A 72,089-nucleotide genomic window follows, 5' to 3' on the forward strand; every position below is an offset into this window, starting at 1 on the left:
TACATGTTTTGTATGTCGCCTTAGAATTTTTGCCTTTGAAATCATAAATAAGCCCAACATTCCTTCCCTTGAGGATTAGTAGTCCTCATGCCTCCAGGACCGATAGGATTGGGACGGGTAGTACCATGCAATAGGTAAACGAGACCATTCCGCGCTTTAATACCTCAACAGGGTGGGAAGGGTAGATACGGATATGATGACCACGCGATAATGTCACGTGTAGCCCCTCATTGAGGAGTGATTACCGGGCATTGTGTGGGGTGATCCATATTATTAGTAAGCCTAGGACCCCTTTCCCTTATTTCTTATCTCTTTTAAAAGAATTTCGAACTCTTTCTTTTAAGAAGAAAAAAATCAGCTTTCTTTAGTTCTTTCTAACTTTGTTTATTTGTGAACTATAATGTGAAAATCCCCTCATATTTGAAGCTTTATTTGTCTACGTGTTATTTGCATTTAAATTCACAATAATACTTTGGCGGGGAACCACACTAGTGGATTCTGAGGGGTGCCTAACACCTTCTCCTTGGAATAATTTTAAGCCCTTACCCAATCTCCAGTTACTCAAATCAAACCTCCCTGGTGTCCTAATGCACCCTAATCATTAGGTGGCGACTCTTTAAATCAAACCCAATTCCCAAAAGGAATGAGTTGTCCTCCCAAATGTCATAAACCCGATTTCGCGAGAAAAAGGGGGCGCGACAGCATGGCGACTCTGTTGGGGATAAGAAGGCTTCTACCATTTCAGACCTTTATTGTGAATTTATGCTTCTTTACGCACAATTATTTTTTTATTTCCTTTAAGAATTCAATTTTCTTTTCAAATGCCAAACTGACTGATCTCCTTTTTCTTTTCTTTACTGCTTTTCATTACTACTGCTTTACATTATGAAACCGTTGTATTTACTGCTTTCTTAACGTGCAAAAACATGACTACATGCCTTTAACTGTTGCATAATCATGCTCAACATCATATTCCACTCGTGCCAAATAAAATCGTATAGCAACGCTTATAATGAGTGGTTGCGCTCTTCCGATATTATCACCCCCTAAATTCGAAAACGGTATATTTGCGGTAAAACCAGTCGATCAACGGTGTAGTCGACGGTTCCGTGCCTTTCCCCCTTGAGTTGTTCGCTCAAGGGTACCAGTCAAAAACCCCATAGAAACCTCACTCTGTTTAACTGTGCATGCATCATGGTCAAACCTAGCCGAGTCAGTTATGTTGTCCGCATAATGACTCTTTAAGATAGCCTTGTCCAAAGTCCACTGGGTTTCCCTGAGACCCAAACGGACATTATCACGTTCTGTGCATTTATTTGGAGAGCTAAATGCTTTTATGCCAATTATTGATGTTAAATAGTCGAGTCCGGTGGGGGAAAGGGCCTAACCTTATTTGCCTCGCAGGAATATGAGGTACGAAGTCCCCAGATTCGGCATGGTCACCAACATCCACCCAAGATTGCTAAGCTGGTGAAAAGATTTACATTCTAGTGACCAAAATCGTTTCTTAAAAGGGTCGAAGACTGTCAGAATGCTGAGGGAAACGAAGGCGGACATCTGGCTAGAGCCTACCTATTGCTAGGACTTCGCGAGCTGGGGAAGTTATTTGACGAAGCCAGGGATGCCGAGTCTGGAGAGGGTCCTTCAGGGACCAAGTAGATAGGACTTTATCTTTTCGCTGTTTAAAATGTAATAAGGCCAATGGCCATTAGTAACTTTACTTTTCCTGTTATTTAGCGTCAATTTGGGATTCGTCTTATTTTCTATCAATAAAATGACGCACTTAGCATTCCATGTTCTCCAAATCAATCTGTCTCTAGGCCTACCCAAATTAGGACACGATTTACATTCCCGCATATGTGTTTAAATATTGCATCAATTTTTCATGAACCTCACTAACTTGGTTCCCTTTTTGTTTTATTTCTGTTTTTGATTATTCCTCTCCCCAAAGGTTAGTTCGAGCACTCTGGCAACTTCATCCTATTCCACAAGATCCAAGGGCCCTCCAGCCACTCCTCCTCTCAGCCCCGTCAAAAACAAGAACAAAGGAAAAATGGAAGATTTGAACAATGCCAAAAAGAAGAACTCAATTGAACGGGTAGAGGTCACTCACGGTCATGGTACTTTGGTCCCCAAGGAGAATGCCTCCCAACTGGAACAAAAGCTGTTGAAATTTTAGGAAGAACTTGATCAGGTCCGGAATCTGGCAAATCTGTCATTGTCCCTCACTACTCTAGATATCAATTTNATTCAGGGCGTCAAAGGAAGCAAAGGGATCGAAGGGTTGAACTATGAGGACCTCTGCATACAACCTGATGTCGAACTGCCTGAGGGGTACAAACCTCCTAAGTTCGAAATGTTTGATGGTACAGGTGTTGATACCCAATTTTTCCCTGTATTTTAAATATGCAAAATACCTTCAAAATAATCTATATATGAATATATAAGCATATCCCAAGGTTTCATTATTTTTCCTTAATTTCTCCAAGATTTTTAAATCAATTTACTGCCCTATTTTGTCAAGAAAAAACCAATAATTGTCCCCAAAATTATCATTTTTGGTGATTCATTTATTAGATTCTCATGTTTATACCAAAGTATAGCTAAGATATTTTTTACGTATTTTTACAAATTTATTTTAGTATTTTAAGGACAAAATTGCATAATTGCAATATTAGCCATTTTTTAGGTTTAAATTCGTCTCATGTTTATAAAATGGGATTTTATACTTTTAAATTGATTATTATACACTATAAATCATTTTAGTACTTTTAATTAGTTTTCAAAAATTTGTTTACTATTTTTATAAATTAAATGGGGGGAAAAGGGGCTATTTAACTTATAGCCAGATTTTGTCTCCTAATTTAGCCTAATTAAACCCAATACCCAACCCAATTAAACCAGCCCAATAGACCCAAGCCCAATTCCAGATCCACCCGACCCAATCTGATATTGATCAACGATCCGGATTCTTTCTTTCCAAATTAAACCAAACGACCCCCCCCCCCCAAACCCCTCTCATTCCTCACTCAACCGACCCTCTCCTCTATCTCTCTATCTCTGGTTCTCTCTAGAACCTTCCCCCTCCCCTTCAGCTTTGATGAGTCTCACTCACCTTCTCCGGCCACCTCCTGGCCTGAATCTATGGTGGTCTCACCATCTACCGGCCCTCTAGGGTTCCTACACACCTGTTTGATGAGGTTTCATGGTCTGAATATGAAGAGCTTCATCCAGACCTTGTTGGTTCAAGTTTTTATGGCCATATCCGGCGTTGCTCGGCAAGCCATGCCTGTTTCGAGCCTGGTTTAGACCCCTCCTGCTTAGATCAACAACTATCCTAGCCTTTCTCACCGTTTGGGTTCCCCTGAAACCCTAGCTTTTGAGGTTCATCTATTTTTCTTTAGATCTGTTCTAGATTCATGTTTTCCCTAAACTTTTAAACGATCTCTTGGTATTTTTTTCAAAAGTTATGCTTTCAAAACCTTTATATTTTTTGCGATTTAGGTTTTTTCTTTTTGAGTAATCTAGACGTTTTTCTACTGTGTTCTTTATATGTTCCTCTATTGTGTTCTTTATATGTTTCTTTTGAGTTCTTTATATGTTTCTCTACTGTGTTTATATGTTTCTCTACTGTGTTCTTGTTAAGTTTCTGTTACCATGTTCTTTGTGTGCTTCTTTTATTGTGTTCTTAATAAGTTTCCTCCTTCCATGTTCTTTGTGTGTTTATCCTGCTGTGTCCTGATTGGTTTTCTTCTACTATGTTTCTTATCAGCCTCTTCCACTATGTTTCTTTGAGTTCTTTTTCTGTGTCTGGCATGTTGTTCTTGTACTATGCTTCTCATGAGTTTCTGCTACTGAAAGAACGTGTTAAAGGTCTCAGTTCCTTTCTGAAACCTTTGAGCCAGTTTCGATTAGTACCCTTTTTCTTGATTGCTTGTCCTCTCATCTCTGTTTTGGATTGATGGTAGAAACCCTATAATTTGGGGGTTCTTCCGAGTTTTGAAACCATTGGCTATGTGATTTGCTCAAATTGGTTTTATTTCAAAAAAAAAACCTAACTCTTTTAGACCTATTTCGTGTTTCAGAACTGAGCTTTGAAATCTCTGTCTCTTTAAGCAATTCTAATTCTCTACTAAACTCTTCCAAGATCCTTATACTGGACCCTTTGTATGCTATTTGATACTATCTTTTCTACATTACTGACCCATGTGACTACCTACTGATTTTGCAATAGCATGACATTTTTCTTAGCCTAGCATGTTTGTGTACTCTTTATATGTGCTGAACTTCCCTCTAAAAATGGCCTTCAATTTTGATTGATTTCAGACTTCCTTGTGTAAGTTTGATTGATTTCATTCCTTGTTTGCTGATTTCCCCTGTTACTCGATTTGAGTCAAAAACTTTCCTTAGCCTATTCATGAGCAAGTAATTTCAAACCTCTGATCCCTTGATTTACTAAATATTGATGGATCCTTACCTTAGTTGTTTTAACCGTGTATTTCAAAATTATTCCCTTAATAGAACCCCCCTATGTATTTACTCCTAATTGCCTACTTTGCACAAGATGTTTATTTAATTTCTTTCCTTAAATAGTTTTACCGTTTGAGTCTGAATTCCTTAATTAAAGGAAGTCTTGTATTGATTGATTTTTTTAATTGATATTCAGTTCCTTATTTGTTTTCTTACCTTGTTTCTGCCTGTTCTTCACACTATAAATGCACGACCCTTTCATTGACATACAGAGACAATCACTGATAGTCTTTCTGAACCTACATTTATACTCAAAAGTATCCTCTCTTGTTTGCTTATACTGTGGCCTATTACAAGACCTGTTGCTTGCTTTCTCTCTATTTGTTTCTTTGAAACTCGTATGTCCTGATTTATGTTTCAGCACCGCAACAATGTGTTTTTTTACTGCTTTTGTATCCCTGTTTACTGCTTATGTATAGCTCAACACTCATTCTAGCTTATTAATTTCTTTTTGCCTGTTCTATTATGAATCCCAAACCCCTGCCCCCCTATGTGTTTAAGCTATGGTTTGAGGCATGGCAATATGCAAGTTATTGTCCGTAATTTAACTTGATCCCTAGGGATCTTAGCCTCTAACAGTATGTATTCTGGCAGGCTTATAGGTGTGGTAGCACTCCCCATTGCTGGGCATGCCTAAAGTCTGCCTTTACCTAAGTGACAGGCTCTTTACAATCCCCTATTCCCCCGAATCCCCTTGTCCGTGCTTATCTGTAGTTGATTCCTTCTTCCATTTCCCTTTTAGCATTCTGATATGCACTTGCACACCTTCTTAGTCTTTAAGTTCTGCCCCCCTCTTGTGAGCCTTGCCTTGGGACCCTTTGAGTTCCCTCTGAACTTGGACACTTTAGGGCTGGCCTTTCCACACTGCACTTGTCCCCTAATCTGGCAATACATTTGGGTGTGAGCATTGCCCGGTGTCCCTTTGAGGCTCTTAGGGAACTTTGACACACTTAAATGGGAGAAAGGCTTTGGATCGTGATCTCATGGAGTTGGTTTACCTCATATTTCAGACATGAAGTCTGAATCAGGCTCGCCTTGGTTGTACTTTTATTTATATTTTTTCTGATGTATTTTTTTACTTTAATCTGGGCTGTAATAATTTGTAATAAACTCTTGGGGATGTCTAGTGGAAAGGGCGGGTAACTATGTATGCAAACAGGGTAGATACTATGCCTATAGGAATTTTGAATTCTACATATGCACATTGAAATCATGCCTATTAAATTCTGTATATCCATCTGCTTTTAGAAATCATGTTCATAGGGTTTCAAATAATTTCTGCACTTAGATATCATGTTCATAGGCTTTCAAATAATTTCTGCATTTAGAAATCATGCTCATAGGTTTCAAATAATTTCTGCACTTAGATATCATGTTCATAGGCTTTCAAATAATTTCTGCATTTAGAAATCATGCTCATAGGTTTCAAATAATTTCTGCACTTAGATATCATGTTCATAGGTTTTCAAATAACTTCTGCACATAGAAATCATGTTCATAGGTTTTCAAATAATTTCTGCACTTAGATATCATGTTATAGGTTTTAAAGCAATTCCTACACTTCGATACCATGTTCATGGGCCTTAAACAAAATTCAGCACCTAGCTATCATGTTCCTAAGTCTTTAAACAAGTTTCCTGCATTTTATACTATGTTCAAAATCAGCTACGCGTAGAAAGCATGCATATAGGATCACCTAATCGAATCTGAATCACTTCATTCACATATGGGACTAAAATCAGTAACAACGGGTACTGTTAGCTATCAGCTTATAATCTTCGTAAAAACTGGCCTTTCTTTTAACAAAATCTGACTCCTCTGTTAATCAGTATGTGTCCAGTTTTCTTTAAGCCCTGTTATTTCGTCGCTTTCTGAATTCAATAGATACCATGCCTATAGGATCCTTGTCCAACACATAGGCATGCCTTAGGGTAAAGTTATCGGTTCTGTTAATAAATACAACCAGCTGGCAGGCCTGATTCGGGCTTCTTATCTGAATTGTGTAATAAATCAGTCTGCCTCAACCTTTAAGCTCTTGCATGTTCAGTACTTAATCAGACCTCAACTAGTATATGTAAGTCATGCTAATTACGTGTTTCTTTGTTCAAGGAGGTATGTCTGAGCCTCTGTTTGTTATGTGCTTTCCCCCAACTTGCTATACATGTTTTGTATGTTGCCTTAGAATTTTTGCCTTTGAAACAATAAATAAGCCCAACATTCCTTCCCTTTAGGATTAGTAGTCCTCATGCCTCCAGGACTGATTGGATTGGGACGGATAGTAGCATGCAATAGGTAAACGAGACCATTACACGCTTTAATACCTCAACGGGGTGGGAAGGGTAGATACGGATATGATGACCACGCAATAATGTTACGTGTAGCCTCTCATTGAGGAGTGATTACCGGACATTGTGTGGGGTGATCCATATTATTAGTAAGCCTAGGACCCCTTTCCCTTATTTCTTATCTCTTTTAAAAGAATTTCGAACACTTTCTTTTAAGAAAAAAAATCAGCTTTCTTTAGTTCTTTCTAACTTTGTTTATTTGTGAACTATAATGTGAAAATCCCCTCTTATTTGAAGCTTTATTTGTCTACGTGTTATTTGCATCTAAATTCACAATAATAGTCTGGCCGAGAACCACACTAGTGAATTCTGAGGGGTGCCTAACACCTTCCCCTTGGAATAATTTCAAGCCCTTACCCAATCTCTGGTTACTCAAATCAAACCTCCTTGGTGTCCTAATGCACCCTAATCATTAGGTGGCGACTCTNATCATGACCTATTAAATGTGTATATCCAATTCTGCGTTTTTAAAAATATAGTTCATAGGAATTTCAAATATTTACTGCACATAGATATCATGTTCATAGGCTTTCAAATAATTTCTGCATTTAGAAATCATGCTCATAGGTTTCAAATAATTCTGCACTTAGATATCATGTTCATAGGCTTTCAAATAATTTCTGCATTTAGAAATCATGCTACATAGGTTTCAAATAATTTCTGCACTTAGATATCATAGTTCATAGGTTTTCAAATAACTTCTGCACATAGAAATCATGTTCATAGGTTTTCAAATAATTTCTGCACTTAGATATCATGTTATAGGTTTTAAAGCAATTCCTACACTTCGATACCATGTTCATGGGCCTTAAACAAAATTCAGCACCTAGCTATCATGTTCCTAAGTCTTTAAACAAGTTTCCTGCATTTTATACCATGTTCAAAATCGACTACACGTAGAAAGCATGCCCGTAGGAACTCCTAATCGAATCTGAATCACTTCATTCACATATGGGACTAAGATCACTAACAACGGATACTGTTAGCTGTTAGCTTATAATCTTCGTAAAAACTGGCCTTTCTTTTAACAAAATCTGACTCCTCTGTTNGCATTTTGAATTTCGCAATAAGATCTTCAATGTTCAAAATAGTTATGGAATTTATCAAAGCATTTCGATTTTCCTTATAAATCAATACTCTTATTATTTTTCCTCATTACTTTACTTATACAACATTACTATTACTTGTCTTGATGAACCAATGACTGTGACATGCAATGAGACAATGCAACAAACGGACATAGACTCAGAGGAAGATGACATACCGGAAGAGATTGTTAAGGAAGTCGAGAATTTTGAAAACAGACCGAAGTCCAACCTGGACGAGACAGAAATTTTTAACTTGGGAGATGCAGAAAATGTCAAGGAAACACGAATCAGCGTTCACTTATCGTCATCAGAAAAGAAGGAATACACCGAGTTTCTAAGTGAATATGAGGACATCTTTGCCTGGTCATACAATGACATGACGGGTCTGAGTACATCTATTGTGGCACACAAACTGCCAACTGATCCAACATGTCCACCGGTAAAACAGAAGCTCAGAAAGTTCAAGCCAGATATGAGTTTGAAAATCAAGAAAGAAGTCGCCAAGCAGGTCAAAGACAAAGTTCTCAGGGTAGTGGAATACCCAACATGGTTAGCTAGCATTGTGCCAGTGCCAAAGAAGGACGGAAAGGTTAGAGTCTTTGTCGACTACCGGGATCTCAACCGGGCCAGTCCGAAAGACGATTTCCCCTTACCAAACATACACATCCTGATCGACAATTGCGTCAAGCATGAATTATAATCATTCGTGGACTGTTTCGCTGGTTATCATCAGATCTGGATGGACGAAGAAGATGCTAAGAGAACAGCATTCATTACGCCATGGGGAATGTACTGCTACAAGATGATGTCGTTTGGGTTAAAGAATGCAGGGGCCACCTACATGAGGGCTATGACTACCATTTTTCATGATATGATACACAAGGAGATCGAGGTGTATATAGACGATGTCATCATTATGTCAAAGAGGTCCACCGATCACATGGAATACTTGAGGAAGTTCTTCAACAGATTGCGGAGATACAACCTAAAGCTGAATCCCGCAAAGTGTGCATTTGGGGTTCCTACTGGAAAATTACTTGGGTTTATTATGAGTCGCCGAGGAATAGAACTGGATCCATCAAAGGTCAAAGCTATTCAAGAAATGCCACCGCTGTCAAACACATGTAGACATGATAAAGGTACCTCCAAACGAGCTTAATGCAACCAGCTCACCATGGCCTTTCGTCGCCTAGGGAATGGATGTTATTGGACCAATCCAACCTGCCGCTTCCAACGGACACAGATTTATCCTGGTAGCAATCGACTATTTCACCAAGTGGGTCGAAGCAGCATCTTACAGAGCAGTGACTAAGAAAGTCGTGGCAGACTTTGTCCGCGACCGCATTGTTTGTCGGTTCGGGATTCCAGAGTCAATCATTACTGATAATGGCTCCAACCTCAACAGTGACTTAATGAAAGCTATATGTGAAACCTTCAAGATCAAACACAAGAATTCCACTGCTTACAAGCCTCAGATGAACGGAGCCGTAGAAGCCGCCAACAAGAACATCAAGAAGAAATTGAGGAAAATGATAGAGAAGCATAAGCAATGACACGAAAAGCTATCATTTGCTCTATTGGGGTATCGCACCACTATCCGCACATCTACCGGGGCAACGCCCTATATGCTAGTTTATAGTATAGAAGCCGTCATTCCCGCCGAAGTAGAAATTCCTTCCTTGAGGATCATACAGGAAGCTGAGCTCGACGATGCAGAATGGGTGAAGAGTCGTTACGAGCAGCAAGCTCTTATAGATGGAAAAAGAATGGATGCAGTTTGCCACAGTCAGCTTTATCAGAACAGAATGTCCAGAGCCTTCAACAAGACAGTCAGGCCGAGACAGTTCACATCGGGGCAGCTGGTGTTAAAGAAAATCTTCCCGCATCAAGATGAAGCCAAAGGGAAATTCTCTCCCAACTGGCAAGGTCCATACATGGTTCACCGGGTTCTGACAGGAGGAGCCCTTATACTTGCAGAAATGGACGGAGAAGTTTGGCCAAAACCAATCAATTTAGATGCAGTCAAGCGTTACTATGTGTAATTTTCATGCTTTCCCTATATGATGTAAATTGAACTACGTCTGACCTGATTCCCGTTTAAGAGGGGATACGTAGGCAGCCTTATGGGTTCGGTCACAATTCGATGAAATTTTCATTTCCCCTGCAATTGGAAACTAGGGCAGAATTTTGAGGAGGACCCTCAAAATTCCAAAGTAATATCAGTCAATCATCGCAAGCAGCCGTCAGAAGCATCAACCAAGTAAACTGGGGCAGAATTTTGAGGAGGACCCTCAAAATTCCGTAGCAAGAGAGGTTGCAATGTTTTTAGCCACGTCACAGTCGGCAGTTCATCTAAAAAACTATTTCTTAAATATATACTTATGTCATACTTGTACAAACTCATACATGTTTATTATCGAAATCGCTTTGTTCAGCAACGCTACCCCAATGATGCATACCCTATCACCAGATCAAAGCCGAACAGGTCATGAAAGGCCAGCAGGGATACGAACTAACCTCCCCTCTACAAAACTCACGATTTTTCTTTGGATGCAGACTCTTGGATTGCGGAAGCATCTGACGTACTATACGCTCACGAGACAAACGTTGTTCAGGAATACAACTCTCAGAATTGTTGCATTTACCAGCATTTGCTATTCACGCATGCCGGCGACATTCCCTATATCGCAATGCCCCCAGCAGTCACAGTATCGCAACCTGCTATCAGCTAAGAAACTCTATTACCATTAGCCATTTTACTTTATTTCTGCATTGCATAAGGCTACCATTCTGCCTTTCGAGACTAAACGCAGTCTCCATCTGCATTTCTGCGTTGCATAAGGCTACCATCCTGCCTTCCGAGACTAAACACTGTCTCCATCTGCATTTTCCGCATTGCATAAGGCTACCATTCTGCCTTCCGAGACTAAACACTGTCTCCATCTGCATATTGCATGGCCGAAAGATCGCCCCTTTATTTACGCTTGCATGGCTGAAAGATCGCCATTTTATTTACGCTCGCATGGCTGAAAGATCGCCACTTCATTTACGCTCGCATGGCTGAAAGATCACCACTTTATTTACGCTTGCATGGCTGAAAGATCGCCACTTTATTTACGCTTGCATGGATGAAAGATCGCCACTTTATTTACACTCGCATGCCTGAAAGATTGCCACTTTATTTACGCTCGCATGGCTGAAAGATCACCACTTTATTTACGCTCGCATGGCTGAAAGATCGCCACTTTATTTACACTTGCATGGCTGAAAGATCGCCACCTATTGCATTTCATGGGCTGAAAGATCGCCACCTACTGCATTTCATGGGCTGAAAGATCGCCAAATTATCTGAGGGCGTCATTGTTCGGAGGCACCATTTACATAGCCTGAGAACACCGTGTTATGGCCTGAAGATCCCTTTACTCTTTTGAATATCATTATTCAAGGGCATCATGGTACGAAGGCATCATTCTCATAGCCCGATAGCATCAATTCATGGCCTGCGAATCCTTTATCATATGCATCATAGCCCAGGACATCATGGTCTGAGGACGTCATCCTAGCCGTCCAAAGACAACATTCATGGCCCGACGGGAATTTTCATCATGTTTAAATTTACAATATGTGCCCGTATTTACTTATTTGCAGGTAAACCGGAGAGCAACGGCTATCTCAACAGGAGCGATCCCGCTCCAGTTCCCGCAACCCTATTAGACCTTAACCATTCATCCCAACCTGAATACTGCGTCCGTTCTTGAAAGGTCTCCATCGGCATACTCCGTTGACGGATCCCGAACTACGTATGGCCTGATTCCTGTAAGACCAGGGATGTGTAGGTAGCTCAGGAGCCGGAGCACGGCCAAACCTCTTCAAGACGTTTCGTCCGGTCGAAATTGGCCATCATATCTTTACCCGACAACTCTTTCATCCTTCCCGAGTAAAGAGGGGCAGCTGTTGATACCCAATTTTTCCACGTATTTTAAATATGCAAAATACCTTCAAAATAATCTATATATGCTAATATAAGCATATCCCAAGGTTTCATTATTTTTCCTTAATTTCTCCAAGATTTTTAAATTAATTTACTACCCTGTTTTGTCAAGAAAAAACCAATAATTATCCCAAAAATTATCATTTTTGGTGATTCGTTTATTGGATTCACATGTTTATACTAATGTATAGCTAAGATAATTTTTACGTATTTTTACAAATTTGTTTTAGTATTTTAAGGACAAAATTGCCTTATTGCAATATTAGCCATTTTTTAGGTTTAAATTCATCTCATGTTTATAAAATGGGATTTTATACTTTTAAATTGATAATTATACACTATAAATCATATTAGTACTTTTAATTAGTTTTCAGAAATTTATTTACTATTTTTATAAATTAAATGGGAAAAAGGGGCTATTTAACTTATAGACAGATTTTGTCTCCTAATTTAGCCTAATTAAACCCAATACCCCAACCCAATTAAACCAGCCCAATAGACCCAAGCCCAATTCCAGATCCACCCGACCCAATCTGATTGGATCTTGGCCGTTGATCAATTTGGATCAACGGTCCGGATTCTTTCTTTCCAAATTAAACCAAACGACCCCTCTAAACCCCTCTCATTCTTCAATCAACCGACCCTCTCCTCTATCTCTCTATCTCTGGTTCTCTCGAGAACCTTCCCCCTCCTCTTCAGCTCCGATGAGTCTCACCCACCTTCTCCGGCCACCTCCTGGCCTGAATCTATGGTGGTCTCACAACCTACCGGCCCTCTAGGGTTCCTACACACCTGTTTGCTGAGGTTTCATGGTCTGAATACGAAGAGCTTCATCCAGACCTTGTTGGTTCAAGTTTTTATGGCCATATACGGCCTTGCTCTGGCAAGCCATGCCAGTTTCGAGCCTGGTTTCGACCCCTCTTGCTTAGATCAACAGCTATCCTAGCCTTTCTCACCGTTTGGGTTCCCCTAAAACCCTAGCTTTTGAGGTTCTTCTATTTTTCTTTAGATCTCTTCTAGATCCGTGTTTTCCCTAAACTTTTAAACGATCTCTTGGTATTTATTTCAAAAGTTATTCTTTCAAAACATTTATATTTTTTGCGATTTAGGTTTTTTCTTTTTGAGTTATCTAGACGTTTTTCTACGGTGTTCTTTATATGTTCCTCTATTGTGTTCTTTATATGTTTCTCTACTGTGTTCTTTATATGTTTCTCTACTGTGTTTATATGTTTCTCTACTGTGTTCTTGTTAAATTTCTGTTACCATGTTCTTTGTGTGCTTCTTTTACTGTGTTCTTAATAAGTTTCCTCCTACCATGTTCTTTGTGTGTTTCTCCTGCTGTGTCCTGATTGGTTTTCTTCTACTATGTTTCTTGTCAGCCTCTTCCACTATGTTTCATTGAGTTTTTTTTCTGTGTCTCGCATATTGTTCTTGTACTACGCTTCTCATGAGTTTCTGCTACTGAAAGAACGTGTTAAAGGTCTCAGTTCCTTTTTGAAACCATTGAGCCAGTTTCGATTAGTACCCTTTTTCTTGATTGCTTGTCCTCTCATCCCTGTTCTCGATTGATGGTAGAAACCCTAGAATTTGGGGGTTCTTCCGAGTTTTGAAACCATTGGCTATGTGATTTGCTCGAATTGGTTTTATTTCAAAAAAAACCTAACTCTTTTAGACCTATTTCGAGTTTCAGAACTGAGCTTTGAAATCTCTGTCTCTTTAAGCAATTCTAATTCTCTACTAAACTCTTCTAAGGTCCTTATACTTGACCCTTTGTATGCTATTAGATACTATCTCTTCTACATTACTGACCCATGTGACTACCTACTGATTTTGCAACAGCATGACATTTTTCTTTGGCTAGCATGTTTGTGTACACTTTATACGTGCTGAACTTCCCTCTAAAAATGGCTTTCAATTTTGATTGATTTCAAACTTCCTTGTGTAAGTTTGATTGATTTCTTTTATCTTGTTTGCTGATTTCCCCTATTACTCGATTTGAGCCAAAAACATTCTTTAGCCTATTCAGGAGCCAGTAATCTCAAACCTCTGACCCCTTGATTTACTGAATACTGATGGATCCTTACCTTATTTGTTTTAACCGTGTATTTCAAAATTCTTCCCTTATTTAAAACCCCCATGTATTTACCCCTAATTGCCTACTTTGCACAAGATGTTTATTTAATTTCTTTCCTTAAATAGTTTTACCGTTTGAGTCTGAATTCCTTAATTAAAGGAAGTCTTGTATTGATTGATTTTTTTAATTGATATTCAGTTCCTTAATTGTTTTCTTACCTTGTTTCTGCCTATTCTTCACACTATAAATGCACGACCCTTTCATTGACATACAGAGACAATCACTGATAGTCTTTCTGAACCTACATTTATACTCAAAAGTATCCTCTCTTGTTTGCTTATACTGTGGCCTATTACAAGACCTGTTGCTTACTTTCTCTCTATTTTTTTCTTCGAAACTGGTATGTCCTGATATAAGTTTCAGCACCGCAACAATGTGTTTTTTTACTGCTTTTGTATCCCTGTTTACTGCTTATGTATAGTTCAACACTCATTCTAGCTTACTAATTTCTTTATGCTTGTTCTATTATGAATCCCAAACCCCTGCCCCCCTATGTATTTAAGCTATGGTTTGAGGCATGGCAATATGCAAGTTATTGTCCGTGAATTGAACTTGATCCCCTAGGGATCTTAGCCTCTAACAGTATGTATTCTGGCAGGCTTATAGGTGTGGTAGCACTCCCCATTGCTGGGCATGCCTAAAGTCTGCCTTTACCTAAGTGACAGGCTCTTTACAATCCCCTATTCCCCCGAATCCCCTTGTCCGTGCTTATCTGTAGTTGATTCCTTCTTCCATTTCCCTTTTAGCATTCTGATATGCACTTGCACACCTTCTTAGTCTTTAAGTTCTGCCCCCCTCTTGTGAGCCTTGCCTTGGGACCCTTTGAGTTCCCTCTGAACTTGGACACTTTAGGGCTGGCCTTTCCACACTGCACTTGTCCCCTAATCTGGCAATACATTTGGGTGTGAGCATTGCCCGGTGTCCCTTTGAGGCTCTTAGGGAACTTTGACACACTTAAATGGGAGAAAGGCTTTGGATCGTGATCTCATGGAGTTGGTTTACCTCATATTTCAGACATGAAGTCTGAATCAGGCTCGCCTTGGTTGTACTTTTATTTATATTTTTTCTGATGTATTTTTTTACTTTAATCTGGGCTGTAATAATTTGTAATAAACTCTTGGGGATGTCTAGTGGAAAGGGCGGGTAACTATGTATGCAAACAGGGTAGATACTATGCCTATAGGAATTTTGAATTCTACATATGCACATAGAAATCATGCCTATTAAATTGTGTATATCCATCTGCTTTTAAAAATTATGTTCATAGGAATTCAAATAATTTCTGCACATAGATATCATGTTCATAGGCTTTCAAATAATTTCTGCATTTAGAAATCATGCTCATAGGTTTCAAATAATTTCTGCACTTAGATATCATGTTCATAGGCTTTCAAATAATTTCTGCATTTAGAAATCATGCTCATAGGTTTCAAATAATTTCTGCACTTAGATATCATGTTCATAGGTTTTCAAATAACTTCTGCACATAGAAATCATGTTCATAGGTTTTCAAATAATTTCTGCACTTTGATATCATGTTATAGGTTTTAAAGCAATTCCTACACTTCGATATCATGTTCATGGGCCTTAAACAAAATTTAGCACCTAGCTATCATGTTCCTAAGTCTTTAAACAAGTTTCCTGCATTTTATACCATGTTCAAAATCGACTACACGTAGAAAGCATGCCCGTAGGAACTCCTAATCGAATCTGAATCACTTCATTCACATATGGGACTAAGATCACTAACAACGGATACTGTTAGCTGTTAGCTTATAATCTTCGTAAAAACTGGCCTTTCTTTTAACAAAATCTGACTCCTCTGTTAATCAGTATGTGTCCAGTTTTCTTTAAGCCCTGTTATTTCGTCGCTTTCTGAATTCAATAGATACCATGCCTATAGGATCCTTGTCCAACACATAGGCAAGCCTTAGGGTAAAGTTATAAATTAAATCAGTTCTGTTAATAAATACAACCAGCTGGCAGGCCTGATTCGGGCTTCTTATCTGAATTGTGTAATAAATCAGTCTGCCTCAACCTTTAAGCTCTTGCATGTTCAGTACTTAATCAGACCTCAACTAGTATATGTAAGTCATGCTAATTACGTGTTTCTTTGTTCAAGGAGGTATGTCTGAGCCTCTGTTTGTTATGTGCTTTCCCCCAACTTGCTATACATATTTTGTATGTCGCCTTAGAATTTTTGCCTTTGAAACAATAAATAAGCCCAACATTCCTTCCCTTTAGGATTAGTAGTCCTCATGCCTCCAGGACTGATTGGATTGGGACGGATAGTAGCATGCAATAGGTAAACGAGACCATTACACGCTTTAATACCTCAACGGGGTGGGAAGGGTAGATACGGATATGATGACCACGCAATAATGTTACGTGTAGCCTCTCATTGAGGAGTGATTACCGGACATTGTGTGGGGTGATCCATATTATTAGTAAGCCTAGGACCCCTTTCCCTTATTTCTTATCTCTTTTAAAAGAATTTCGAACACTTTCTTTTAAGAAAAAAAATCAGCTTTCTTTAGTTCTTTCTAACTTTGTTTATTTGTGAACTATAATGTGAAAATCCCCTCTTATTTGAAGCTTTATTTGTCTACGTGTTATTTGCATCTAAATTCACAATAATAGTCTGGCCGAGAACCACACTAGTGAATTCTGAGGGGTGCCTAACACCTTCCCCTTGGAATAATTTCAAGCCCTTACCTAATCTCTGGTTACTCAAATCAAACCTCCTTGGTGTCCTAATGCACCCTAATCATTAGGTGGCGACTCTTTAAATCAAACCCAATTCCCAAAAGGAATGATTTGTCCTCCCAAATGTCATAAACCCGATTTCGCGAGAAAAAGGGGGCGCGACAACAGGTGATCCAAGGGTCATCGAAGGACATACTAAGACAAACTGGTCGAAGTAGGAAAAGATGAAAGGATCCGCATGAAACTGTTCATGAGAAGTCTGAAAGGAGATGTGCTATCTTGGTACATCAGCCAAGATCCCAAGAAGTGGTCAAGCTGGGTAGGTATGGCATCTGACTTTATGGATAGATTCAGGTTTAATACAGAGAATGCGCCAGACGTGTTCTATATCCAGAATCTGAAGAAGAAGCCCACAGAAACGTTTCGCGAGTATGCTACTCGCTGGAGGTCCGAAGCTGCTAAGGTTAGACCGGCCTTAGAAGAAGAACAAATGAACAAGTTCTTTGTCCGGGCTCAGGACCCGGAATACTATGAACGGTTGATGCTGATTGAGAACCATAAGTTTTCCGACATTATCAAACTGGGCGAAAGAATTGAAGAAGGTATCAAAAGCAGTATGGTTACAAACTTTGAGGCCTTGCAAGCTACAAATAAGGCCTTACAGTCCGGTGGTGTGTCCAAGAAAAGGGACGTGGGGCCGTGATGGTTGCACAAAGGACTAAGTCTCCCCTCAAATACCAAACTTACCCAACACCTCCACTCACTTATCAGCCCACCCCAAATTACCAAGCACCTTCACCCTCATATCGAGCTCTATCACAAACTTATCAGTCACCTCCACCTCCTACATAACAACCTACTTCACCCAGATGCTCCCAGCCAGCTCATGTCTGCCAAACCTATAATGCTCAACCGTCCCACTATTAGTCACCTCCTGCATGCTAAAACATCCCTAGACCTCGACCTAATTTTTATCGCAGACCTCCAAAACAATATACAGCCATCGCCGAACCTATTGACTAGTTGTATGAGAGACTCAAAGCTGCTGGTTATGTCACCCCCATCCCTACTGCAACCCCTGAGAATCTTTCTCAATGGGTTAACCCAAAAAAGTTCTGTGCATACCACTCCGGCATGAAAGGACACACCATCGATGAATGTCGCTCCTTAAAAGACAAGATACAGTCTTTGATTGATAACAAAGTCATTGTGGTAAAGGAAGCCGCTCCAAATGTCCGTAACAACCCTCTGCCGGACCGTAAGGTAGGTGTATCCACATGATTGAAGTAGAGGACGACTGGGATCCCGAGGGATCCATCGGGTTGATCGCAGAAGGCGATGACCCAAAGAAACCAGCAGTTACTCTCAATCCGATTATAGTCCAGATCCAACCGTATGAGGATGCTGAGGTGAATATGTCCATACCACTTGAGTTTAAAGCAGCACCATCTGCAAAGGCACCGGCACCAGTTAAGGTTAAACTCGCGTCTCCAGCGAATGCACCCGCACCATTTGAGGTCGCAATCCTGCCGCCTAAGGCACATGTTCCATTTGAAGTAAGGATAGTCGCGCCTATCCCAGTGGCAATGTCGACCATGACACCATTCCATACAAAAGCTGTACCCTGGGACTATACAGCCGAGGCTAGGAGGAAAGGAAAGGACAGGTTCGAAGAGACTATCGCAGCGAGGGTATGACAAGAACTGGTAGACTCTATACCCCCGTCTGGCTGAGTCAAGCAAGCAGGCCTCCAATCGGCCACCCATCATTGAGACAGGACCAGACGACCTTTGGAGAAAAATACAAGCCAAAGAATATTCGGTCATCGACCAGTTAAACAAGACGCCAACAAAAATCTCCATTCTCTCTTTACTGCAAAATTCTGAGGCGCACAAGAATGCTCTGCTAAAGGTGTTGAGTGAAGCATACGTACCAAGCAACATCATTGGCGGGGAAATGGCTAACATGGTAGGACAAGTGCTGGAGAGCCATAAGATCACCTTTCATGAGGATGAGGTGCCACCTGAGGGCCTGGGGCACAACAAGGCACTGCACATTGCCGTGCAATGCGAGGACTATTTCATCACCAGAATCCTTATCGATGGGGGTTCCAGCCTTAACATATGCCCGTTGGTGACGCTTAAGAAGTTGGGTAAAGGGTTGCACGAGATAAAGGATGGAGCAATCAACGTGAAAGCTTTTGATGGTTCCCAGAGGTCCACCATTGGTGAGATTATTCTATGCTTGCAGATGGGACCGACCTGGTTTGATGTTGATTTCCATGTAATAGATGTGCCAGCATCTTACAACTTGCTGCTGGGACGTCCATGGATTCACGCTGCTGGGGCCGTAGCATCAACACTACATCAGGCAGTGAAATTCGAATGGAACCACCAGGAGGTGATCATTCACGGCGACGGTAGCAACCCTATATACTGTCGCCAGACCATTCCGGCAATCGAGGGAAGAAGTAAACTAGGCGGAAAAACGTACCACCACATCGAACGGGTCAATGCTGTCGACAAAGACAAATGGTGGGATAACAAAATCAAGAGTATACTGAATTGGAGTGGGTACGAGCCTGGCAAGGACTCGGCAAGAACCTCCAAGGAATCGCTAAGCCCATAAAACTCAAGAAACATGGCACTACCTTTGGTTTGGGATATGATTACACCTGGGAAGAATTCAACATTTGGTTGCAATCATGGCGCGGTCCTTACTACCCACTGGAGCAGCCAATACCGCGTCTGGAGCAGACCTTCCAACAGGGCGACATTGTTTATGGGTCAGATGAAGAAGAGGCACTGGCAGCGGTGAAGAACTTGTTCCTAGGGGACAATGACATGGACTGTTGTGTTATTTTCAAGGAGGAGGGGGACGAAGGCCCTTCCATACAGGCTGTGAGCAGAGGGGCACGCCTCAATAACTGGACCATCAGGAGAACCAGAGCCCGACGAGCCTCGGGGTAGCGAGGCTAAAACAAGCATTATCCATTGTTTTTACTAAATGATTTCCTTTTCGCATTTTTTCAATTTCCGCAATAAGGTCTTCAATGTTCAAAACAATTATTCAAATTATCAAAAGCATGTTTGATTTTTCTTATGAATTAATATTTATTTCTATCTTTATCCTCCTTACTTTACTTATACAGCATTACTATTACTTATCATGATGAACCAATGACTGAGACATGCAATGAGGCAACGCAACAAACGGATATGGATTCAGAGGAAGATGACATACCTGACGAGATTGTCAAAGAAGTGGAGAATTTTGAGAAAAGACCTAAGTCCAACCTGGACGAAACCGAAATTGTCAACCTGGGAGATGTAGAAAATGTCAAGGAAACACGAATCAGCCGCCAACAAGAGCATCAAGAAGATATTGAGTAAAGTGATAGAAAAGCACAAACAGTGGCACGAGAAGTTATCATTTGCTCTATTGGGATATCGCACCACAGTCCGCACATCAACCGGAGCAACCCCTATATGCTGGTTTATGGTACAGAGGCTATCATTCCCGCTGAGGTAGAAATTCCTTCCCTAAGGATCATACAAGAAGTTGCGCTCGACCATGTAGAATGGGTAAAAAGTCATTATGAGCAACTAGCCCTTATAGACGGAAAGAGAATGTACGTAGTTTGCCATGGTCAACTCTATCAGAACAGAATGTCCAGACCCTTCAACAAAAGATTCAAGCCAAGACAGTTAACACCGGGGCAGCTCGTGTTAAAGAAAATTTTTCCGCATCAAGATGAAGCCAAAGGGAAGTTCTCTCCCAATTGGCAGGGCCCATACACGGTTCACCGGATTTTGATGGGAGGAGCCCTCATACTTAAAGAAATGGACGGAGAAGTCTGGCCAAAGCCGATCAATTCAGACGCAGTCAAGCGTTACTATGTGTAATTCTTATGCTTTCCTTATATGATGTAAATTGAACTACGCCTGGCCTGATTCCCATTTAAGAGGGGATCCGTAGGCGGCCCTATGGGTTCGGTAATAATTCAATAAAATTTTCATTTTCCCCCGAAATTGGAAACTAGGGCAGAATTTTGAGGAGGGCCCTCAATATTCCGAAGCAATTTCAGCCGATCGCCACACGAGCAACAGTCAGAAGTGTCAACCCATCAAACCGGGGCAAAATTTTGAGGAGGACCCTCAAAATTCCGTAGCAAGAAAGGTTGCAATGTCTCCAACCACGTCACAGTCGTCGGTTCATCTAAAAGCTGGTTTAATTATACATTTATGTCATACTTTTACAAAATCATGCATGTTTATTATCGAAATTGCTTTGTTTAGCAACGCTACCTCAGTAATACAGACAGTATCACCAGATCAAAGTCGAGCAAGTCAAGCAAAGCCAGCAGGGATACGAACTGACCTTCCCCCTTACAAAACATACAATTTTTCTTTGGATGCAGGCACTAGGATTGCGAAGTCATCAAACATACTATACACCCATGAGACAAACATTATTCAGGAATACAACTCTCAGAACTGTTGCACTTACCAACAATTGCTATCTGCACACCAGTGATGTCCCGTATGTCACAATGCTCCTAATAATCACAACGCCGCAATATGCTACAGCTAAGAAAACTCTAATGTCATTTGTTATCTTATTTCTTGCATAAGGCTACTATTATACCTTCCGAGGTTAAACTCTACCTCCATCTACTTCTGCATTGCATAAGGCTACCATTCTGCCTTCCAACTTGCATAAGGCTACTATTCTGCCTTCCAAGGTTAAACTCTACCTCTATCTACATCTGCATTGCATAAGGCTACCATTCTTCCTTCCAACTTGCATAAGGCTACTATTCTGCCTTCCGAGGTTAAGCTCTACCTCTATCTGCATCTGCATTGCATAAGGCTACTATTCTGCCTTCCAACTTGCATATGGCTACTATTCTGCCTTTCGAGGTTAAGCTCTACCTCTATCTGCATCTGCATTGCATAAGGCTACCATTCTGCCTTCCAACTTGCATATGGCTACTATTCTGCCTTCCGAGACTAAACCCTGGCTCCATCCACATTGCACGGGTGAAAGATCGCCACATTGCACGGCTGAAAGATCGCCACATTGCTACATCGCACGGCTGAAAGATCGCCACATTGCACGGCTGAAAGATCACCACATACTACATTGCACGGCTGAAAGATCGCCACATTGCACGGCTGAAAGATCGCCACATCGCACGGCTGAAAGATCGCCACATACTACATTGCACGGCTAAGAGATCGTCACATGCTACTGCATCCTTCATGGGCTGAAATATCGCCAACTCATCCAAAGGCATCATCGTTTGGAGGCACCATCTTCATAGCCCGAGAACACCATGTCATGGCCCGAGGATTTTCTTTCAATCTTTTTCATATCATCATTCAAAGGCATCATGGTTCGGAGGCACCATCCTCATAGCCCGATAACATCATTTCATGGCCTGCGAATCCTTTATTACACTTCATGGCCCAGGACATCATGGTCTAAAGACATCACCTTAACCGTCCAAAGACATCATTCATGGTCTAGCGGGAATTTGCAGCACGTCTAAATTTGCGCACAATATATGCTTGTATTGCTTATTTGCAGGTAAACCGACAAGCAACAGCCATCCCGGTGGGATCGGTTCCGCTCCAGTGCCCGCAGCCATATCAAACCTAACCATTCCCGTAAACCGTCCACTCACCCAGCCTTAGATATTGCGTCCGTTTTTGAAATATCTTCATCGGCACATTCTGCAGGTGAATCACTGAACTACATACGGCCTGATTCCAGGAAAACCAGGGATATGTAGGCAGCTCCGAAGCCGGGGTGCGGCCTGAATCTTCCAAAATCGTTTCACTCGATCAAAATTGGCCATCATTTCTTTACCCGAAAACTCTTTCATCCTTCCCGGGTAAAGAGGGGCAGTTGTTGACACCCAATTTTTCCCTATATATTTTCAAATATGCAAAATACTTTCAAAATAGCGTATATATACATATATAAGCATGTCCAAGCGTTTTATTATTTTTCCACAATTTTTAAGGTTTTAAATTGATCTATTCCCTTTTATTTCATTCATAAAATCCCAATAATTATGTCCAAAATTATTATTTGGGTAATTCATCTACTGGATTTTCATATTTATGCCAAAATATGGCTAAAATAGTTTTTTTTACATATTTTTACAAGTTCGTTTAGTATTTTTAAAGCAAAATTGCACACAATTGCAATATTAGCCATTTTTAAGGCTTAATTGTGTCTTATATTCATAAAATTGAGTCTGGTATTTTTAAATTGTTAATTATGTGTTATAAAGCATTTTAGTATTTTCAATTTATTCTCAGAAGCCATTTACTATTTTGTATAAATTAAAAGGGGAAAAAGTGGCTATTTAAATTTTAGCCTAAATTGGCTTTCAATTTAACCCCAAATCAAATCCAATTCCCCAGCCCATTTCTAATTTAACCCGACCCCTAAACCCTTTAAAACCAACCCGAACCCGGATTCCCTACCTACTCTTTTAATCTAGGTCGTTGATCATTCGGACCAACGGACACCATCGCCCCTTACCTTGATTAGTCCCAAACGACCCCAAAACCCTACCATTTGTTACAATCCGCCGCCTAAGAATCCCCTTCCTCTCAAACTCTCTCTGCAACACCGCCTAAACCCTAGCCGCTGCCACCCAAATCTACCCTAATTCCCTTCAATCCCCACCTAATCCATGGACTCCCATGGTGATTGGAGGCGTGTACTCGTCTCCTATGTCTACTGGTTACCTATTTTCGTGGTTCCATGAACAGATCTCGAAGGGATCAGGTCCAATCCCTGCTCAACTTCGATCTCTGGTCTTTTTCCGGCCATCCATGGCTGTTCAGGTCAGATCCTTGACTTTTCCGGCTAGATCGGTAACTTTTCAAAGTCTTTCTCACTTTCTCTGGGTTCTTTGATACCCTAGCTTTAAGAGTTTTTCCATTTTCTTTCAGATCTGTCTTAGATCTGTGCACGTTATGAACTTCTTGATGTTTTTCAAAAGGTTTTTCGATTTCCTTTCAAAGTGACTCTTCATTTTCAAATTAGGGTTTCTTAAAACTCTTCTTAATGACCTCTTCTCCGATTTTCAGTGTTGTTTTACTATGTTTTATGTTTTTCTTATATCTGGTTCATCGTGTTGAAACCTTAGGTACTTTTGGGTTTTAACCGAGTTCTGAAGTTGTCTTTTGTTTGTTTGTAAGAATGTCTGTTTTGATTGAGTCCTTTGTATTTGAATCATTTTGTTGCTTGACTTACCTAGTTCTGAGTTCTTACCATTTTTAACTCGACTATGGCATAAACCCTAATTTCTTAAAAGGGTTTTCCTCACTTATTACTATGATTTCTTTATTTGTTTCTGACTTTCTTTACCTGTTAAGACTGATTTCTGCACTTTGGCTCTACGGATGATCCATGACTACTTGACCTTGTTGCCTACTGTGATTCGAGTAGGTTTCTTTACTACTGAATCCTAACTTAGTACTGCTACTGCTGTATGTTTAATTTGCTCCTCCTTGACAATATGTTTTACCCTGCATGTCTAGTATGCCTGTCCATCCCTTGCTATTTATATGTTAAAGGGAAGTACTTGTGTTAATTGATTCTGATTGTGGTTATTTCCATGTCTGAGTTGAAACTTTACTTGTTACCTTATTCTTCACTCGTTTTCAAAACTATAAATCCCCTACCCTCTCTTCTTTCAAACACATGACGAACAATTGAGTTCAGAGCACACACTTACACACTCAAAACTCTTTCCTTCTCTATTATTACTTGTGCTACTGTTTTGTCTAGCCGGCTGAAAGCCAAAGCTAGACTGTGAAATCCTGCTTATTGTACCTTTCTGCACCTTGCTTTCTATACTCGTATGTCCTAGATAATTTTTCAAGCCTCAACAACAATATGCTTCTCTAATTGTTTCAGTTTCCCTCGTTCTTGTTTACTTCTGCTTGTGGTTCTGCAGTCAATTTACATTACTAGCATGCTGTAATATCCCCTTTCCCTCTAGACTAATGCACTCCCTTATGTTTGTCACTTACTATGAACTTGCTATCCTAAGTCCCAATTCCCTCAAAGTGATTATGCTCTTTCTGACTAGCGTGTGATCATGCCAGTATCAGCCATTGTTGTGCATGTCCAACTAGTCTTGAGACCCTTAATGGGGTTATGTGTTCACAGTCAGATGTATGTGTGTCCCACACCCCTTGACCCCTTTGTATGACTGTGATTCTGTATGTGATCCCATCTTGGGAATTTGAGTTTCATTTACAACTGTTTCAATCACCTCTGTCACTAATTGCTTTCAAAATGGACTGTTAGTACAACTTCATTAAATAAATCTCTTTCAACGTGTGTTCTGCACTTTCACTATATTCTTAGAATCTAGGTTCTGCCCCTCTTGTGTGAGCCTTGCCTTGGGACCCTTGAGCTCCCTCTGAATTTGGACACATAAGAGTTAGCCTTTCCACACTGCACTCATTCTGTTTGGTTATGAAAATCTGGGTGTGAGCACTGCTCGGGACCCCTTGAGGTCCTTAGGGAACTCTGACACACCCAGATATGAGAAAGGCTTTGGAATAACGTTGGCATTGAAGTGATTAATTACATAACTCAGAGAGGAAGTCAAGATCAGGCTTCCTTTGGTTGTAATTTCTTATTCTGCACTTCTTTTGTAATTCAATCATTTGGTCTGTAATAATTTATAAACATTATGGGGTTGACTAGTGAAAAAGGATGGGGAATATGCATGTTTTAGCTATTAAAAGGGTAGAAAGCATGTTACTAGGTTCACATTCCTACTTGTGCAATAGAATACATGCTTAGGACTCATTTCAAGCATTAGAGATCCTGCTCCTTAGGATTTACACTTATCATTTTTCAGCATGTCCATTTCACTATCATACCACTTAGCAATTCCTGCGTTAAATGTATTAATAATCGGTATTTCTGCAATCATGTTCCTACTGCCATGTACACTTAGAGATCCTGTTTAGGCTAAACAACATTAACGAATATATCATCTCTGCATGCCCTAGTAACTGTAATATTTTTGCATATAGAAATCCTGTTTAGGATTCTGCATATATACATCATTCTGCACCTCTTTTCATTTAGATACCATGTCTTTAGGATCTCACTTATATTCGCTTAAGCACACTTAGGCTACTTACGAATGCATGAAAAGGAATAAAACAATTTTATTTAGTCTTTACAACTAATTGGCCATAACTTCTATGTGCTGAACACCTAGAACAGCATGTTTAGGTAAGAACAATAGTCTCTAACTGTCAGTAATCCTGAATAACTACTGAATCCTGTTCACGCCTAGGCGAGCCTTAGGTAATTACTTAAATAAAACTAGAACTGCCTCTGTTTAATTATCAACTGCTACAACTAGCAGACAGGCCTGATTCGGACTTCTTTTTTGAGTTATATAATGAATCTGGTTCTGACTCAAACACCCTGCTTTAGGATTTAAAATTCAGACCTTAATTGTGTTTAAGTCATGCTGCTTATATGCATTATTTGCAAAGGTATACATGAGCCTTTTAATTGTTTATATGTTTCCCCTTTAAATGCAGTTCTACTTATTTTGTATGTCGCCTTATCATTTTACCTTTAAACCTAAGAGTCGGCTTAGAACCTCCTTCTTATAGGAATAGTAGTCCTAAATTCCTCCGGGACTGATAGGAATGGGGCAGGTAACAGCATGCAATAGAGGTCGACACCAATCCCCGCTTTAATACCTTCACGGGGTGGGAAGGTAGATATGGATATGATGACCGGTGCGCTAATACCACGTGTAGCCCCTCTTTTGAGGAGTGATTAACGGGTATTGCATTGATGTGATCCATATTACAAACAAACTTAGGACCCATTTTTCATTCACAAGCATGCTTAGATTATAACTCTTTTCAAAACCTTGCTTTTATTGTTTTTCAAACACTTGTGTATTTAAATTTAAAATCCCCTATTATTTGAGCCTTATTTGTTTACTTGCTAATTGCACAAATTCACAAAAACAAAAAACTATCTGGCCGGGAACCACACTAGTGGATCCTGAGGGGTGCCTAACACCTTCCCTTGGGACAATTTCAAGCCCTTACCCTATCTCTGGTTATCAAAGGTAGTTGTAGTTGAACCCTATAGGTGCCCTAACGCACCTTAAAAATCGTTAGGTGGCGACTCTCCAAAATACCCAATTCCCAAAAGGAAGTGAGTCTTTACACCCCATAAATGTCGAAACCCGTACTCATCCCCGATGGAAGGGGAAGAAAAAAAAGGGGGCGCGACAACTGGACTAGTGAAAAGGTGGGGATATCTGCTCCGCATATCCGACTCGGACTCTGAGGTAGCTGCCTCAATAGGCTGACCTCTCCACTTCACTCGAACTGAAGGATAACTCTTGTTCTCAACTGACGAACCTGCCAGTCTAGAATAGCTACCGTCTCCTCCTTGTAGGTCAAATTCCTGTCTAGCTGGACTGTGCTGAAGTCTAACACATGAGACGGATCTCCGTGATATTTTCGGAGCATGGACACATGGAATACTGGATGAAGTACTGATAAACCAGGTGGCAATGCGAGCTTGTAAGCCACCTCACCCACTCCCTGGAGAATCTCAAAAGGCCCGATGTACCTAGGCTCAACTTACCCCTCTTCCCAAATCTCATTACACCCTTCATGGGTGACACACGGAGCAACATTCTCTCTCCGACCATGAATGCAATGTCAAGAACCTTACGGTCAGCATAACTCTTCTGCCTGGACTGAGCTGCACGGAGTCTATCCTGAATGATCTTAACCTTATCCAAAGCATCCTGTACCAAATCAGTACCCAATAACCGAGCCTCCCCGGCTTAAACCATCCAACCGGCGATCGACGTCGTCTACCATATAATGCCTCATAGGCTGGATGCTTGACTAATAGCTCTTGTTGTAGGCAAACTCCGCTAGTGGCAAGAACTGATCCCACGAACCTCCGAAGTCAATAACATATGCACAGAGCATATCCTCCAATATCTGAATAGTACGGTCAGAATGCCTATCCGTCTGAGGATGAAATGCTGTGCTCAGCTCAACTCGCGTGCGCAACTCACGCTGCACTGCCCTCCAAAAATGCGAGGTAAACTGCGTTCCTCGATCAGAAATGATAGACACGGGCACACCGTGTAGGCGAACAATCTCGCGGATATAAATCTCTACCACCGCTTTGAAGAATAGGTAAATAACTGCCACAAGAATGAAATGCATTGACTTGGTCAGTCTATCCACAATGACCCAAGCTGCATCGAACTTCCTCTGAGTCCATGGGAGTCCAACAACGAAGTGCATGGTGATACACTCCCACTTCAACTCAGGAATCTTTATCTTCTGAAGCAAACCACTAGGTCTCTGATGCTCGTACTTTACTTGCTGACAATTTAGACACCTAGCCACATGTGCAACTATATCTTTCTTCATTCTCCTCCACCAATAATGCTTCCGCAAGTCATGATACATCTTAGCGGCGCCCGGGTGAATAGAATACTGGGAGCTGTGGGCCTCATCTAGAATCAACTCATGAAGTCCATCCATATTAGGCACACAAACACGACCTTGCATCCTCAAAACTCTGTCATCTCCAACCGTAACATGCTTGGCATCACCGTGCCACACTGTATCCCTAAGGATAAGCTAATAAGGGTCATCATACTGCCACTCCCTGATGCGCTCAAACAATGAAGACCGAGCAACCATACAAGCTAGAACATGACTGGGCTCAGAAACATCCAACCTCACGAACTGATTGGCCAAGGCCTGAACATCTAAAGCAAGCAGTCTCTCACTGACTGGAACGTATGCAAGGCTGACCATACTAACTGACTTCCTACTCAAAGCATCGGCCACCACATTGGCCTTCCCGGCATGATACAAGATGGTGATATTATAGTCTTTCAATAGCTCTAACCTCCTCCTCTACCTCAAATTGAGCTCCTTTTGCTTGAACAAATACTGCAAACTTCGATGGTCCGTGAACACCTCACACAACACACGATAAAGATAGTGCCTCCAAATCTTCAGTGCGTGAACAATGGCTACAAGCTCTAAGTCATGAATAGGATAATTCTTCTCGTGAACCTTTACCTGCCTTGAAGCATATGCAATTACCTTGCCACCCTGCATCAATACCGCACCAAGTCCAATACGAGATGCATCACAATATACTGTATAAGTCCATGAACCTGTAGATAACACCAACACCGACGCCGTAGTCAAAGTTGTCTTGAGCTTCTGAAAGCTTGCCTCACACTCGTCTGACAATCTGAACGGGGCACCCTTCTGGGTCAACCTGGTCAACGAGGCTGCTATAGATGAAAACCCCTCGATAAACCGACAGTAATAACCTGCCAATCCCAAGAAACTCCGGATCTCTGTAGCTGATGTAGGTCTAGGCCAGTTCTAGACTGCCTCAATCATCTTAGGATCCACCTGAATACCTTTTACTGATACAATGTGTCTCAAGAAGGCGACTGAGCTTAACCATAACTCGCATTTTGAAAACTTTGCATATAATTGGTTGTCTCTCAGAGTCTGAAGAACAATCCAAAGGTGCTGCTCATGATCCTTTTGGCTGCGGGAGTAGATCAAAATATCATCAATAAACACAATCACAAAGGAGTCCAAATAGGGCTTGAACACCCGGTTCATCAAATCCATAAAAGTTGCTGGGGCATTTGTCAGCCCAAATGACATCACAAGAAACTTATAATGCCTATACTGAGTCCGAAAAGTTGTCTTAGGGACATCGGATGCCCTAATCCTCAACTAATGATAGCCAGATCTCAGATATATCTTTGAAAACACTTTGGCACCCTGAATTTGATCAAATAAGTCGTCAAACCTTGGTAATGATACTTGATGTTGATGGTGACTTTGTTCAACTACCGATAATCTATGAACATCCTCATCGAACCATCCTTCTTCTTCACAAAAAATACGGGCACTCCCCAGGGTGTGAAACTAGGTCTAATGAAACCCTTATCAAGTAGATCATGCAACTTCTCCTTCAATTCTTTCAACTCTGGCGGGGCCATACAGTATGGCAGAATGGAAATGGGCTGAGAGCCCGAAGCCAAATCAATACAGAAGTCAATATCTTTATCGGGTGGCATCCCCGACAGGTCTGCAGGAAACACCTCTAGAAACTCACGAACGACTGGTACTGAATCCATGGAAGGAAACTCTGCACTAGAATCGCGGATATAAGCCAAATAAGCTAGACACCCCTTCTCGACCATATGCCGAGCCTTCGCATAAAAGATAATCCTGCTGCTAGAATATCCTGGATTCCCACTCCACTCAAATCGAGGCAACCCTGACAAAGCTAAGGTCACCGTCTTGGCATGACAATCCAATATAGCATGATAAGGTGACATCCAATCCATCCCCAAAATGACATCAAAATCGACCATATCGAGAAGTAGGATATCTATACGAGTCTCAAGACTCCCAATGGTAACCACACACGAATGATAAACACACTCTACAACGATAGCATCTCCCATAGGGGTGGACACATACACAGGGCACTCAAAGAATCACAAGGCGCAACCAAATAAGAAGCAAAATAGGATGACACATACGAATAAGTAGAACCCGGATCAAATAGTACTGAGGCATCCCTACTACAAACTAAAACTGTACTTGTGATAAGCGCGTCAAATGACTCAGCCTCATGACTGGCTGAAAAAGCATAGCATCAGGGCTGGGCCCCACCACTCTGAACTACATCTCGAGGACGGGCGCTGTTTGGCTGGCCTCTACCTCTAGCGGCCTGACCTCAACATCTAATGCCTCGACCTCCACCTCTAGTTGTCTGACCCCTACCTCTAGTAGGTGAACGGGTGGTGAAACACCTGGTGCCGGGACCATGGCACGAGAACCCTGATACTGGGAACTGCTCGATGCTCGAGGGCAAAACCTAGCAATGTGCCTCAGATCTCGACAGGTATAACAAGACCTCGACTGATGTGATTGCTAACTTTGAAACTGACCTGTCGGCCTGAATGACCACCCAGAAAACTCTAGAGCGAAGGTGTACTGATAGGAGCTGGTGGTGCACTATAGGCTATCAGAATAATGCATATGAGGACCACAACCACCTGAAGCACCATGGGATGCCTAGAGTGCTGAATGAAACGGCCTGGGAGGATGGCCTCTACCAAAAGTACGTCAGCCTCCAGATGGGGCCCGACTGAATCTACCGTAGTGACGCGACCTCTTGTCAGATCCCTGACCACTCCCCTAAGCTAGTACTATCTCGACTCGCCTGGCAACATTGGCTGCCGCCTGAAAAGAAAGCTCACTCCCAGTCTCCTTAGCCATAGGCAATCTGATAGGCTAAGCAAGTCCCTCAATAAACCTCCTCACCCTCTCTCTCTCTCTCTCTCGGTAGGAAGCATAAGAATAGCATGACGGGCCAGATCAAAAAACCGAGTCCTGTACTGAGTGACAGTCATAGAGCCATGTTACAAGCGCTCGAACTGCCTCCGATAGTCTTCTCTCTGAGTGATAGGTAGGAACTTCTCAAGAAATAGCCGGGAGAACTGATCCCAAGTAAGAGCTGGCGACCCCGCTGGCCTGGTCAACATATAATCCCTCCACCATTTCTTGGCGGAACTCGACAAATGAAATGCAGCAAAGTTGACCCTATTGGTCTCCACTATCCTCATGTTCCGTAATACCTCATGACAATTGTCCGGATAGTCCTGGGGATCCTGCGAAGATGCACCGCTAAAGTGAACTGGGAAAAGCTTGGCAAACCTATCCTGTCTCCATAAAGTCTCAGAAGACATAGCTGATCCATCACCGGTCTGTCCTGCAACACCCGGCTGAACTACCGTAACGGGCTGAGCTGCTGGAGCCTTAAATTGAGGAGCCATCTGTTTCGGAGTGTGGGTAGCAGGAGTCTGTGCTCCTCCCCTATGCTACAGGGAATGTGTCGGTCTGTGCCACACTCTCCATGAGGCCCACTAGACGGACCAAAGCATCCTAAAGTACCGGGGTGGCGATGAACCCCTCTGGAACCTAAGGTGGTCCTGCTGGAACGGTCTGGGCTGGAGCCTCCTAATTAAACACCACCTGAGGCTCTGCCGCTGGTGCCGTTGCTCGAGCTCTGGCTGAGCCTTGCCCCTGCCTCGGCCTCTAGCACGGACTCGGCCTCATCCTCTGCCCCTAGTAAAAGCTGCCATTGGGGGCTCTGGCAACTGCTCAGCTGAATATGCGGTATGTGTTCTCACCATCTAAGAAAGAACAAAAGTAGAAGAGTTCGTTTAGCACTGAGATAACAAAGTCGCACGACAGAGAAGAATATAAGTGACATTATTGCTAAACTATGCAACCTCTGAGAGATAAGTACAGACGTCTCCGTACCGACCCCCCCCCCCCCAAACTCTACTAAGCATGTTCGTTAATTGTGAGACCTAGGCAACCTAGTGCTCTGATACCAACTTGTCACGACCCAAAATTCCCACCGTGGGGACGGTGATGGCGCCTAACATTCCACTTGCTAGGTAAGCAAACGATAGATATCATTAAGCCAAATTCTTAATGATAAACATCAAATAAGCCATAACAAGGTAAAAAAAAAAGTGCAGAAATCCATAACAACTTTAATATTTATACACAACTACGCAAAATCTGGTGTCACAATTCACAAACTACTAAAATTTAGCTACAAGTAAGGTGTCGAAAGGAAATACAACTATTTTCGATACTAATAAAATAGTAAAGGAAATGCATAGAAGGGGACGCCAGGGCCTGCGAATGCAAACAGGACTACCTTGGGTCTCCAAAAAGATCAAGCCAGCAGCTAGACTCATGGTCAACTCGGTCCAGTACCAAAATCTGCATAGAAAGTGCAGAGTGCAGTATCAGTAAAACCAACCCCATGTACTGGTAAGTGTCGAGTCTAACCTCGGCAAAGTAGTGATGAGGCTAAGACAAGACACATTCATAATCCTGTGCAGTTAAACAATATACGAGCATAATAACAACTAATAGAAGCTGAACAGATAATATTGGGATGGGAAACATGCTGAGGGGAGTACAAGATAAAGAAAACTGTAATAGTAAAGAAACCACAGTAGAAAATATGCTTTGCACCTATGAAAGTATTAATCACAGTAAAGACAAGTGCACGACATCACCCTTCGTGCTTTGACTCTCAACCTCAGCATAATAATTAACAGAACGGCATGACATCACCATTCTTGGGATCAGTTCCTACCACTTGCAGAGTTTTCCTACAACAACAACTACCAATCGAGCATTCAAATGGCTCCGTATGAGGCTCTGTATGGGAGACGGTGTCGGTCTTCTGTTGGTTAGTTTGAGCGGGGTTAGGCTAGACTTTTGGATACAAACTTGGTTCAGGATGCTTTGGACAAGGTTATGTTAATTCAGGATCGGCATTGCATGACGTAGTCTAGACGGAAGAGCTACGCCGATCGGAAGGTTCGTGATGTTGCTTACAGGGTGGGATAGAAGGTACTGCTTAGAGTTTCACCCATTAAGGGTGTGATGAGGTTCGAAAAGAAAGGCAAGTTAAGCCCTCGGTATATTGGGCCTTTTGAGGTGCTTCAGAGGATTGGAGAGGTGGTTTACAAGCTTGCATTGCTGCCTAGTCTGCCGAGTGTTCACTTAGTGTTTCATGTTTCTATGCTCCGAAAGTATATCGGTGATTCATTTCAATTCTGTATTGGATAAACCGTTAACCCGTTAAAAATTATTATATCCATATTTTTACCCCTATGTATATAAGTATCTTTTCGACTACTTGAAACCCTAATTTCATATTTTCCTAAATCTCAACAACACAACAACATTATCTATTTCTCTCAACAAGCCTTAGGATATAACCACACTAGTCATACTTCTAAAAGAAGCATCTTTTTAGCGGCTTAGGCTTCAACATCATCATAATTTATTATTGGGGTAAGAATGAGCAGATCTGGATAGTTTTTGATACATTTATGCTCAAATTAATCATTTGACTTGGTAATTAAAGCAAAACTACATCCAAAATTTATGCTAACTTAACTTTTATTACAAACTAAAGATACCCGTCTTGTATTTTAGCTAGCTTATTATAAAAGAATTAAAGAATATTGTCATTAACAATAAGAGTTTTATTAGCCTACTGGAGTGTAGTTGTGATTGGATCGTCTATCTATTGTTTATTGTCTTGATTACTTATGTAATTTTCATTGTATATTTCATTGTAATAGTTCTTGAATAATGTTCTTCTTGTTATTATTGTTGAACATTATTTCATTACTCTGAGATTTTCTTTCATTTCATTATTTTGAGATTTCTCCTCAAAATAATGTCACGATCCCAAATTCCCTCTGTATGGAACCTAATCTCTACAACTAGGTAAGCCTAATAAACAATAATAATTGGAATGAACAATTATCAAAATGCTAGAAAACCTTCTGATACAAAACATAATCTTGACAGAACACTCCCCCAAAACAGGTGGAACTGAGTCATAAGCTCTACAGTGTATTACTAGAGTAACTGCTACATCACTGTCCGAAAGTAAATACAACAGTATATGAGAATAAGGGAAGGTGACTCTGAGACCTGTGGACGCTGAGTTGGCATACCTTGAAATCTCCTATAAAAGCAGCTAGCAGGAAATCACTAACGTCCGGCACGAGCAGACGTACCTGGATCTACAAAAAAATGTGTAGAAGCGTAGTATAAGTACACCACAACAGTACCCAGTCAGTATTGAGCCTAACCTCAGTAGAGTAGTGACGAGTCCAGGTCAAGACACCTACTAGGATATAATTAAACAATATGAAAAACAATAATGATAAATCATAGAAAGCAAGAAATAACTGAACGAAACAAGAAATAACCTAAACAGATACTAAAATCTAAACATGGGAACACGTAAATGAAACAACTGAATAAAAACCCAAGTGGTCAATATGGACAACAACTGCTAAAACAAAAAGAATGAAACAACAAGAAATATTTCCACCAAAACCTCTTTGCAACATGGAATTAACAATAAGAATCACAACGAGGTACTGCCTCGTGTATAATGAAATCAAACACAGGTACCGCCTCGTAATATCAAGAATCACAATCGAGGTACCGTCTCGTATTCATATTTCTCAATTTCAATCACAATCTTTTCTTATACCGCTGCATGAGCCTTACATTTGAAATAGGTTTTGGAAACAGTTTTCCCGAAATAGCTACACGCACTTTAGACCACCTTATGACGCCACGTGGCTTCAAATAGTTTCCCTATAAGCAACACAAACATAAGTTCCACCTTTTAAAGCTGCATGCACATTAACCCCAAGCCTTATGCTGCCGCATGCGTGTCAATATCATATCACAATAACAACTCGCACCAGAAGTGCCCATATATCATAACTTGCCAACACCAACAATGCCAATATTTCCACAACTATAGCCCATGGATCCACCATAACGTATACAAGAATATCAACGACAACAATGAATGAAAAATGCTCAATAAGATAGATGTTTCAACAATAACCAAGATCGCCTCAACGTATTAACGACTTTCACAGCTTCACTACCAAATAACTCGACAATGAGAGAAATAATGTATAACCAAGATATTAGATAAGACTAACTCATAATAACAGAGAAAATATTTAACAATGAGTCTCAATAATGGAAATAAACAAGAAAGGTTGATAGCATGAACAACTACTTCAAATATTGATAATTATCAATGAAGAGATGGCATGTAACAATTAAAAGAGGCAACAAGTTCAACTAAAGCATGGAGCAATTTAGCAAGTAGGATGTAGAATACTAAACAAGTCAATTAAGTCAGGTAAGGTAAGTTTAACACTATTAAGGACAAATTGCCTATGAGAATTTAGGACAAGATACGGCATTCCAATTAAAGCATGGAAATAGTCTAAGTAGACCAAACCGGTAAAATACCCCGTACAACCCGCGTATCTACTCGTCACCATGCATACACGAATTTTACTTAGCACAATTGAAACAAGTAATACCAATCCTAAGGGGTAGATCCCCAACATGAAGTTAGGCAAGACACATACCTCAATTAGGCCAATTCAATACTGGGAAATAGCTTTTCCCCTAAAATCCTCCTCCATACGGCTCAAATATAACCAAAATCGACTCAATATCATAAAACAATACCAGGGAATTCAATTGAAATAGATAAAGTTAAGATCTTTACACTTTTCCCAAAAAGTCAATACAGGGCTCGCCCTGTCAAAACCCGGGTCCAATGGTAGATTCCGTCTACCCATGACCCCACGAGTTTATATATGCGATTAGTTTCAAGATCCGAGTGCAAATCGACACTTAAAACTCAAATTCTTATTTTTCCCAAACTTGACAAAGTTTCGCAAATTTCCACTTTGATTCTCATGATTAATCTAAGATATGTTGATGAAATATGATTAGAAATAGATTAAAGTCGCTTACCCAAGGTTTGTAGGTGTGTCATGACCCAAAATTCCCACCATCGGGACCTTGATGGCGCCTAATATTTTACTTGCTAGGAAAGCCAATGTTAGATGTAATTATTAACCAATTTTAACATGTTTCAAATACGAAGTCAATAAAGGAAAACTGAATAGTCTGAAACAAGGTCAATAATCTACTAAGTGCAGAAATCCAAATACAAATCGCGAAACTGGTGTCGCGAATACATGAGCGTCTAGGATGCTGCAGATAGTGGTCTAAAATAAACATAATTGTCTGAATCAAATAAACAGCTGAAGGGAGTAGAAGGGGACTTCAGAGCTGCGGATGCCATGCAGCCATACCTCAAGTCTCCTCTGGATAGCTGGATCCGAGCAAGTCTACGGAACGCCGCTGGGACCAACTATGGTATCTGCACAAGAAGTGCAGAGTATAGTATGAGTACAACCGACCACATGTACTCAATAAGTGTCGAGCCTAACCTTGACAAAGTAGTGACGAGGCTAAGACCGGTCACTTATATTAACTTGTACGCAATAATAATAATAATAATAATAATAATAATAATAATAATAATAATAATAATAATAATAAGCAGAAATGACAGGAATAGAAGTAAAGCAGGTAATTCATATCAACAAACTAAAAATCAGCTAGCAGAGAGTTCCGAATGACAAGTCATATAACACATCTCAACAACGAAGGCCAATCCAACAATCACAAACAAGTACTACTTTTATCAACATATTGCGACGTGCAACCCAATCCCATAATATCAACTTTAAATCATCCGTTGCGGCACGTAGCCCGATCCTACCATATAATCATCTGTCAATATCATAGTCCATCCTTATTTCGCCATTCCAATTCATTAGCTTTCAATTTCCATTGCGGTGTGCAACCCACTCCCCAAATAATTTCAATTAACAATAGTAACTCAATAACCAAAACTTACAAGAAATCATGAATCAAGAGAACAAATGTGCGAGCAATGGAGAATAACATGATAACCAAAGAGACTCGAACTACCCGGATGTCACAACTTTACCAACTCATGGTATCTACCTCTTAACAAGTCATACAAGTGAAACTACATCAATGAAGGCAACAATTAATACGAAACTATAAGGCAATAAGGCATAAGGCAATTTAGATATGTAAGGGAAACAAGTAGAGACAATAAATAAATAAGTATGGGATCATGGAGGGGGGGTGGACAATTTAATATGAGAAATGCTAAATGACAAGTAGCAATTATGGCATAGAAGTCAAATAAGCATGCAACAATTAAGGCATGAAACAAGGTATACTATGAAGCAATGAAAATAGGGAAGCAAGTAATGTAGCGGTGCATATACACTCGTCACCTCGCAAATACCCCATTTCACAACTAATTCACATAACATGTAGTCCAAGGGTCCCTAATTCCGTCAAATCAAGGTTAGCCCCAACACATACCTCACTCTAGAATCAACTCAAAGTTCAACCACGGCCTTGCCTTTCGAACAAGCCTCCAAACCAACCAAATCTAGAAAATTATTGACCAAACGATTCGAAATAAGCTTTAGAAACTACTCACGGATGAATGAGGTTCAATTTATATCATTATTGAAAAGTCAACAAAGGCAACACCGAGCTCGCTTGGTCAAAACTAAAATTCAGACCAAACTCCGAATACCTATTCACCCAAGCCCGGTTATGTAATTAGTTTCCAAATCAGACCTCAATTCGAGGTCGAAATCCAAAATTTACAAAAAAACCTAATTTTACCCAAATCCCTAATTTCTACCATGAATATCCTAGATTTGATGTTGAAATCTTATGAATTGTAATGGGTAATTGAAAAGAAGTAGATTAAAGTCACTTACCAATGTATTTAGGAAGAATATCTCTTGGAAAAATTGCCACTAGGGTGTTTAGAGTTAAGAGTTTGAAAGAAATGAGCTAAATCTCGTTTTCCCCTTTTTTACCCAGCTGCGGATGTCGCAATTGCGATATATTGTGTGTAATTGCGAACATCGCATATGTGAGAAAGGGGTCGCAAATGCGAAACTTGTCTCAGAAACACAGAGGTCGAAAATGTGAAAATTTGTTCACAATTGCGAACACCCACCCTACGCAATTGCGCACTTTTCTTCGCATATGCGAAGCGTGCTTGAGAACTGTTGAGTCGCAAATGCGACTCTTGGATCGAAATTGCGATCACTGTTAAGTCCGCAAATTCGAACATTTACCCCACAATTGCGAGTCCTGCCCAGCCAACCCATGCTCGCAAATTCAAAGAATCCTTCACAAAAGTTAGGCTCGTATTTTTGATCCAGACCTTGCAATTGCTAGATTTGCAGGTACCACCAAAAAATAAGAAGCATCAGCTGTTCCTCTAGGTCCAAAATTACTCTGTAACCTATTTGGAACTCACCCGAGCCCCTCGGGTTCCAAACAAAACATGCACAAAAGTGTAATAACATCATACGAACTCGCTCGCGCGATTTATACAACAAAATAACACCTAGAACAATGAATCAGACACCAGAACAAATGAAATTTTCAAAGAAACTTAATAACTTTCAGTTTCTCAACCGGATGTCCGAATCACATCAAATCAACCCCATTTTGCACCAAATTTTGCAGCAAAGTTTTAAATACCGAAACGAACCTATACCAAGTTCCAGAACCGAAATCTGAACCAGGTAACAACAAAGTCAACCTACAGTCAAACTTAGGGATTCTTTAAACCTTTAAACTTCCAGTTTTCAACAAATTATATCAAATCAAGCTAGGGACTTCCAAATTCGATTTCGGACGTACGCTCAAGTCCCAAATCAAAATACGATACACCAGGACCGTCAAAACACTGATCCGGGTCCGTTTGCTCAAAATCCTAACCGAAGTCAACTCAAATGGGTATAAAAGTTTGATTTCACATTTTCATCAATTTTCTCCATAAAAATTTTCCAGAAAAAAGTATGGACTGCGCACGCAAATCGGGGAAGGGTAAATAGAGCTATTCAGGGTTTTGAAACAGATAAATGTGGGCTAAAACTAAAAAAAATCTGTCGATTCATCACATTCTCCACCTCTAAAACAAACGTTCGTCCTCGAACGGACATAGAAATGTACCTGGATTGGTGAAAAGGTGTGGATATCTATCTGCATGTCCGACTTAGACTACTACGTGGCTGTCTCGATCGGCTGACCTCTCCACTACACTCGAATTGAAGGATAACTCGTAGACCTTAACTGCCGGACTTGCCGGGCTAGAATATCCACCAGCCCTCCATATAAGTTAAATCCTTGTCCAATTGGACTGAAACTGAAATCTAACACATAGGATGGATCATCGTGATACTTCCGGAGCATTGACACATGGAACACCAGATGGACTGCCGATAAACTAGGTGGCAATGCAAGCCTGTAGGACACCTCATCTACTCTCTCAAGAATCTCAAAAGGTCCGGTGTACCTAGGGCTCAACCTGCCATTCTTTCTGAACCTCATCACAATATTCATGGGTGAAACCCCGAGCAATACTCTCTCTCCAACCATGAATGCAATATCACAAACTCTACAATCGGCATAACTCTTCTGTCCTGACTGAGCTGTGTCTCACACCTCCTTTTTTACCACCCCGAGGGTAGTATAAGGGAGTTTTTCCAATTTAAGTGACATTATTCCAAATGAGATTATTTATTCATTCTTATTCAGAGTCGCCACTTGGAATATATTAATTGGTGTCCCAAGTCACCGGTTTATTTTAAATCCCAAATTGAGGAAATTCGACTTTCCTTTTGAAGTCTGCGAACCAGAAATTCTGAATAAGGAATTCTGTTAACCCGGGAGAAGGTGTTAGGCATTCCCGGGTTCCGTGGTTCTAGCACGGTCGCTTAAACTATTATAATTGGCCTATTATCTGATTTATTACATGTTTTAGCCTATGGTACAATTTTTAACTTATGAACCGCTTTTAATTAATTTTAGGAAGATTCAACGTTATCTAAAACATGTCTTGAACCACGTCACATGAAATGCACCCGCGGTCCACGACACATTTTATCTAACGTTGTTGAGATTTGGATTTGGGTCACATGAAATGCACACCTGAGTTTAGGAAATTGATTTTTAAAATAGCGCGCTTAAAGCAACTACGCACTTTCAAGTTTGCGAGGGCCATCGAAAATTCAACTAATGGCACACCTCGATTCTAATTTCAAAGAATGTTTGAACTAAATTTTTGAGGGCCATAAATCTATGGAAATAAGTTGTAGAAGAAGCAAGCTAGCGAACAATCCCGAACCCAATTTAATCTTAATGGCCTCCAAAATCCCTCAATTCCAATTTACTACCGCAACCAATTAAGTATCCAAATGTTCGACATATTAACAGAACAAAATCATGACCCATTTTTCATACTAAACCATACAGCACATTGAATAAAATATTTATACAATAGAATGAGCTAGATATAAAAATGATTATCCAAAACTTCCGGAGCTAAATTAGTTAATTCAGTAACTTGCACCAAATTATTATTTTAGCACGCTAACACAAAAATGAACAACACAAGCTTATGAGTAAACAAATTAAAATTCATGGCAATGTGTCGAAATCGTCCATCCCAGGTTTAAGTACACATAAAAGAGCACCCAAAATTATTCATTCAATCAAGAGGGAAACACAAACAACACCAGTGGAAATCTCCAAATTTTGTCACGTAAACAGTAAACAAGATTAAGAGCAAACCGAACAAATAATTCAAACATCCATATAACAGTGAACAACAAAGTTGACGGAAGTACACTATTAAGCAAAACAGAGTATGAAAAAATGAGGAACCAAACCTCAAAATGGATGAACACATTAGTTGTGAGGCAACGTTAAACTCAGACACGACAAACCATGGACGGAGCCCTCGAACGGCAACTTCAACACGCAATTGAAACAGACCTCACCTGTAGTAGAAATGAGCTATCGGAAAACATGTATATATGGTTAGGCCTGTCATCCCCGTCGCAGCAGGAATAGAGAAACGGGAGACGAGAGAGAAAGAATAAAAGTAGCCGGCGATGAAGATTAAGGCGGCGATGGTTGCTGCTGGTTATTGGAGGTTTTCATCTTAGGGTTCTCCAGTGCTCATGGCTGTATTGTGTGTTCAAGCTGCCTAGGTTTGGGGCGTCTAGCAGATGAAGAGTACGACTGAAGAAGATGATGAACGGGGGTCGTCTCTTTTTGTTATGTGCTGAAGAAACGAAAATGAAAAAAAAAGGGCGAGGAAGGGTCGAAGAAGACAACTTTTCTGATGCCTAGCTTTCTAGGCTGCTTTTGGTTCTAGTATTTTGTATGTTTTCAGCTCATTAGGCGTTAGAATTCTCTCATTTTTTGAGATGGAAAGAAGCTTGTCCTCGTTTTTGGATCTCAAGTCCCTAGGTCTGTAAAGTGTATCCCAATTTTCAGAAAACAGCGGATCTCCTTTTTTGCAGAGTGTTTTTAGGCGTGTTCCTTATTTAGGGATTAGGTACTATTATATAGGGGTAGGAACTAGGTTAGGGGTATGGGCCTAGGAATAATGGGCTTAGAAATTATGGGCTAGGATCAAAGTTAGGCCTAAAAATGGGTTGCTCGAGCCCAAGTTTTATTCTTTCTCCGGGGACTAAAATACGACCTTATTTATTAATTAGTCCTACTTAAGTAAAATAACTATTAAAATAAGACTGACTGTTAAAATAAATTTTTTTTTTTTTGGTATTTTTCAAGATTAAAAATGACTAACATTAATGAAACTATATTTTTTTGTAATAAAATAAAGTAAAAGAGTCAAAATTAGTTGAAATAGCTATATTAGGCCTAAATTAAATATTTACGTGCTAAAATATGAAAAATCTTGGGGAGGGTCAAAAATCACATGTCTACACTGTGCGAAGTCGATCCTGAATAATTATGACCATATCCAAGGCATCGTAAACCAAATCGGTACCCAACAACTGAGCGTCTCGTGGCTCAAACCAACGAACTGACAAACGACATCGCCTCCCGTACAATGCCTCATAGGGTGCCATCTGAATGCAAGACTTGTAGCTATTGTTGTAGGCAAACTTCGCAAGCGGCAAAAACTGATCCCTAGAACCCCCAAAATCCATAATGCAAGCACAAAGCTTATCTTCTAATATCTAAATAGTATGCTCGGACTGTCCGTCCGTCTGGGGATGAAACAATGTACTCAACTCAACCCCGCGTGCCTAACTCACGCTGTACGACCCTCTAGAAGTGCGAAGTGAACTACGTACCTCGATCAAAAATGATAGACACGGGTGCACCATGAAGGCGGACGATCTCGCGGATGTAGATCTCAACTAACCGCTCTAAAGAATGGGTAATTGCCACAGGAATGAAATGTGCCGACTTGGTCATCCGGTCCATAATTACCCATACTGTGTCGAACTTCTTCTGAGTCCGTGGGAGTCCAACAACAAAATCCATAGTGATACGCTCCCACATCCACTCAGGAATCTCTAACCTCTGAAGCAAACCACCGGGCCTCTGATCCTCGTACTTTACTTGGTGACTAATTAGACACTGAGCCACATATGCAACTATATCCTTCTTTATTCTCCTCTACCAATAATGATGTCCCAAGTCATGATACATATTGGCGGCACCCAGATGAATAGAATAGTGGGAACTGTTGGCCTCCTCAAGAATCAACTCACGAAGCCTATCTACATTGGGTACACAAACGCGCCCCTGCATCTGCAAATCCCCATCATCTTCAACAGTAACCTTCTTGGAACAATCATGCCGCACCATGTCCTGAAGCTTACACTGAAGCTTTCTGATGCGCAAGACTGAGAGACTAGGCAAGCTAGAACACAACCGGGCTCTGAAACATCTAACCTCATGAACTGATTGGCCAAAGACTGAAAATCTGTTGCAAGCGGCCTCTCGTCAATTGGAATATACGCAAGGCTACCCACACGCACACCTTTTCTACTCAAGGCATCGACCACCACATTGGCCTTCCCGGGAGATTTTATAGTCTTTCAACAGCTCCAACCACCTTCTCTGCCTCAAGTTAAGATCTTTTTGCTTGAATAATTACTGTAGACTTTGATGATCCGTGGATACCTCAAATAACACGCCATAAAGATAGTGCCTCAAAATCTTCAGCGCATGAACAATGGCTGCCAACTCTAAGTCATGAGCAGGGCAATTCTTCGCATGAACCTTCAACTACCACGATGCGTATGCAATCACCCTACCATACTACATCGATACTGTACCGAGCCCTATACGAGATGTATCATAATACACCATGTAAGATACTGAACCGGTGGGCAGCACCAACACTTGTGCCATAATCAAAGCAGTCTTATGCTTCTGAAATCTCAACTCACACTCATCCGACCATCCGAATAGGGCACTGTTCTGGGTCAATCTGCTCAATAGAGATTCTACAGATGAAAAACTCTCCACGAACCAGCGATAATAACCCGCCAAACCCAGCAAACTCCGAATCTCTGTAGCTGGGGTAAGTCTAGGCCAGTTCTAAACTGCCTCAATCTTCTTAGGATCCACCTTAATGCCATTTGCCAATACGACGTGCCCCAAAAAGGCGACTGAGTTTAACCAAAACTCACACTGTGATAACTTGGCATATAACTGGCTATCTCTCAGAGTCTGAAGTGCATTCCGAAGATGTTGCTCATGCTCCTCTCGACTGCGGGAGTAGATCAAGATATCATCAATAAATACAACCACAAAGGAATCCAAATAGGGCTTGGATACCCGGTTTATCAAATCCATGAATGTTGTTGGGGCATTTATCAACCCAAATGACATTACTAGGAACTCAGAATGCCATACCGAGTCCGAAAAGTTCTCTTAAGCACATCAAATGCTCTAATCTTTAACTGATGGTAACCAGACCTCAAATAAATATTTGAAAACACCTTGGCACCTAATAAGTCATCAATCTTCGGCATCATATAGTTGTTCTTGATAGTGACATTATTCAACTATCGATAGTCTATGCACATCCTCATCGAACCATCTTTCTTCTTCACAAACAACACCGGCGCACCCTATGGTGAGACATTGGGTCTAATGAATCCCTTATCAAGCAAATCTTGCAAGTGTTCCTTCGATTCTTTCAACTCCGGCGGGGCCATATGGTATTGTGGAATAGAAATGGGCTAAGTGCCCGGAGCAAAATCAATACAGAAGTCAATATCTCTATCGGGTGGCATCCCCGGCAGATCTGTAGGAAATACCTCTGAAAACTCACGAACAACTGGTACTGAATCCATGGAAGGAACCTCCAAACTAGAATCGCGAATATAAGCCAAATAAGCTACACACCCCTTCTCGGCCATATGTCGAGCCTTTACATAAGAGATAAACCTATTGGTAGAATGGCCAGAAGTCCCCTTCAATTCTTATCGAGGCAACCCCGGCATGGCTAAGGTCACCGTCTTGGCGTGACAATCCAATATAGCATGATAAGGTGACACCCAATCCATACCCAACATGACTACAAAATTTACCATATCAAGAAGTAGAAGATTTACACTAGTCTCAAGACTAAGGGTGTTAAACGGGCCGGTTGACCCGTAACCGGACCGGCCCAGATCGGAAAAAACCGGAACCGGACCGGCCCAGCACAAAGGGGCCGGGTGGGGCTGGGTAGGAGGGGTAGAGGGGTTGGTCCGTTGATCCGTTGGCCAACGGTCAGACCTGGAATTGATCCGTTGGCCAACGGGAGAATTGCATAAATAGCCTCTTTTTTCTTTAAAATTTAACCTTTTTTCAATTAACAAAATTAACCTTCTCTAAAACTATAAATACCCCCCCCCCCCCGTCCTTCCTTCACTCAATACTNCATTTTTTTCACTCTTCTCTCAATTCTCATTTCTCAATCTCAATTCTCAAATCTCAATTCAAGTTAAATCATGCCTCGTACTTTTAGAGTGCGCTCATATGTTTGGCAACACTTTGAAGTGGTAGAAGAAAATGAAGAAGGTCAGAAAGTAAAGTGCAAGAACTGTGGTCAAGTCTTAAATCTTCGTTCAAGGTCTGGCACAGGCAGTTTAAGGAGGCATATAAAATATTGTCTTGAGCGTCCTCGGAAAATTCGTATTTATGATTTTAAGACAATTTGTGTTATTTTAAAATTATTAGACGTATTTATGCTTAATGTTTTAGTTTGTTAGATTAATTTGAAGTATTATTAATTTATTATGCATGAAAATTTAGTTTTACTATTTTTTTTGTTAATTTACTTTTTAAATGCAAACTTTAATTTTGTAATTTTGAAATAAATGTAGTACTTGCAATTTATAAGTGCAATTTTTTTCCATCTTCCTTGTATTCTTTATATTAATACAAACTATTAATATAACTTACAATAGTTATACAAAATACAAAAACAAAATTAAAAAATACACTAAACCCGGCCCGACCCAGCCCCCTCAACCCGTATCCCTTACGGTTTAATTTTTACCCTGATGAACCCGAACCCGTTAAACCCGTTAAGCCCCAACCCGTAACCGGCCCAGACCGTAACCTGTACGGGTCCAAAAAATAGCAACCCAGCCCGGCCCGGCCCACCCGTTTAACACCTATACTCAAGACTCCCAATAGTAAACACTCAGGAGCGATAGACACGATCTACAACAATAGAATTCCCCACTGTCATGGACACATACAGAGGAGCACTAAAAGAATCATGAGGCACAACTAGTTATGAAGCAAAATAGTATGACACGTAGGAATAAGCCGATCCCATATCAAATAGAACTGAAGCATCTCTATAACAAACTGGAACAATACATGTGATAATTGTGTCAGATGACTCGGTCTCAGGTCTATCTAGGAAAGCATAAAATCGGGGCTGGCCCCACCACTCTGAACCACGTCTCTCCGACTAACTCTAGTTGGCTGGCCTCCACCTCTAACAGCCTGACCTCCACCTCTAAAGGCCTGACTTCCACCTCCGGCTACCTGACCCCTGCCTCTAGCTGGCTGAGCAGGCGGTGGAGCAACCAGTGCCGGTATGATGGCACTAGAACCCTATTGAGATCTGCTGCTCAACAATCTTGGGCAACAACTCCTGATGTGACCTATGCCCCCACACTCAAAGCACTCCCTCGACAGCTCAGGCTGATGAAACGAGGACTGACCCTAACAGTCTAAATAATCGTTGTAGTAACTCTGTAGTGGTGGTGCACTGATAGGAGCTGAATGTGCACTGAATGATGGTTGTTCAGGATGAGACCGGTTAGAACCACGGCTGCCCGCAGCACCATGGGCTTCCTGAAGAGCTGACTGAAACGGCCTACGAGGGTAGCCCCTACAAGAAGAACCCTTGCCTCCAAATGAGGCACCACTGAAACCACTTAAATGACGAGGCCTCTTATCAGACACTGGCCCCCTCTCCTGAGCACAAACCATCTCGATACGTCTGCCAATGTTCACGGCCCTCTGAAAAGTAATATCATCTCCATTATCCTTTGCCATCTGTACCCTAATAGTGTAGGTGAGCGCATCAATAAACCTTCTCACTCTCTCCCTCTTAGTAGGGAGCAAGATAATGGCATGGCGATCTAGGTCCACAAATCGAGCTTTGTACTAGGTAACATTCATACTACCCTACTGAAGACGCTCAAAGTGCATGCGGTAATCCTCTTAGAGTCATAATTAATGAACTTCTCCAAAAATAGCTGTGAGAACTAATCCCAAGTAAGTGCATGTGACCCAGCTGGTCTAGTCAACATATAATCTCTCCAACACCTCTTGGCGGAACCAGTCATCATAATCACAGCAAAAATGACCCCATTGGTCTTAACTATACACATGTTCCACATTACCTCATGGCAGCAATCTAGATAGTCCTATGGGTCCCTCAGAAGGTGTGACACTAAAACAAACTGGAAAGAGCTTGGTAAACTTGTCCAAACTCAACAAAGCCTCAGAAGACATAGCGGGCCTATCACCGGCCTACGCTATAGCGGGCCTATCACCGGCCTACGCTACAACATCCGGCTGAACCACCCTAACTAGTTGTGCTACTGGAGTCAGATACTGGGAGCCACCTACTCCAAGGTGTGAGTAGCTAGAGTCTGTGCTCCTCCCCCAGTCCCGAGAGACAGTTGGTGCCACCGAGAGTATAATGGTATGAGCCACACTCTCCATAAGGCCCACCAAATGGACTAGAGCGTGCTGAAGCACTAGAGTGGCTATGAACCACTCCAGAACTGAGCTGGTCCGACGGGTATAGTCTGAGCTGGAACCTCCTCATCGAAATCAACCTGAGGCTCCACTGTGGGTGCTTCTGATTGAGATCTATGTTTAGCTATGCCTCTACCTCGGCCTCGACCTCTGCCCCAGGTAGGAGCTGCCAAAGGGGGCTCCAGCTCCTAACCTGCCATTGACACTGTGCGTTTTCTCACCATTTGTGAGAGAACAAGAATAGAATTGTTAAATAATCAATGATAAAAGAAAATTGCACGATATAGAAGGAAAGAGAGGAAATTTTTTCCTAAACTCCAAAGCCTCAAGAAGACAAGTACAGGCGTCTCCATACCGATCCTCTAGACTCGACCCGGGAAACCTAGTTCTCTGATACCAATTTGTCACGACCCGGAATTCCTACCATCAGGGCCGTGATGGCGCTAAGTATTTCACTTCTAGACAAGCCAACGTTAGAGGTAATTATTAACAAATTGTAACAAATTTCAAATACGACGTCAATATAGGAAAACTGAATACTCAAGAAAAGGTAAATAAACTAATAAGTGTCGAAATCCAAAAAGAAATCCCGGAACTGGTGTCGCGAATACATGAGCGTCTAAAATGTTACGGATAATAGTCTGAAATAAACATCATTGTCTGAATCAAATAAATATCTAAAGGGAGTAGAAGGGGACTTCAGAGCTACGAACATCATGCAGCCATACCTCAAGTCTCCTCTAGATAGCTGGGTTTGAGCAAGTCTATGAAACACCGTTGGGACCAACTCCGGTGTCTGAACAAGAGGTGCAGAGCGTAGTATGAGTACTACCTGGCTCCATTCACTCTGTAAGTGTCGAGCCTAACCTCGACGAAGTAGTGACAAGGCTAAGACGGTTCACTTACATTAACGTGTACGCAATAATAATAATAATAGCAGTAAAGACATGAATAGAAGTAAAGCAGGTAATTCATATCAACGAACTCAAAATCAGCTAGTAGAGAGTTTTGAATGACAAGTCATATAAATTATCTAAACAACCGAGGCCAGTCCAATAGTCACAAACAAGTATTAGTTTTATCAGCATGTTGCGGCGTGCAACCCGATCCCACAATATCAACTTTAAATCAACCATTTCGGCGCGCAATCCGATCCCACCATATAATCATCTGTCAATATCATAATCCATCCTTATTCCACCATTTCAATTCATTAGCTTTCAATTTATGTTGCGGCGTGCAACCCGCTCCCCAAACAATTTCAAATAATAATGCTAACTCAAATAAACATGTAGCAATTATACACTTGTCACCTCGCATATACGCCATTTCACACCTAATTCACATAACATATAGTCCAAGGGCCCCTAATTCCCTAAAGTCAGGGTTAGACCCAACACTTACCTCATTCCGCAATCAAATTAAAGTTTAACCACGACCTTTCTTTTGGATTAAGCCTCCAAACCATCCAAATCTAAGCAATTATTGACCAAACAATTCAAAATAAGCTTTAGAAACTAATCACGAATGAAAGAGGTTCAAGTTTGATCATTGTTGAAAAGTCAACATAGTCAACCCCGGGCTCGCTGGTCAAAGCTGAAATTCGAACCAAAACCTGAATATCAATTCACCCCGATCCTGGTTAAGTAATTAGTTTCGAAATCCAACCTCAATTCGAGGTCTAAATCCCAAATTTACAACAACAAAAAAACCTAATTCTACCGAAATCCCTAATTTCTACCATGAAAATCCTAAATTTGATGTTAAAATCTTATGAAATGTAATGGATAATTAAAAAGAAGTAGATTAAAGTCACTTACCAATGTATTTAGGAAGAAAATCTCTTTGAAAAATCGCCTATTGGGTGGTTAGGGTTGGGAGTTTGAAAGAAATGAGCTCAATCCCATTTCTCTCCTCTTTTACCCAGCTGTGGATGTCGCAATTGCGAACATCTCATATGCGAGAAAGGGGTGGCAAATGTGAAACTTGTCTCGGAAACACAGAGATCGAAAATGCGAGAATTCGTTTGCAATTGCGAACACCCAGCCTCCGCAATTGCGCACTTTTTCTTCGCAAATGCAAAGCCTGCTCGAGAACTACTAAATCGCAAATGTGACTCTTGGCTCGCAATTGCGATCATTGTTAAGTGTGCAAATGAAAACATTTTCCTCGCAATTGCGAGTCCTTCCCATACGACCCATGCTCGCAAATGTGAAGCATCCTTTTCAAAATCGAGGCTCGCATTTGCGAGCCTGACCTCGCAATTGCGAGATCAGCAGGTAACACCAGAAACAAAGAAGCATCAGCTATTCCTCTAGGTCAAAAATCATTCCCGTAACCTATTTGGAACTCACCCGAGCCCCTCGGGCTTAAAACCAAACATGCACACAAGTGTAATACCATCATACGAACTTGCTCGCATGATCAAAACACCAAAATAACACCTAGAACTATGAATCGAACACCGAAACAAATGAAAATTTTAAAGAAACTTACTAACTTTCTATTTCTCATCCGCACATCCGAATCACGTCAAATCGACCCCGTTTTGCAAAAAATTTATAAATACTAAAATGAACCTGTACCAAGTTCCGGAACCGAAACCCGAATCCGGTAGCAAAAAAGTCAACCTACGGTCAAACTTTGGAATTTTTTAAACCTTTAAACTTCTAGTTTTCAATAGATTAAGTTAAATAAAGCTAGGGACTTCAGAATTCAATTACGGGCATACGCCAAGTCCCAAATCACGATTCGGACCCACCGAGACCGTCAAAACACTAATCCGGATCCGTTTGCTCAAAACATTGATCGAAGACAAATCTGATGTGTTTTAAAGCACGATTTCACATTTTTATCAATTTTCCTCATACAAAAGGTACGGACTCGGCACACTAATCAAGGAAGGATAAACAAAGCTATTCAAGGTTTAAAACATGTAAATGTGGGCTAAAGCTGAAAATGGCCTATCGGATCATCACAATCTCCACCTGTAGAACAAACGTTCGTCCTCGAACGGACATAGAAAAGTACCTGGAATGGTGAAAAGGTGTGGATATATACTCCACATGTCCGACTCGGACTCCCACATAGCTGCCTTGATCGGCTAACCTCTCCACTACACTCGAACTGAAGGATAACTCTTAGACCTCAACTGTCGGACCTGCCGGGCTAGAATAGCTACCAGTTCCTCCTCATAAGTCAAATCCTTGTCCAATTTGCCTTAACGGAAATCTGACACATAGGATGGATCACTGTGATACTTCCGGAGCATAGACACATGGAACACCAGATGGACTGCTGATAAAGTAGGTGGCCATGCGAGCCTGTAGGCCACCTCACCCACTCTCTCAAGAATCTCAAAAGGTCTGATATACCTAGGTCTCAACTTGCCCTTCTTTATGAATCTCATCACACCCTTCATGGGTGAAACCTGGAGCAATACTCTCTCTCCAACCATGAATGCAACATCACAAATCTTCTTGTTTACCTTGAAAATGGTAATAACAATTCGATTTTATTTTGTGGTTCTAAAAATATGTGATCTATTTTTATGCTAGTTGTTAAGCAGTAGATGCTATGTGACGAGATTAGAAAATAAGATAAGAGATTGAAGATGGCTTTAGAAACCAAACCAAACGGTTAAGAATCGGGGCCTCGATGCCAAGTTAGATGCCCGACTAAGGGCGGTCGATGGAGGAGTAACAACTATTAGGGTTGTGATTGCGGCTCTTTGTGACCAATAACAAGAAATAAATGAAGAATGATTAATGATATACAATAAATGTAAATAAAGCAATAAATGTAAGCAATAGAGCCAAATAGAGAGTATGTTTAAGTTGGAGAGCAGAAAGAATATTCTTATATTGAATGTAGTACCTTGTGTGTTAGATGACCTTTACAAAAATGGTAAGGAACCCCTTTATATATTACGGGAACCCTAATATGGTACAAGTGCATTTATTACATAAATAACCGGTACGATCACCCAATCAGCCTGGCGCAGGCTGTCACTGTCCGCGCAGGCGTTGTTAGAAAAAGTACTGCTCCTAGGGAACTTTCGGCCGACTTGTGATAACCTTCGGTTCATTCTACCCCGATATCGGGCACGAAGACTCCTCGAAGACTTCGAACCCCGAGCTATTCCCTCGGTCCCTCGAGGTGACATTGCACAATGCCTCGCTAATCGTGAAATCAGCCTTTCTGATTTTGGCCACATACAGATAGTCCCCGTATTTCTCAGAATGAAATGAAGAGAAACGATCTCGACATCTTGCCCCTTCGATGCTTCCATCGAAACAAGCAATTGCGTTTTTCCAGGCGACTAATGTAGCAGACAAGGCTTCCAACGGTTGTGCCTACACAATCCCCAAAATCTTCAAATTAATTAATAGCAGTTGGCTGTCCTTTGGTCCACTCAATTGTGCTTCTATAACTACTCATGCCTTTGCCCTTTCCTTCTATTGCGTTATCAAATTCCCAATAGAGTTTTTTCTTCCTTCCAGCATTTCTTCCGCGTTCTTTTTTGAAGCGTGATTTTTCCGTTCTTGCTCTGTGGCCTTTTGGTAAAAATGGCGAGCACTTCCGTCTCTATCTCTCAGGAAGTCATGCCTTCCTCTTCCACGCCCCCTCTGAGGGTAGAGCAGCAGCGTCTTCTGATGCTAGATCATGTGTTCCAGAGGTCTTTGAGACGACCTCTGATTTCAAGGTCGAAAGACCTTCTTCAAAGCCGGGGCGAAGTGAGCCCGCGTCTCGTTACGTTAGTTTAATAACGAACGTCGAGAGGGTGAAGATCGACTGTCGCTGGGGAGATGCAGTGTTAGTGGAGATTACTTCTCGGGGGAAGGATATAACGGCATATAAAGCCGACTTCCTCAGTGTGTATACTTATCATTTAACCCTGGCCCGGCGGTGCCCTCCATGCCTTCGATAGACCCCGTGATCCTTGACTTCTGCGAACGATATCAAGTGACTCTCGGCCAAATTCATCCGTCATTCTGGTGCATCGTTTACACGACTAGATATTACATGAGTATGATCGAGGGGATGCCCTTCACCCTTGACCATTTGATAAGAATGTACAGTCCTCGACTCTTTCGTGGGGGCATGATTAAGCTCCTTTGCCGGGCCTCGAAGGCCCTCTTTGTTTGTACCAACGAGGTTAGGAACAGAGGGTGGATGAGCCGTTTCGTCCGAGTTAGGACTTCGGACTTGATCCCTTCAGAGAAGATGTCGTTCCCTAAAAGATGGAACATGAAGCGTAAGTGGACCTACCTAATTAACTGCCCATTTCTTTCTTTCAGATATATTTCTTCATGGACTGACTTCTTCGCTGATACAGCTGTCGCGGCGTACCGTGATACGGTAAGGGATCTTTTGGGCTGGGTAGCTAAACTGGACTTTATTTGCCCATACGTTGAGCGCACGTGGCGCAATTTGTCTAAGGCTCGATGGGAAGCCAAGGATCACGGTGGGACTTCATTCTCTGCTATAGTTTCGGTTTTAAGAAGGTTGTTGGCCGATTGTGCTCTTATTTCCCATGCTTGTTATTGTTTTTGGGCAGGTCTGGGGGAGGCCTTCCTGATGAGAGAAACTCCGCGTGGGGAAGCAGGTGCCCAGAAACCTGATGAAGAAGGGAGAAAATGAGGAATGACGTCGACTTATTCCCCGACCCATAAGAAAGCCAAGGTGAAGATCCTAAGGATGATTCAGCAGCCTTAATCCCAGAAGTGTCGGGGGGGCCCGGAGCTGGAGGCGAAAAGAAAGATGATCCCCTGATAGCACCTGAGGGGGGAGAAGATCTGACTATTTTGCATACGGTTGAATCGGCGGTTTCCGAACCGCGGCTTCGTTTCGTTGTAACCTCGCCTCGGGGTGAACAGGCCAACGAGGGTGTATCGGGCGCCGTCGCCAAGCCGGTTGATGGCAAAAATTTCCCTCGACCCGAGGTGCGCTTGGTAGGCGATCTGGGAGAGACTATTTTCGAAGCTCCTCAGAAGTGAGAGGTGGCCCCCATTGATACGGTCGAGGTCGTTGATGTGGGCGACTCCCTTCCGAAATTGCCTCTTCCTTCGAGGGGGACGCAAGATGTTCCCAATACAAAGTCTTTTGACGCGGGGGCGTCTAGTGGCGATAAGAATATGTTCGAAAAGCCTTCTGCTGTGATTGAGAAAAAGCCTGAGCTTGGCATTTCGCTCATCTTCAGTGAGATCGACAGGCTATGTGAGCAGGTAATTCATTTATAAATTATTCTTGGTGCTTTGTCCTTTCGACTTGCTGGCCTTATTTCTTTCATGGTTCTAGGCCAAGGAGCCTTACGATCAATCTTTTGCTGATTTTGAAGCTGAGCTTACTCGCCATGAGGGTGAATATAAGAGACTTATCTCGGAGGCTGATGATCTCAGAGCCCTTTCGATCAAGAGGGAGGAGGAACTCCGTAGTCTTCGGGGTTGCTTGGAGGCGGTGTGCCGGGAAAAGGCTCGCAATGCCGAACAGGTTACATAGCTCCCCCTTATTTTTTGTCTATATGTCCAACTGACTTCAACGTTTTAGTATCTTTTAGTTGATTTTCGTAGCTTAAGGAGAAAGATGTCCTCATGGGAAAGGAGCTCCAAGCCAGGGATTCTGAAATCCTTGAACTCAAGCGGCACTTGAGTGAGACGATCTTTGAGAGAGATGCCCTCCGGGGAGAAGTGGTCGAAGAGGCTGAGCATCGCCTGACCCGAGCAGTGGAGCATGCCCGGTTAGAATCTCGAAGACAGACGCTCGAGGATTTATATGCGGGGGGCACCGATTTAATTGCCGAAATTGAAAGGGTGAAGACCCTATAAGAGGAAGCCGCGGCCCTTCTTCCTTCCGAAGATGAGTCGAGCAGTGACTCAGGAGGTGATGAAGATGGAAGCGGAGTCCCTGAAGGGAAGGAGGCCATTGGAAACCCGGAGGTTATGGCCGAGGTTATCGAAAGCGTAGTTTCCGAGGGGGTCGTCGGTCCACAGTCCCCGAGAGGGAAGTAGACTAGGCTTTTTCCTTTTTGATTCATTCTATGGGGATTTCAAAGAGCGTTTGCCAATGTAGCCTTATTATTTTTTTTTTTTGCGTACGTGTATAGAAGAAGAAGGCCTTTTGGTTTCATCTTTCATGCATTTTCCTTTGCTTGTGCATGTCTTCCTTCGTTTTGAATTTACACGTCAGTTGATGATTGGCCAGGTGAACTGGACTTCAAGTAATGACCCTTAGGTATATATTTCGGCCCTGAAGCTTGCTAGGCTGGCCCGTAGGCTATTGTGCGTATGGTCTGCACGACATTTTGACTTAGGCTGGCGGTAGCAGCTCTCACGTAGGTGCCCTTAGGCGGTTTTTAGTTAACTATTTCGGGCTCAGTCTCCATGTCGGGTTTTGACTCGAGCTCATTGGCCCTCAAGTTTGTGAATTTCAAGCTGGCCCTTAGGCTCTTACGAGTTAGGTCGGTACGACTTCTCATATGAGCTGGCGGCAGCGGCTCTTACGTGTTGGGTCGGTACGACCCTTTATATGTGTTGGCGGCAGTGGATCTTATGCTTTTAGGTCGGTACGACCTTTTATATGAGCTGGCGGCAGTGGCTCTTGAGCATTAGGGTCGGTATGACCTTTTATATGAGCTGGCGGTAGTGGCTCTTACGCTTTAGGTCGATACGACCTATTATGTAGACTGGCGATAGTGGCTCTTATGCATTGCGGTCGGTACGACCTCTAATATAGGCTTTATTTTTCCCTCGTTAAGGACTTTTTGAAATTGTGTTTTGCCTGACTCTTCGATGGTCCGGTAGATCCTCTATTGTGAGTCGTTACGTGGTGATGATCGAGCACCTCGAGAGGTCTTGCTCGGTTGCTGAGTGTTTCGAAGCCTATAGTTCTAGAGCTGACATGGTCGAAGCCCTCTCGCCTATGTTGAGGGTAGCCTGTTTTAATCGGTTCTTTTCGAAGTTCTTTCGAAGTAATTGAAGGCCTATGGTTTTGTTGCGACGGTTGGGCGTCCCCGAGTTGCGTAGTTTGGCTGCTACAGCCTTGTGACCATAGTCATTGTGTTTGGCCGGAGCCTTTCAGTCCCCGAGTCAAGTAGTTTCGGCATCTATATCGAGGGTATGCCTTTTTAGGGGTCTTATAAGTTCGATATATAGCCTTAACTTTATGATCGGGATTGATGCCTTTCGTATGATCTTGTGAATTTTTACATGCCTTTGAGGTCTTACAGCTTTGGTTACTTGGTACAAGTATTTCCTTATGAAGGTTTTATGGATTTTATATTGCCTTATAAAGGCCTTACAGATTTGTTATTGCCTTATGAAGGTCTTACGTGCTCGATGGGGGTGTATGCCTTTTGTAAGGCCTTATAAATTTTTACATGCCTTTGAGGTCTTACAGGTTTGGTTACTTGGTATTTGATATTGCCTTATGAAGGTCTTACGGATTTGATATTGCCTTATAAAGGTCTTACGTGCTCGATGGGGGTGGCAATTGGCTACAGTCCTCAAGTCATCGAAAGTCTCTTGGCTCGGGAGCCATTCACTGTAAACTTGGTATTGCCTCATTGAGGGCTTACGAGTTTGGAGTTTCCGACCCAAAGGTCATGTAGCCTTGAGTTTTTGACGCTAGTCCCTGAGTGCTCGGGACATTGTTTTGGCTTCTGGAGCCGTTTTTTCAATCTTAATGTTGCCTCATTGAGGGCTTAGCTGCGAGTTTTTGACGCCAGTCCTCGAGTTTTCGGGACATTTTTGTAAGAAATGACGAGCTTCTTTAAAACGTGAAATGCTTTGATGGAGGGGAAAATATTCTTTGATTACTTGGTACAAGTATACATGTCTTCGCCGTCTAGGGCTCGATTATTCTACACAGACACGGTTCGTTCGACCGTTTGGTCCGGTACATCATTTTCCTACCGAGGTCCCGAGTGCTCGGGACGTTTTTTGGCTTCTCCGGGGAGGTGACCTTCCGGGGGGATGCCCCTCAGTATTCGAGGTTGATCGAAGAGAAGACTTGAATACTTGTTGAGCCTTCCTTGGTTAGCATATAGATGTTGCCTCATTAAAAACCTTGTCGGTAAAAACCCTTTCTTGGGGTAAAAAAACCGATCGAAGGAAAAGAGTACAACGAATGGCTTCAAAATATAAGGCCTTTGAGATTTTAGCGGTAGTAGCGTTTGAGCATTGATATATTCCAATTACTTGGAAGATGCTCGCCTTCCATGGTACCGAGTTTGTAAGACCCTTTGCAGGCTACCTCGAGGACGCAGTACGGTCCTTCCCAGTTCTGACCCAGCTTTCCATTCATTAGTATTTCGAGTATTCAAGGTGACTTTCCTTAGGACTAATTCCCCGCTTCCTAAATGTTGGAGATTTGTTCTCCTGTTATAGTATCTTTTGATTCTCTGTTTTTGTGCGGCCATTCAGACTAGTGAGGCTTCTCGTTTTTCATCTAATAGTTCGAGAGCAGTAGTCATGGCCTCATTGTTCGAGCTCCCGGTGGTGTGTCAGAATCTGGCGGTAGGTTCCCTGACTTCGACCGGTATCAATGCTTCAGCGCCATATACCAGGGAGAAAGGTGTTTCCCCCGTGCTCGATTTTGGAGTTGTTCGGTATGCCCAGAGCACTTCGGGTAATAGTTCTCTCCATCTTCCCATTGCGCTTTCCAAGTTCTTCTTGAAGTTTTGAATGATGGTTTTGTTTGTGGACTCGGCTTGGCCGTTTACACACGGGTGGTAGGGCATCGACAGGATCCTTTTGATTTTGTGATCCTCTAGGAACTGAGTCACTTTGCTTCCAATAAATTGCTTCCTGTTATCGCACGTTATCTCGAAAGGAATTCCGAATCGGCACATGATGTGGTCCCAGATGAAAATAATGACTTCTAATTCTCTTATTTTTTTCGAAGGCCTGCGCTTCAACCCACTTCGAGAAGTAGTCAGTCAAAAATAAAATAAATCTAGCTTTACCTGGTGCCGTCGGTAGAGTTCCAACGATGTCCATCCCCCATTTCATGAACGGCCATAGTGACAAGACTGAGTGTAGTTGTTCACCAGGTTGGTGAATCATTGGGGCAAATCTTTGGCATTTATCGCACTTGCGGACGAATTCTTTGGTGTCTTTCTCCATGCTATCCCAATAGTATCCTGCCCTGATTATTTTTCGAACCAAGGAATCGGCACCGGAGTGGTTTCCGCAGGTGCCCTCGTGGATCTCTTAGAGCACATAGTCTGTGTCTCCTAGCCCCAAACATACTGCTAGGGGGTCGTCAAAAGTTCTTCTATAAAGAGTTATGTTTTCGTCGATCGAGAATCGGGCCACTTTGGTTCGCAGGGGCCTCGACTCCTTTGGGTCTGCGGGTAGCTTCCCGCTATCCAAATAATCGATATATTTGTTTTTCCAATCCCATGTTAGGCTAGTGGAGTTGATCTCGGCATGGCCTTCCTCGATCTCTGATTTGGATAGTTGAACCACAGATCCGAGGAACATGTCATCTTCCTCGACAGATGACCCCACGTTTGTGAGGGCATCAGCTTCGCTGTTTTCCTCTTGAGGTATGTGGACCAGATTCCATTATTTGAAGTGGCACAATGTGACTTGAATTTTGTTTAAGTATCATTCCATGCCGTCTTCCCGAACGTCGAAGCTCCCATTTACCTGATTTACCACCAGGAGGGAATCGCATTTTGCTTTAATGACTTCAGCTCCTAGGCCTTTGGCCAATTCTATACCTGCAATCATAGTCTCATACTCGGCTTCATTGTTAGTTAACCTTGTAGTTTTTATATATTATCTAATCACGCCACCTATAGGTGGCTTTAGAACTATGCCGAGTCTGGATCCTCTTACGTTCGAGGCGCCGTCAGTGAACAGGGTCCATACCCCGGATGATGTGCCCTTTTTAGCAAAAGTTCTTTCTCGACCTCGGGTGCGAGGGAGGGAGTGAAGTCAGCTACAAAGTCTGCCAAAATTTGAGATTTGATAGCCGTTCGGGGCTGATATTCGATATCATAGCCCCCGAGTTCGATGGCCCATTTAGCCAGTCGGCCCGATAATTCGGGTTTATGCAGTATGTTTCGAAGGGGATACGTTGTTAAAACGCAAATATAATGATATTAGAAGTAGGGTTTCAATTTTCGAGACACACTTATTAATGTAAAAGCTAGCTTTTCTAGGTGCGGACATCTGGTTTCGGCATCACCCAAGGTCTGACTTACAAAATAAACAGGGAATTGCGTACCTTGTTTTTCTCGAACCAGTACACCACTTACCGCTATCTCGGACACGGCCAGGTACAAATACAATGTTTCACCCTCCTTTGGGGTGTGGAGCAAAGGAGGGCTTGTCAGGTATCGCTTCAACTCCTCCAAGGCGCGTTGGCATTCCGGAGTCCATTCAAAGTTGTTTTTCTTTTTGAGCAAGGAGAAGAAATGGTGACTCCTGTCCGATGACCTTGATATGAAACGACCCAAGGTTGCTATCTGCCCGGTTAGCCGCTACACGACCTTTACGTTATTTAGCACCGTAATTTCTTCGATGGCTTTGATTTTGTCGGGGTTGATCTCGATTCCTCTGTTCGATACCATGAAGCCTAAGAATTTGCCCAATCCTACTCCGAAGGTGCACTTCTCGGGATTAAGCTTCATATTGTAACTTCTGAGGATGTCAAATGTTTCCTGCAAATGAGTCAAATGGTCCTCTGCGCACAGGGACTTAACTAGCATGTCATCAATATAAACTTCCGTGGACTTGCCTATTTGATGTTCGAACATCTTGTTAGCTAGGCGCTGGTATGTGGCCCCTGCATTTTTTAGCCCGAAGGGCATTACATTGTAGCACTACGTACCGTGCTTTGTGATGAATGAAGTCTTTTCTCTATCCTCGGGGTTCATCTGAATTTGATTATACCCCGAATAGGCATCGAGAAAAGTGAGGGTTTCATGGCCGGCCGTGGCATCGATCAAACGGTCGATGTTGGTAGTGGGAACGAGTCCTTTGGACACGCCCTATTTAGATCTTTATAATCTACGCACATTCTTAGCTTATTCCCCTTTTTGGGAACTACTACCACATTGGCCAGCCATTCGGGATATTTTACTTCCCTAATAGACCCTATCTTGAGGAGTATCGTCACCTCGTCTTTGATGAATGCATGCTTTATCTCAGACTGGAGTCTTCTTTTTTGCTTCACCAGTTTGTACCTTGGAGCGACACTTAGTCGATAGATGGTTATCTCCGGTGGGATCCCTGTCATGTCTAAATGGGACCAAGCAAAGCAATCGATGTTATTAATAAGGAATAAAATGAGTTTTTTCCTCAGTTCGGGGGTTAATCCCGTCCCCAGGTATACCTTCCGATCTGGGAGATGCTGGACCAATACGGCTTGCTCCAATTCTTCAACAGTCGACTTTGTTGCGTCTGATTCTTCGGGGGCAATGAAGGTTATGGGAGTGAGGAAGTCCTCTTCATCATCCTTGGGGGTTTGTTGGCCTTCCAACTCTTCCGAGGTTGAGTGTATGGGATCCGGTATCTCTTCATAGACCGCAAACATTTCCTTCGCCGCATGTTGCTCGCTATACACTATCTTTATTCCATCCTTTGTTGGAAACTTCATCATCTGATGCAAGGTCGATGGTACCGCCTTCATGTTATGTATCCACGGCCCACCGAGCAAGGCATCGTACCTTGTGTCACCTTTAATGACGTGGAATCTGGTATCTTGAACTGCATCGGATTTGTTTATCGGGAGGGTGATCTCTCCTTTTGTTGCTTCGCCGACAATATTGAAGTCATTGAGGATTCGGGAGGTAGGTATGATCCGGTCGAGTAATCCGAGCGGTTCTACCACCGCCGATCTGATTATATTGGCCGAGCTACCTGGATCCACGAGTACACGTTTGATTTAAATGTTATTTAAGAGAAACGAGATTACCAGCGCATCGTTGTGTGCATGAGACAGAGTCTCGAAGTCTTCCTCGCTGAACGCGAGGATGTCCTCGGGTACACGACCCCGAGTTTGTCCTTGTGTTGCCACGGAAACCTTTATCCGCTTGACTAAGGGTCTCTGGGGAACGTCGGTCCCTGCTATAATCATATGGATGGCGTGCTGAGGTTCTTCTGCTTCACTCTCCCTATTTGCCTTTATTTCTTCTCGGGTGGGGTTCTTTTCTCGGTGTACACTCCTGTGGGTGTGGGAACTTACGCCAATGCATGGAGCTTTGTATGAGACCATATTGACGGGAATCGGCTCTGCTGTGATCTAAGGGTTTTGTGGTGGCATACCAACACCTGGAATAGCTACACCGCTTTCTCTATGGTCCTCAAGACTGTTGTTCTCACGTGCGTTTACTAAGTTAGACATTTTGACCTGAAATCAACGATCTTGGTCAAGAAAAAGTGTGAAATATAGCTTGCGTTATGTAGTAAACTAGCAAGAAAACAATCACTATTATTTTTAGCCCCACGGTGGGCGCCAAACTGTTTACCTTGAAAATGGTAATAACAATTAGATTTGATTTTGTGGTCTTAAAAATATGTGATCTATTTTTATGCTAGTTCTTAAGCAGTAGATGCTAAGTGACGAGATTAGAAAATAAGATAAGAGATTGAAGAGGGCTTTAGAAACCAAACCAAACGGTTGAGAATTGGGGCCTCGAGCTAGCGCGTGTGGGGCCTTGATGCCAAGTTAGATGCCCGGCTAAGGGCGGTCGATGGAGGAGTAACAACTATTAGGATTGTGATTGCGGCTCTTTATGAACAATAACAAACAATAAATGAAGAACGATTAATGATATACAATAAATGTAAATAAAGCATAAATGTAAGCAATAGAGCCAAATAGAGAGTATGTTTAAGTTAGAGAGCAGAAAGAATGTTCTTGTATTATGAAGTATCTTGTGTGTTAGATGCCCTTTACAAAAATGGTAAGGAACCCCTATATATATGTGGGGAACCCTAATATGGTACAAGTGCATTTATCACATATACAACCGGTACGATCACTCAATCAGCCTGGCGCAGGCTGTCACTGTCCGCGCAGGCGTTGCCAGAAAAAGTACTGCTCCTAGGGAACTTCCCGCCCACTTGTGATAACCTTCGGGTCGTTCTACCCCGATATCGGGCATGAACAGTCATCAAAGACATCAAACCCCGAGCTATTCCCTCGTCCCTCGGGGTGACATTGCATAATGCCTCGCTGATCGTGAAATCGGCCTTTCCGATTTTGGCGGCATACACTTCTGTCTGGACTGAGCTATGCAAAGTCGATCCTAAATAATCTTGACCTTATCCAAGGCGTCATTGACCAAATTGGTACCCAGCAACCGAGCCTCTCCCGGCTCCAACCAACCAACTAGTGAACGACATCGCCTCCCATACAATGCCTCATAGGATGGCATCTGAATGCTAGACTTGTAGATATTATTGTAGACAAGCTCCGCATATGGCAAAAACTGATCCCAAGAACCCCTAACATCCATAACGCAAGCGCGAAGCATATGCTCTAACATTTGAATAATGCGTTCAGACTGTCTATCTGTCGAGGGATGAAATGTTGTACTCAACTCAACCCGCATGCCTAAATCACGTTGTACGGCCCTCCAGAAGTGTGAGTTGAACTATGTACCTCGATCAGAAATGATAGACATGGGTACACCATGAAAGCGGACGATCTCGCGGATGTAGATATCAGCTAACCATTATGAAGAATAGGTAACTGCCACAGGAATGAAATGTGCCGACTTGGTCAATCAGACCTCAATGACCCATACTGCGTCGAACTTCTTTTGAGTCTGTGGGAGTCCAAAAATAAAATCCATAGTGATACGCTCCTACTTTCACTCAGGAATCTCTAACCTCTGAAGCAAACCACCAGGCCTCTGATTCTCGTACTTTACTTGCTGACAATTTAGACACCGAGCTACATATGAAACTATATCCTTCTTCATTCTCCTCTACCAATAATTTTGCCGCAAATCATGATACATCTTGAGGTACCCGGATAAATAGAATATCGAGAACTGTGGGCCTCTTCAAGAATAACCTCACCAAGCCTATCTATATTAGGTAAACAAATGCGACCCTGCATCCGCAAAACCCCATCATCTCCAACAGTAACCTGCTTGGCACCACTGTGCCGCACCGTGTCCTTAAGGAAAAGAAAATGTGGATCATTTACTGACGCTCTCTGATGTGCCCATACAAGTAAGACTGAGAGATTGTGCAAGCTAGAACAAGACTAGTCTCTGAAACATCTAACCTCACGAACTGATTGGCCAAATCCTGAAAATTTGCTGCAAGCGGCCTCTCGCTAACTGGAATATACGCAAGGCTACCCATACTCACGACCTTTCTAGTCAAGGCATCGGCAACCATATTGTCCTTCCCAGGATGATACAAAATGGTGATATCATAGTTTTTGAACAGCTCCAGGCACCTCCTCTGCCTCAAGTTAAGATCCTTTTGCTTGAACAAATACTGTAGACTTCGATTATTCGTAAATACCTCACACGGCACGCTGTAAAGATAGTGCCTCCAAATGTTCAACGCATGAACAATGGCTGCACACTCTAAGTCATGAGCAGGGTAATTCTTCGCATCAACCTTCAATTGTCGCGATGTGTCTGCAATCACCCTGCTATCCTGCATCAATACTACAGTGAGTCTAATACGAGATGCATCATAGTACACAGCGTAATATCCTGAACCAGTGGGAAATACCAACACTGGCGCCATAGTCAAAGTAGTCTTCAGCTTCTGAAAGCTTAACTCATACTCATCCGACCATCAGAATGGGGCACCCTTCTTGGTCAATCTGGTCAACCCCCGGCCCACTTGGTAAAAACCAAAATTCTAACCAAAACCCGTATACCCATTCACCTCGAGCCTGGTTATGTAACTAGTTTCGAAATCCGACCTTAATTAGAGGTATAAATAAAAAAATTACAAAAATGCCCTAGTTCTACCTAAATCCCTAATTTCTACCATAAAAATCCTAGATTTGATGTTGAATCTTATGAAATGAAATGGAAAACTAAAAAGAAGTATATTAAAGTCACTTACCAATGTATTTAGGAAAAACATCTCTTGGAAAAATCACCTCTAGGGTGTTTAGGGTTGAGAGTTTGAATGAAATGAGCTAAATCCCGTTTTCCCCTCTTTTACCCAGCTGCAGATGTCGCAGTTGCGATACATTATTTGCAATTACGAATATCGCATATGCGTGAAAGGTGTCGCAAATGTGAAGCCTGTCTCAGAAACATAGAGGTCGCAAATGCAACAATTTGTTCGCAATTGCGAACACCCAGCCTCCACAATTGAGCACTTTTTCTTCGCAATTGCGAAGCCTGCTTGAAAACTGCTTAGTCGGAAATGTCACTCTTGGATCGCAATTGCGATCATAGTTAAGTCCGCAAATGCAAACATTTTCCTCGCAATTGCGTGTCCTTCCCAACCAACCTATGCTCACAAATTCGAAGAATCCTTCAGAAAAGCGAGGTTCGCAATTGTGAGATCTACAGGTAACACCAGAAACAACGAAGCATCCGTTGTTCCTCTAAGTCAAAAATAACTCTGTAGCCTATCTGGAGCTCACCCGAACCCCTCGACCTCAAAACCAAATATGCACAAAAGTGAAATAACATCGTCCAAACTCGCTCACTCGATCGAACCACCAAAATAACACCTAGAACTATGCATTTGGCATCCAAAAATTTTGATTTTCAAAGAACCCTATGAATTTTCAATTTCACAATCGGACGTCCGAATCACGTCAAATCAACTCGATTTTGCACCAAATTTTGTAGACAAGTAACAAATACTGAAACGAACCTATACCAAGTTCTAGAACCAAAATCCAAACCCAGTAGAACCAATGTCAACCAATGGTCAAACTTAGGAAATCCTTAAACCTTTAAACTTCTAGTTTTCAACAAATAGCGTTAAATTAATCTAGGGACTTCCAAATTCGATTCTGGGAATACGCCCAAGTACCAAATTGCGATACGGATCCATCGGAAGTGTCAAAACACTAATCTGGGTCTATTTGCTCAAAACGTTGACCGAAGTCAACTCAAATGAGTTTTAAAGAATGATTTCACATTTTCATCAGTTTTCCTCATAAAAACTTTCCAGAAAAAGGTACGGACTACGCACGGAAATTGAGGAAAGCTAAACAGAGCTGTTCGGTGTATCAAAGCACAGAAATAAGGGCTGAAAGTAAAAATGACCTATCGGGTCATCACAAGGTGAAATTCCCCTCTCCAAATTGCGCCTACCGAGTCTAGTGTTCAAAAATATGAGAATGAGTTCAAAAATCCCATCTCCTAGCCCTTTAACCAGTTGTAGATATTGCATTTGGCGAACCCTAACAGACTTAACATAAATTGTAATTGCAATAGAATCTTTGCAACTGCAAATCGGGGACATCGCAAAAGCGGACAATAGTTCGCAAAAGAGAACTTAGGTAAAATCTTAATGGCTTCACAAATGCGAAGGGGAGATCGCATTTGCTACAATTGCCACATTCTGTTACCTTCACAATTGCGATTCTGGTGTCGTAATTGCGATACCAGAACACCAGACACCACATTTTTCTAACTTCAGCCTAAAACATTCTGGAACATGTCCGAAACTCATCTGAGCCTTGGGCCTCAAAACCAAACATCCACTGTCACACCTTTTTTCCCGGGGGAATAGAGAGTTTTACCAATTAATGTGACGTAATTGGAAATGAGATTAGTCATGTGATTTAGAGTCGCCACTTGATATAATTTATGGTGTTACAAGTCACCGGTTTATTTTAAATTCCAAATCGAGGAAATGGTCTCTATTTTTACGGTCTGCGAACACAAAAAACTATGTAAGGAATTTTGTTTACCCGAGAGAAGGTGTGAGGCACTCCCGAGTTTCGTGGTTTTAGCACGGTCGCTCAACTATTAATTATTAGCCTAATTATTTAATTTATTACATGTTTAAAACCTATTGTTCATTCTTAACCTTTTGAACCGCTTTTAATATTTATGGAATTTGTTTGAAAAAGTTGCGATTGTCGCGCACTCGTTTATTTTTGTACACATTGCAAGCCGCGCAACAAGAAATGCACCCGCAACTTACGACATGTTTAGTTTTATTATTGTTTGAATTTATGGTCGAGTCACGTGAAATGCACACTTGAATTGGGGATTACGTATCATGACTATGCCACGGGAACCGTACCCATAATCACAATGATTTATTAATCGCGCCTAAAGCAAACTACGTATGTTTATACGTTAATTAATTTTCTAAGCTTTGAGATCGTTGTGACAAGTCCGAAGTTATGGAGGATTGTTGTGGGAGAAGTGTATAATTTATTGAACTATTCATGAATTTAGTACAAAAATTTTAAAACGGATAGCACTGCTTCATCGAAATGTTAAAGGAAAACGCTACAAATTGCAATATTTAAACAGATTAATCCTAACCATGCTTATATCTTCTTTCTTTATCAATATCATTTGAGGCTAAAAGAGATATTACAAACAAAAGTAGTAGAAAATAATCATTCAATATTTAAAGATGACGAGTAGCGGATCATTTATTTGAAACTTCAAAGTGAAACTGTGTAAGATAAACCCCCTAAGTCAAGCCTAAACGCAAATGGGCTCAAAAATTTCAAATAAACAAGGTAAACTTGTGCATCTCGAAAATTAGATATTAAACCACTGGTGGGCATCTCTAAGTTCTAAATTTTAGAAAAAAAAACCATGATTAAAAGTGATTTCATTACTCCAGTTATGGCTATTAGCTTCAGAAAAATAACCAACACTATAAATCCTAACAGATTTACCTTTTATTTACAGGAAATAGGGATGGAAATTAACGATGATAAAACAAAATAAAGAATTTATACAGTATTTACATTTGTGTTTGAATCAAATGAGTAACCGAAATGTAGGGCAATTACAAGCACTGATAGTGAGATCTCAAGAAAATCTCATTACAAACCATCAACAGCTATGCATCCTTTTATCAAATCTAGCCTTGTGAAACTACATAAATTATACTTATATAAACAATGGTTAAATTCTTCACTTCAAGTCATCATTCTAAACAATGGTTAAAACTTTCTCGTTAACAACCCGAAAGCAACAATTGACCTTAACAGTGATGAAAAATGTACACCTAGCTTAATCTGTCACTTTGGGCTAAACAAACAAGCAACTAATCATCAGTTGAAATTGGTTTAACCCTGTAAGATCATTTTGAACATAAACCAGTGTTTCAGAAGAAGAATCACGGCCAATCATAAGTGTTAACTCATTCAAAGCTACTGAATAGTTTGTATATTCGATGAAACATGTTCATGACAGCAGACATTAATCGGGAAGCAGAATTTCAAGCAGATTTAGCTACCAACAAGCTGAATCTAAGAGAATAAACACGAGCTTGACATGAACAAATCAGATTTTCATTCATAATCATGAAAATAAAGGATCATAGATGGATGTTCACATACCTATAGCAGCAGAATCAAAATAAAACATAAGATAAATCTCTGAAAACTGGACAAAGGCAGTAACAAGAACAAGTACAGCAGCAGAAAAACGCAACAGTGGAATGAAGAAAAAATTAGCAAATTTTTGGACCAAGAGAAGGATTCCAGCAACTCAAGAGCAAAACCCAGCAACCAACGTAAAATCCCAACAGAATTGGAGTAAAACCAGTAAAAGAAGAACAACATTGAATTTTTTTTTGTTGTTTTCTAATATCTATTTTGGACTTCAGAGGTTTGTTTTCAAAATGAAAATCAATGTGGACTAGAGAGAATGTGAAGCTTTAACAGTGTGTTTTTTGCTGAGAAAATGAGTCTGTTTTGAGAGTAAAATGCTGAGAGATTAACGTGTGTTAAATGAGGGAGTGCGAGTCCCTTTTTATAGAAGGTGAGAGTGCAAGATGATAGGAATGAGAGAGGGGTCTGGGAATATTTACAAAAAAAATATGAAAGACAAACATGCAAATCCAGGTATCAAAACAAACTAATATGTAAATTAACAAATAAACTATTTTTTTACTATCTAAAATTAATTAACCTAATATCATGCAATTTTAGACTAACTGAACTATTTAATCATGTATTTCGACTATTGATTCTAAGAATAAAGCTAAATAATTATCAAACTAACAAATGCAACAGTTGTAATTAAATAGGAACCAATCTACTCTTAATCAACACAAAAACAAACGGACAGAAACGACTAAAATCAAAACCATAGCAACAGATGAGGCAGAATCAAAAATCAAAACAAAAAAAATGAAGGGTATGACAGAGAATGGTGAATGTATACCTATTGAAGGACAAACAAAGCCATTAAAATAATTTTTGATGTAGCTCGGCCGGCCAGTGGGCTGTTTGACGAAGATTCGGTAATTTTGGAATGAACCAAAACTAACATGAATCGATTGCTCATGTCTAGAGCAATCAATTCATGTGAGTTTGAGCCAAAACGAACCCGAAATTCTTTACAGAGACAGCCCTAGGGTTTTCTGACTTCTTAGATTTGATATTTGACGAATTTGGTGGGAACTTTGGTGAAATGGATAAGGGGCTAAGATTTTGGAGAGTGGTGGTTGTCTGGGGTGGTTTGGGGTGTTGCCACCGCCGTGGGTTATTTCCAGCGGTGGCCGGCGGCGGTGGTTAAGAGATGGGAGAGAGACGAGTCTGTGAGGGGGTTTCTAGGGTTAGGCGGGTTGGTTAAGACAATTATAAGGGATTTGGTGGTGAGTTGCGAGCCGTCGGATCAAAAGGATCCAACAGTTGGGATTAAAAAAGATGAAACGGTGTCATTCATTTATTTGGGGTTGGACCGGTTGGGTTTGGCTTCTGGGCTAGGGCAGGTTCGTGGAAATTGGGCCATTGAAAAGCTTTAGCCCAATTTTGCATAAGACAAACAAATTTCTTATTTCCTCCTTTTTATGTTTTAATTTCCTTTGATTTAAAATTCTAACAAATTAAAACACTACTTAAATCTAATTAACATAATTAATTCTATTTAACTATTAACAAATGCATTTAAAGTTTAAAAAAATTTTGTTTGATTATTTTTTTATGTATTAATTCTAACAATTAAAGAGTAATTAACTCCTAAAATGCAAATAGAAACCTAAAATGCAATGCATGAAATTTTGAACATTTTTACGATATTTTCCTTGATTTTTAAAAATATTTAATATGCAACTAAATGCAAACAACAATTAATAATAAATTCCTAAAAATTCTATTCAAAATTGAAATAATTAGAAAAAATCTATTTTTGCGAATTTTCTTGGAATGTTTTTCTGTATGGCAAAAATTACGTGCTCATAAGTGCCCCTCTTTGCTCGAGAACATGAAGAGTTTTCGGGCAAAGATAAAGTGAGCAATTAGCAATTTTTGCCCGCTGGACACTCCATGGGAAGCGTTTTGAAAAAGTTTGACCGAACCTTGCTTCGGAGGTTGCCTACATATCATTGGCTATAAAGGAATCAGGTCAGTGTAGTTCTGGAAGTTTTGGTAGCTGGGACTACCGAGAAGTTGTGATTTCATTGTTGTTGCTGCAGTTTACTGCTTGCTGAGCTCTTTATTACACCAAAATGAAAGTGAAAAAGACTAACTAAGCCTATCAGCTACGAGATACAAGATTCCTATCTCTAAGTCTTCTCAAGATTGATCTTGAGTCTTAGTTGGTTCCCCACGCAGCCACTGATCTGAATCTTGATGCTTGTTTGCTGCAGGTGCTAGTTCATTCTTCTTTAGCTTCTCGGATCAAGGCGGGACATGCAAAGCTTGTGACTTCAACCATGCCTTGAGTAGTCCACCTCTTTTCTCCGCTTCTACACTTTGAGTTCACTTCTTTTTCTTTTTCTTTTTCTTTATTCTTAATTGAGACCTCTTCTTTTGGTGATCTCGAACCCTGAGCCTCGAGGTATAACCTGCTCAGGAACCAAAACAAACGAACGAACGAAATTTTCCTACCCTAGTTTTCACTAGGAAAATTTCGTGAGTTATTTGTAACCGAAACTCGATACCACTTCATTATTGAAAGAAATAAAAGTCGGGTTTGTACACCCATGCGAGAATAGAGATTAGGGAGTGGAGACCCTATATCTAAAAAATGAAATCAAGTAGGGAGTGGAGACCCTATGTTGGAAAAACGACTAGGGAGTGGAGACTCTATGTCTAAAGTAAAAATCAACTAGGGAGTGGAGACCCTATGTTGGAAAGGCGACTAGGGAGTGGAGACCCTATGTCTAAAATAACATCAACTAGGAAGTGGAGACCCTATGTTGGAAAATCATCAACTAGGAGTGAAGACCCTATGTTGGAAAATCATCAACTACGGAGTGGAGACCCTATGTTGGAAAATCATCAACTAGGGGGTGGAGACCCTATGTTGGCATCAACTAGGGACTGGAGACCCTATGTTGGAAAATCATCAACTAGGGAGTGGAGACCCTATGTTGGCATCAACTAGGGAATGGAGACCCTATGCTGGAATATCATTAACTAGGGAGTGGAGACCCTATGTTGGCATCGACTAGGAAGTGGAGACCCTATATTGGAAAATCATCAACTAGGGAGTGGAGACCCTATGTTGGAAAATCATCAACTAGGGAGTGGAGACCCTATGTTGGCATCAACAAGGGAGTGGAGACCCTATGTTGGAAAATAATCAACTAGGGAGTGGAGACCCTATGTTGGCATCAACTAGGGAGTGGAGATGTAACACTCCGTAAATTTGAATCAGTTGTGGATACACTAAATGAGTATTAATGTGATGGTTATCAATTGGTTATGATAATAAGCATACGAGGCATATCATAAGTGATTTGGGGTCCAAGGAAAGACCTAAGTCTAAGCCTAGTTGGAAAATTACATGATTGACTAAAATTCTAAATGAGCACGCACAAGACTATACTTTGGACGAGCATATATACATTTATATAAGGTATTATGTGATTCACAATCTATCAAATGAAAGATCTTTGAGTTTAGTTTCTAACGCTTCAAACCGTTCGTCATTTGGACATTCCTACAAGAAGTTATGACCAAATTACTAAAGACATACCACCCAGTTATTTTGGCGGACAGCGAAGCGAGCTCGCTTCGCCAAAGTAGACGCGGATTTTTGTCTTCCCTTGAATGCAATGGACAGCGAAGCGAGGGCACTTCGCTAGAGTAGACGCGCCCCAGTCCCAGCTTTTTTAAGCAATTTTAGGGTTCATTTATCCCTTTTTCTTTTGGACGAATTTTGGGGTCTTCTTCCACCCTCTCAAGACCTCCAACCCCTCCCATCTTCAAGGTAATCAATCTCCATTAACTTGGTGTGAAATTCCATCATTCTTACACTAGTATTGATGAAATCTACTCATAAAACACATAGATCTTCAAGAAATTCCTTCAAGAACTCAAAGGAGGGTTTTGCAAGATTTCTTCCAAAAGGTAATCCTACACCCTTAGACTTACATGTATGAATTTATTATGGGTATATGAGTGTGAATTAAGTATTGGGACTCTTGGTGTGGTGATTAGAAGCCATAAGTTCCTAATATAAATACACAACTATTATAGAGATTGAAAGATGTTTATTTAATGGAACTTTATTGGTTAAGGGTGTTGTTTACCTTATGGGTGATGAAGAATAATATTGATTATAACCATTTGAGACTTTAGAATTTATCCAAGAGCAAGAGAATCGGTTATTGGGTGTAGAAACACCATTAATAGGGATTATGAAGCTTTATACTCACCAAGTGTTTGATAAAATGCCTAAGTGACCAAAACATGGATATTGTTGCTAATTTGGAATCCCTTTGAATTGTATTGATATAGATTAAAGTTGAAAGGGTTGGCGAATGTTGTATTATGCTCAAGAGAAGGAAGTTAAGGTATGTGAGGCTAACTCTCTATGTTTGGGAATGTTAATGATTCTCCCTACATTACGTTTCTTTTATGACGTATCAATTGCCTCAGAAATATAGTTAAGGCCTAGTCCCTTGAATAGTTGTAGAACTTCTGTTCTCTAGTTTCATAACTCGTTCATGACTTTCATTCTGAACGTTGTGAGCTCAGTTCGTATTCAATATAGACTTGGGCTTGATGTCCCTAAGTCTCAGTATAGCTTACTCAGCATGTCATAAACATTTGAAGTTCAGTGTTCATAACCAGTTCAAGAATACATGTCTCATTCTAGTCCTATACAGTATTCCAGTATTATGTATTGCAGTATGATTCTCAGTTCCTGATTTTAAATCCCTGAATGTTGAACACCTATATTTGGGCCTGAGGCCGCAGCTAATGCTTTATGCATCTTTGGGCCTGAGGCCGCAGTTTATGCTTTATGCATTTTGGACCTGAGGTCGCAGTTATGTATACGTATACTTGGGCCCGAGGCCGCAGCTTGTGCACATATATATATTGGGCCTGAGGCCGCAGTTTAATATTCAGATAAACAGGTTGTTCATCATTCAGAAGAGGGAGTATTCATATCCTTACTTCCTTTATTCAGTTCAGTTATCAGTTATCAGTTATCTTTTCATTTAT

This window comes from Nicotiana attenuata, chromosome 7 (genome assembly GCF_001879085.1).
Source record: "Nicotiana attenuata strain UT chromosome 7, NIATTr2, whole genome shotgun sequence".
Taxonomy (NCBI): domain Eukaryota; kingdom Viridiplantae; phylum Streptophyta; class Magnoliopsida; order Solanales; family Solanaceae; genus Nicotiana; species Nicotiana attenuata.